This window comes from Rhyacophila brunnea, unplaced genomic scaffold (genome assembly GCF_057557595.1).
Source record: "Rhyacophila brunnea isolate RB1 unplaced genomic scaffold, BYU_Rbru_1.0 scaffold_3, whole genome shotgun sequence".
NCBI lineage: Eukaryota > Metazoa > Arthropoda > Insecta > Trichoptera > Rhyacophilidae > Rhyacophila > Rhyacophila brunnea.
The window spans coordinates 1,229,532-1,300,245 of record NW_028232965.1 but is presented as its reverse complement, the minus strand read 5'-3'; the positions used below and the strand labels follow the sequence as shown (position 1 = coordinate 1,300,245).

Sequence of the window (70,714 nt, the reverse complement as noted above, 5' to 3'; positions counted from 1 at the left end):
TATAATTTTGAATATTATTATGTCGATTGACATTATAAATTGAGAACACGAATCTTATTTGCTATTACATTAATGTTGTTGATGTACAAGGCTAATCGACACAATTTATTTGTCATAAGAAAAGCGTGTTTTTAAAATAACTTTCAAAATCATGTAGTGTCGGTAAATTGAAGTTGGCGCGCATGCGTTGCTGGGTCGGCGATTAGCGTCGGCCATTATGATTATGCCGTAGCCTAGCGACTGGCGTAGCAACGAGCAACGAGTCAACAACTTGCTACTTTTACCTCTTTTATGTGATTTTAACATTTTTTTCGCCAAAGTTTCTCTAAAATTGTTCTCAAATAAGTTTTATATCGCATTTGTTCTACGCGTTTTCTATTGCCGCGGATTCATACGTCCTCCGTTGACGTCGAATCGTATATTTTTTATATTATTTTTGTGATTTGACATACGGGATCATCTAATAAAATGGCTGACAGGTATTTTTGACATATTTTTTTCGTAATTTAATTTGAATCGTAGTCTGTCACCCTTCCCGGTCACTAAACAGTTCGGTGGGCTTTCGATTCATTACCCGACAAATAACCGAGAAACTGTCGTTATGTAATCGTTTTCGGGTAAGATGTAGTCGGTTACTCGACGACACCGCGAACAGAAAAAAGATTGATTATTTTGATTGTCATCAAAGGTTGTCTGAAAACCTAAAAATTAGAATACCTACTGTTACTCGTAGGTATTCATGTTGAACATTAGTTTTTCCGCATGTTGAAAAATTGAAAAACTGATATCAGGAAAATTTAAGAATAATAAAGAATGAATAATATACCTATCAATTCATCAAAGTTGAAGAATTACTTCTACTCCGCTATTCCCTCAAATATCAGACCTAGGATGTCAATAATATAGGTATCGAAGCACCTATGCTTAGAGTATAATATAGCCAGTATTTGACAGTATAGTTGCTTACTATAAGTAGTAATATTGTTAGTTTATCAAGTAGGTACCTACCGAACTTTCATTGAAAGGTACTGCCTTTCAAATATAATGTGTCATAGTAAAGCTCATCCCATGTAATACGCATGTCCTAAGACAGCGGTCGCAAATTTATGGCACGAGTGCCACGCTTAGCATATGGAGGAATTCTGTTGACACCGTAACACACATAAATATCAACCATGTAAAACCTCAAACACTGGCGAGCACAGCGTCCGATATTTATTGGGAATGCTGTTAAGTTTGATCATCTAGCATGTAATTTTTATTTTTATGGCAAGCCGACCAGATTGTGGTGTAGTATACCAGTAATATAACTTGAGGAGCAAACATTCAAAACGTGATTTGTCACACAAATGTTTAGCTGAGATAATCAAGAAAAACATATTGTACTCAAAATGGTTTTTTTATTATAAAACTGTTTAAGGAAAGAATTTTAAACCTGGTATTTTGTATAATCGAAAATTCGCGGAAGTGGTTCATTTTTTGATTTGAAATTTGGACAAAACACGATTTGCATGAAACTTGTGGGCAAAACACTATTTGAATGAAAATCAAGGCATTATATTTTTTTATAGGATAAAAGGTTCTTTGAACACTGATTCTGGTTTCCTTTCATAGATTTAAATATGGACTATCAGAATTGACAATAAACGGCATTTTTCAAAATGTGTGACAAATCACTTTTTGAATGTTTGCTCCTCAGTTAATGGGTAATAGAGTTTGGAAGGAACAGAAAATTTGCCACTTTGCATGCTGCTTAGCTGATGGGGGAGAACTTTTTTGAGATAAATACATTAGACGGTACAAGTCGGTTTACATAAAGTCAAGCGGGAATCGCGCCAATTTTTATAGCCGGTTTTGGCAAAATTCATGAATATTCAAGAATGAAAACCTTAATCTAACCGTCCTAACCTAACAAACAATCAAGTATATCGGCTATTTTGAAAATATATTTGCCGCTGGCTTCCTGTAAACTGACAAGAACCCATTACACTATATTGTTTTTTTTTATATGATTTTACCGAGGCTTTGACTGCGACTCACTGCCATATCGCCTCTTCTCTTATAGAAGTAGATCCGCCGATCAGGTCCTCACTCCAATTCTGTTAAAGAACTTTACAATTTTGCCAAGCTCTTCCGTTTTACCCACCACCAGGGCATCTTCCACTTCGTACACTATAATGTTGTTAACACAATGCTTACGGGCCCTTTTAATTAATTTTGTAATTAACGTGTTAATTTGCATTTGAAAAGTAATTAGCAAAAACACAATTTTGTGCGGCCCGTAAGCTATGGGTTAACAGACTTCTTGACTTCCTATTCCTCCGTTTGTCCAGTGAAAGATAGTCATTTGGCACAACCCCTCCCACAGGAGCTTTCTACTGACTGTTGATTTTTTTTAAAAGATAACATAATATAAGTACTTACCTACTTAACAAATTATATATTATTTTTAGCACTGCAACAGGCCAGGAGGCCCAATGAGAGTGATGTAGTAGCTTAGTAATAAAAGTGAAATAATTACAAAACCCAGGCTTTGAGAAAATCACATAAATATATTGTGTCCTCACCGGGAATCGAACCCGTAGCCCCCCCGTACGAAAGGCCAGCGACATTTCTCCTACTTATGCAACTGGGCATACGTAATAGAAATATCGCTGGCCTATAGTTATCAGTGGCGAAGCGTGATTTTTGGAAAGAGGTAGGCTGTGGAGATATGAGAAAAAAAATATAGGTATTTGTCAGGTATACTTACAGGCAATAAGAAGATAATCCAATATTACTACTGATGAATAGGTACACACTAATGACAATAACACACTAAATCAATGAAATTTCAATAGCTCACTAAGGATATAAAACTGAACGATGAGTTTAAATTATGGATTTCCCTAAACATTCGTACACGCAACATACGCTCACAATATTATGTCATCTTCGAAAAAACCCGTTATATTGTATCTGTTCCACAACAATTTACAATTTTACCAGTCTAACTAGATATTTTAAAATACTTATATTATATTTAAAACACTGACGAATGACTTCGGTACAATATCAGATAATTTATCCACATTCAGAAAACACAATAATACGCTGAATTTAGATCACAAATCAAAATAACATTCATGAATATCATCAACTGACATATCTGACTGAATAAATTACTCTAGTGAACTAACCGATAAATAAGAATCACTAGATACAATTAATTATTTTTAATTTTCAAAAACAATTTTTAATTATATCTCATTGAATCCAATAGAAATTATTTTTTTAAATCATCTGATGTATTTATTATTTGCTTAAAGCGACAGGCATCGACAGTAAACATATTCCTAAAGAGTGTAGGGCCTACAGCGCTTATAGATTCGGTTCAAATTTACAGACACGCTTGATGTTATGTGACGTCATAGGGATACAAAATGTGGTTTGGATTCTGTCGATCGGAATTCGAAGCTAATTCAATTGAAAATAGATGGCGCTTGTGGCCACTTATTTTTTATTCGAAACTCAACTAAATTAAACGGTATTCTAAATTCTGACGATAGATGACTCTCCAATTGTTTTATATTTTGCATACATAATTTTTATTTACCTATTTTAATATAAATTAAATACTTGGAAGATATATTTTTCTTAGAAGGTAGGCTTTAAATAATCGCCTAGTATCGAGCCTTCGCCACTGATAGTTATAATATGAAAATGTTTTAAATGGTACTTGGTAGCATACTTATGGTATTATATGACATGGGCTCCTGTTCAAAAAGTTTGTAAAAATGGAATGAAAATGTAATATCCGGAGTCATAGAGTACACGGATATTGCAAATATACAAAATAATGATCGGTGGCAATATAAGAAAAAAAATTATTTCAATTGAATGAACTTTCACCATCTGATAGAAACCTACTCAACACTATAAAAACAAAACATAATTTATAAAAATACATCATCATTAACGGTGTTATCAAATAGGTAAACTGCTCGATAGACAGCATCATGCAACCCATGCCATGGTTTTTTTCTACAATATCTATCATCAAAGCTCACTAATGTAAATGCTAATTAATTTTACAATAGATACCTACTAACAATGATAAAAATTCTAAAAATCGTTTAATGTAAGTATAAATAATTGTTAATAATTCATAAGTCAGATTAATACATGCTATATTGTCCCTTTTACCTTTTTAGAAAGAAGTTTTATATTTCAGAGGGTGACTGGAGTTAGTGCCATCCTGTACCAACTTTCCTTATGAATCACATCACATACTTTCCCTGCCCTGCCCGTTGCATTTTCAAGGGTAACTCTACGTTATGAATCATCACCGCATTAGGGACCAAAAATTCAGTGAAGGTTATACTTAAGTACCAACCTATTTGAAAAAAACTTCAATGAGTACATCTTAAATTGTATTTTCATTTACCTATTATTTTTTCTAAAAGCATCTTTATTAACACAATTATATTCATGTGATGTATATATTTAAATGTCCAAGTTACCCATGTGACTTTTTTTACCATGTTTGGTTCTAAGAATATCATATTGGCCTCCACAGAGTGGAGGTTGTAATAGCAGATTTTTGTTTTTACGAGAAATGGATGTTAGCCACCTGCTCAACCTATTGGGTCCATAGTCTGGGTCCAAACGCACATCGAAAAACATATGATTTTTTTTACAAGATCTGGGATTCAAACCCGGGACCCGCAGCATTATAAGCTGACTGGGAAATCGTGGGCGGCTACTTTACAACTATGTTATTTGAAATTTCTGTTTTATAAATGATTTTTTTGGGTTTTATTTTTCATTTAATAAAGTACCCGCTTGTAGTCGTCCGGTTGGTAGCATCACATCTTTAGGGTCCTAGTTTGAATATCAGCAGCAGCTTAATTTACATGACGTTTTTCAATCAATATAATTATGAATCTGAATCCATGCGATGGATGTTCACGATATTCTCCAATTCTTCCGCTCTATTGTCACCCTCTAGATGGGGGTTAAGTGACTGGCTTACAATTAATCCTTGTAAATAAAATGTTAAACTAGTTCATAATGTGTGGAGAGTTCCATAATATAATCCATCTGGAATGGACATTGTGAAAAGAAAGAAATGCATTAAAAATCTTTTTATCTGAATTATAATACTGATGATACCTGCATAAACATAAAAGAAAACAGTTAAAGTATGAATGGCAGACAGCAGGTGAGCAGGTGTGTCAGTTGGCAGGCCCGTGTGCTCTGACCCTAAGTAGTTATGTAGATTAAAGCCACCCCCATTATACAGGTAGGCAATATTGCATTAGGGGGGCAATTGTAACATGTTACAGTTTTTTTTATGTCCAGGGGTGAATGCAATTTTCTTATTTTATACTTTCATAATGTCGACTGGCTATTTTTATTTTTTGGATATTGTTTATAATTTGTGAAGTAGCGTGGCTTCAATTCTTTAGTTATCTACGTACCTACCTATAACAGATTTTTGGTGTTATGTTAGAAGTAGTAAAACATACTTACATTGTCAATTATTATCCAAATTAATTCTTTAAATATATGAATTATTACCATCCGCCAGTGGCGAAGGGTGGAGGTAGGCTGTTAAGATCCGCCATAAATAGTGCACATTAAACTTTGTTAGTCATACGTATTTGTTTTTATTGAACTAAGACTACAATTTACAGACGGTGGTTAGTTTTTAAAAATCAATCAAACCTTGCCTAAACCAAATCATAATAGTTTTGGTATACTTTTAAAAAACTATTTTCGTTGTTTTTTTAATTACCTTATTAAAAATGCCTTTTTAAATTCCATCGGGGTCGCGGGTCACATGGCTTTTATAAAAAGGGGTCGCCACCCGAAAAAGGTTGGGAATCTGTGGGTTAGATAGGCGATGAACAATAAAAAATTATTTGTTCTTTAACTATTGGATAATGTTTATATAAACTTTTAGGACATAAATTTTACCTACATAATAGAGATTCCAAAGATATTTAATATAACTGGGAGTAGAGGCGTAAAATTTAATATTTTTTACATTTTATTTATATTTCTGTTTAGATTCATGGTATTCTTTTTGGTTATTTATATAAACACAATATAGTTGATATGTAATTGATACTGAAGATATGAAAGGCACATTAATTCCGTGATAGTATGATGGCATCATATTGTTATATTTATTGTAAAGATGGTAATTAACTATATTTTTGCATTGATATGAATGCATAGTCCACCCCTGGACAGGTGCGTAATATCGGTTGTTTTTCTAATGGGCGCATTTTGCTCCCCCAACTCGTATTGTTCCGTTGCGAATGCTTTGGAGCATTGAAATTAATATGGTACTAATCATGAAGATTATTTGATCAATAAAGCGCACAGGCTTACAGGCTTCTCCGCTCGACACCGGCCGCAGTTCAAAGTGAGATAATGAGAGTATCAGTTAGCCGCATTACCTGTTTGTAGTTAGCTCATTGTCACACGAGCCGAACCCGATCCGCCATGGGACTTGAGAATATTTTTTATTTAGAAAGTGAGTGCAAACAATTATAACTATTACTTATAATATTTAACATAATAATTCCGATACTATTTTTTTTCATAATGTGTTGTGTCTATTCGAGCAGTCGAGAGATTTCACCGACACATGAAATAACATAACTAACCAATCATATTGTTTATTTTGGGATAGCGATAACTCAGTCGGTTAGGAAGATTACTGAGATACATTTATTAGCGTTATGATCTTAGAAAATTTAAAGACCAACGCTAGTTTAATAGATGTTTTTATGTAAGAATTTCATTTAAGCGTTATATTAATTAATTACATACTTTTATAATACTTTACTTAAATGAAAAACTACTTTTTCTTTTTAGCTACAGCTAGCCCATGTGGGTATATTTTATTACAAAATTGAAAAAAATAAACTAATGGTAGATATGAAAACTATACATAAATCAAGTTATTATTCCAAAAGCAATAATAATTGGCAGTTTTAAATATTTTAAATGATTTCATCTATCGTAAGTCATAACACAGTTATGGCTGCGATGGCGAGTGAACTTGGTGTGCGGATGTGAGGTGAGAGATTTGCGGGAGGGAGGCCGGTTTCCATGGTGAGGCTCTCCGCAGATTCTCCCCCTTAGCAACACCGCGTCGGAATTGGGTTGCCGCCGCCTCACTGCTATGGTAACCGATCTGCCCGCGCTCTGCTGTATGCCGATTCGATCACCACTACCGAATTTTCCCTATGTTAAAAATTACACTCTGCACCATGCTGTAAAATCTAATAAATTATCTAATGTTCCCTCAGTAACAGATTTTATAGATTGTCAAAAGGTACATTACATTTTCCACTGCAAGGCTAATTAATATATCAGTCTCCACCGTGTGCGGTTGTCTCAGCTGACTATTATGAGGGTCGGTTGTTAACCATTCGCCTAACCTAATTGCGTCCACACCTTGGATCCAAACACAAATATTGATTAAATAAAATCATTCGATTCTGATGGAGTCACAGAATTCAAACTCCTACCGCGGATCGGGAGTTGAGGGTCCTAACCTTCACTGCACCTCGGTGGGTCCGCAATATCTACTGACTGACATTATGCAATACCTTGTGAGACTGAACGATGTACTAAGTTTATTGACGTGACAAGATGTATTGCCATCATAGTATTATGTCATCTGTCAATTTAATCTTTGTTACCGTGGGTAGACTGCTGTACAAATATAATATATATTCATTTTTCAAGAAATCTCGCAAACTCACCCTGTCAATTTATTGATGTAATGCTATTCCACAATTAATTTTTAATATCGGAACAATAATATTGAACTATGTCGCTATGAAGTTCTATGCCTGTCCTGAATGTGTCTAGCCGAAGACTTCAAAAAAGAGAGTTGTAAAACATAGAAACCCTATTAATTGTCTGATTCGGTTCCTGGAACTCAATACATTCTGAAATAACAGGTAGAAAACCTTGGCTTCTCAAAGAATATTAAAAGCCCTTCCAATAATCCCTATCTGATTTAGAACAACTTAATAATAAAACCGCAGTCATTCGAATTTTAACAAATAAAAACAAATGTTCAATAATCTAACACTTGAGAGGATCTTTATTTTCTTGATTTGATTTATTTATTGACTTAATTGTTTCTAATATTAAGCTTGAGCCTTTCTAGCGGTGCTATTTTCGTGCTCCTTACTCACGACACTCCTTACTTACTCCTACACAATAGATCACAGTGAACAATGTTAGCTGCTGCCAGTAACATTATCTCGACAGCGATCATAGTTATACCATACCATTTAAGACATTTTAGGATTGATGAAATGAGGTTCACATAGCGGAATGATTTTTGTTTCGGCGGTAGACTTCGACTGCCCGACTGACGAGATAGTGGTGAAGACGTCCCCGGGGCGGCCGGGTATGTCGGCGCGACTGGCGGGCCAGGCGTTCCAGCGGAGGACCGCCTCCTCCGGCTCTTCCGGCTCGGCGGGAAACAACGCCGAGCCCCTGGAGCCCGACGAGGACGGCGAGGGCCCTCCCGCCTCCGCCCCCGACTCGGATGTCATCGTCATCCCTACCGATGCAGACGCCGCCCAACTGCAGCAAGCCATCCAGCAGGTTCTTTCTTTTTTTTCTTTTCTTGCGTTTCATTATAATGTCATCCGTCTCGGTGATTTCATCCTTACCATGTAATTTGATGAACAGACTTTTTTGAATTTGCAAACATAGCAAGACCGAGACTAGTATAGTGTGTCCTCGTTTACGATCACCGCCATATAATTCTCATTTCCTATAGCGTTGTGGGTCCAAGGTTCGAATCCTGGGTCTGGCAATTACACATATTGTTTTTTCAATTTGTGTATGAGTCAGAGTATGGACCTAATAGGTTGAGCGAGAGGCTGACATCCATTTCTCGTAAAAACAAAATCTGTTAATACAAACCTCCACTCCGTGGAGGACCATTAGGATCAGACATGGTCGAAAGAATGGTAGATGATATCCAACTGATGATATTAATATTTTGGTCGTTATTATTGGATGTCTGTCATCGGTGTAATTGCCGTTGTCACTTTCGGCCTCAGTAATTGTGATTTGAAAAACTAGGATCCGCGACAGATTAAGCGGAATGAGTTTTATCTTATCTGAAATATCACCATCTGTTATTGCATAATATGAAATCGATCCCTACCTATCTCGCTATTTATTGAAAGCGCGGTTTGTGTTTGAATTGGATATGTGGTGTGTCAAATAATATGTAAATAATTAATACATATCTATTAACTGTACTATAATAGGTTGAAAAAGAAAAACATCAGATAACTTTAAATCGATTTTTCTTTCATTATATTACCATTTATTGAATGGGAAATGATACATCTTGAGATAGTAATATTTATGTTCAATCTTGTTGCAATGTATATTGTGTTTGTTGACAAAAGAATAATTTAACCGCAGATATTAATTGAAATGTAACTGGCTTTCTTCTAAATTTTGGAACAAAGATCTTTAAAGTGAAACTTCTTTATGGTATAAAATTAATTTATATTTATCATTTTAATATTCTTATTCATATAAAGAGGCAAGATGACGTTATAATGACTCTGATCTCTTTCATAAAGAAATTATAAATTGTGGCTCTTTTTACCCAATTTCTATCCAATTTACCCAAAATTTTTAATTTTCGACCTACACGGAGCACTTGCTTCCCTTAACCGGTTAAGTGCCCAGAGCGTCTTTGCACGCCTTAATTACACCGATTCTTACGTTAATTATTATCAATTAACTAATTGCGGCATAGAAAGGATTAATGATATTTTTGTGAATTCAAATTTCTCACTATTTTTTGCACACTAAGTTTCATGTAAAAAATATTTTGATGACAAAGAATAAAGTTTCATGTATAAAAAAAGTACACGGTCATATTATTATTATGTACAATCGCATTCACTTGTTCCATCACACTTATGCAGGAAACGTTATTCCCAGCATTATATGATTTTATCAAGTGCAGCCGTGTGATCAACCGTAACATAAAATTAGTACATTCATACTGGAAACTCTAGTAATGAGCATTGGAATATAAATCATATATTGTGTTAAATATTTAAGGTTTCCGCCAACGGGGTGACGGTACTGGACGTGCGGAGTCTGCGAGGCGGGTCGGGCCGGAGCAGTCCCGGCAGCGAACACCAAGTGGCCGTCGTGCAAGCCGCTCAGGGACAACACTACATCGCCGTTACAGGTGAGACATCGTCACATTGCCACCTCATTTTATATTGCAACACTAAACGTGGACGGCGTTATGCATCTATAGATCAATACGTTTTCATGAAACCCAGATAGTTGTCTTCAAAGTTTGGTGTTTTCTTAAATGTGTATGCCATCTTCGCAATGGCTCTTCATTTAAATCTTTCTCATAGCAATAATCGTCAAATATTTATGCCTGCATTATAGTGAGAGTGAGGTGCGCATGACACTATTGTTTCCCGTGCGTAAGAAGTAGGCTGGGTTAATTTGTGTATTATCTATGGTCGTTATCGGAAACAGTGCTTATGTCGCTTTTGTGTTGGCTTGTCTTGGCCTCCTTTCCACTCACTACCCAACATAACTCATAACTTACTTACAATGTGATACATGTCATTTATAGCAGATGATACCCATAACTATTTTGGAGAGTCCATTCAATCTGTTAATGAATTCAATTAACATTACTTCATTTATTTATATACTTTTTTAATGTCATTCATCATCATCATCATCATCAGTGGCCCAATAACCTGGGACGGGCCCCAGTCTCATCTGAGAACTTCCCCCATCTCCCAGTGTCCTCCGGGTGTCAGCGCCGGACGTCCAACCGTCGGAGTCTGGGCCTGCCGGCTGACCTCCGACTATCCTATCCGGTGTTTAGGATCCCCTCGGTGGTTGAGCGCTGTCCAATCTTTCTACGCAGCACATTCTTCTCGAATATATTGAGGGCACACATTGTCTTGTACATCGGAATATTTGTATGACAGGAGAGGATGCGAGACTTATGTCTTAAGTTACTCGAAGTAGCACCCGTTCATTCATTTTCCAAATAAAGTCTAACTATACAGAAATCGAAATATTTTCAATTATTAAAATAAGATTATAAATTTTATTGTTGGAGTAGATAAGGTAATACTAATGATACTAACTATGATTGTCCAACAATACAATTTCATGCTGCTTAGGGACTGTTGCCCGTTCTTATGCATCCCTTACGACTGTCAATCCAGTAGGTGAGTAAAATGATCCTTGGTCCGTATCTCTATTTACCGTTAGAGGAATCTCTTCGCTCTGTGTAAAGCTGAAAATCATGAAAAACATGTCGGTGGCCTTGGCCACCCCCTGTAATCCGAGTTGGTCAGGCAACAAGTAGCTGACACGTGCTTCCATGCCTCATCCCCCTGATTGGAGATGATAATTGCCGTTGTAAACCCTTCTTTTGTAATGAATACCCCCTCAACGCTACCCTCTTTTCTATTTTGTGCACCTGTAATTATTTATAAGCCTAACAACCCTCTTCGCATGTTGTCATCTTATCGATGTGTGCATGTACAATTTTCGATAGAGGTATCCGATACCTAAATATCAAAATAGGTATCTACTATAATATTTTAAAGAGATGAATTTGTAATATTACAAATCAATAATAAGTTAAATAATTTTCTCACGTCTCTTTTAATTGAACTGTCGGGACTGGTTGTCGAGATTTTGAAAGTTTTGAATGTAACTCCACTGATATGTTGACCGTGTTTCTAACTTTGAACAGCTTTACAATTATCATTGCCGCCTCGCTATGCTGTGTAAGATATTATAAATATTGATGCGATATCTTTGCACGTTTGGTCTCCGGATTGTGGATTCATGAACTGCGAGAGCGGCCGATAATGTTAGTAAAACTATTATTGTTTGTGTTCACTATCAATTTACTGAACGGGTTCATAGTTCACTCGGGAACATTGTTGCTGTTATAAAAGTGGGCATTTCGAGGGGGAGATAAAATTATTAACATTATATAGATATGTGTTAGAAAATATATTTCAGTTTTTATTATGTCGGATGCACATTTGGCACTAGGTAGATTGTAAAATAAGTAATATAAAATAATAATAAAAGGACAACCGTTGCCCATTGTCGGTACCCATCACATCGAAGGGTCTCAGTATTTCATTAATAAAGGATTTTTTTCACCTGAGTTGTTATCAGGGGTGATATTTGATCATCCCCATCCCCCTTGGATACCTGGCAAACAGCCCTTATTTGTTGCTAAGGCTTATCTCTATTATACCTCAAAGCAACAATACATTTATATTATATGCCACTACCCTATTTTAATTTTATCTTCAAAACATTCATAGTGAGCTTCTTCATTGAATGTTTACAAGTACTTCAATCATTGTACAACATAGATCAAATGATAAGAAAATCATCACTTTGATGTTTTTGAATTTAAAGGTTGGTAGGTAGGTACCGATGAAACAGTCAATAGAATGTTTTTGCAAAAAAATTTTTTTGTTGTATAATGGAAGAGCTCATTATTATTTAATTTGTGAAATATAATGGAGAAATTATTTACTTATGTACTTATTATGCATAAAAAAATATTGCAAAATTCTCAATTTATGCAAATATTTCTGTGAAATTTTAAAAAAAGCTTTCCAAGCATATTTTGTTAATATTTCTAAAATAATAAAAGTGAGAAAAATATCACTTCATCCAAAAATGATTCAGATCAAGATTTTCATCAGTTTTTTTTTAAAATATAATATTTTATCAATCTCTGTCATATTAAAAATAAGTAGGTAGGTACCTACATAATATAAATAATAATATTGATCTGTGTCATCTTTTCATACAGTATCTGCATAGGAATTATAATTGAAAGCACCTGTAATAATATAATATAATAGTTCAGCTTCCGCATTTACATAAATTCGTGAGATCTCTCCACCCCACCTAAATTTGATAAGGGGTGGAGGGCGGGTGGGTATTGAAGAAAAGAGTGGGAAAGGCGGGAGAGGGGTAAGGAAAATGCGGAGCCCGGTTGTCGCTAGCCAGTCAGGTTGAAGCAGTCGTCTGGGAAACACTCTAACTTTGGAAAACATCGCTTGTCGCTTTCTGCCCGTCCTCGGCAGCGCGTCGACTGGGGTGTATCCATGGAAATGGCACGATACAGGCAGCCGTACTCTACCAGTGGGTACCCTTCGCATTGTGACGGTGCAATCGCACCACAGCCCTCTCAACTTTGCTCTTCGCTTAATTTATTTTCGTCGGCTCACACTCTAACGTGTCCTCTTTGTTCTAAATGGGGTCGCTCACGTCGCAGTGTATTGCGTGTCGGTGTCCGTCAACAGCAACTCCTGTTTATGCATTCAGCTGTATATTTCTGTGGCGGTGTTGTATAATAGTGCTACAGTAAATGGCAAAAAATTCTTGCGCATAACACATAATATAGATGAAAATAGACTTGAGTATTCTTCACGCGTGTACAGTTAGTTAACTTGCGATAATCTTAGTATCCTGAAAAAATATTTTTTCATCTATAAAAATTTTGCAACCGGAAATCTTTTAAAAAGTTCTCTCTTCGTTAATTTGTTTCGGGCACACCTTCGTGATTTGTCCTTGAAGATGTAGTATAAATTTTTGGGTGTGGCAAAATTAATGTCAGGAATATCATCAAAAATGGTGAGAATAGATTTTGCTAAGTGAAATTTTTCGAATTTTCACATTAATTGAAATGTAACTATTGTCAGTCATTAAATTAAGTTTAATATCTGAGTGAATAGAATCATGTGCTAGATTTTTAGATTTTTCCGGGGCAATAATTATGTTAGTAATGCAAACTGAAAAGTGTTCCAGAGCATTTAGAGCAAAGGGGGAATGCTCGGGGGGCGGCAAGATAAATTAAACATTTCCAACTGTTGACGATGGCGTTTTCAAGACAATTTGTGTTATTTTATAAATTTGAGCTGTGCACATAATGCATAATATAGAACAATCGGCCGGTTACTGATGTGTCATTTTGCTTGCGGTCATCTCCAGGTGACGGCGGCGGAGTGGGCTACCACGTGCAGTATGTGGAGCCGCAGGAGCTGTACAACCAGTCCCAGCAAGGCCAGACGCAAATGTGAGTCCGCATCTACCTTTTCTCGTCTGCTCGTTTCGATAAAGGATTGTGAACTCGAGTTAATAAATAAGCACCTAAATAATATGCAGTTTGGAAATAATCAGACTGAGTGGGATTTAAACTCACATTTTTCACTGTTCAGGTGAGTGAACTTATCCTTTTAGCTATCGATCTGTCAACGATTCTTGTGAATTGTTACTAATAATTATTATGCTTACTGAGGTACTACTAAATTCCACCAAGCCAAAGGCGATCAGCATCAGTTTTGTAATTAATTAATGTAAATGATATTACTAACCGCTGACATTTGGTTAATTGTTAACCAAATTTTATTATTGATATTCTTGTGAGTACTTCGAATAAGTAATTTTTATTTATTCAATAGGTACTGAAAATAGGTGCTCAAATTCCCATAATAATGTCTTTGTGACCCGACTTCAATGATTCTATAAACAAAATGGATTTAAAGATAGGTACTTAGTTCAATATTATGACAATGGGGTAGGTATTAAACAAACAATTCCGTTTTTTATGTCTTTGGAATTTATTTTGAGGTTTTAAAAAAAAGCTCAATATTTGAAAATTCGAAAAACTAGTTTTGAAAATATTTCCGTCTTCCAAATGAATCCTATTTTGTTTTATGTTTATTCATTATTTGTTTGCTACACAGAAAGGGATCGCGAAATTCTGCGATTTCTTGGGTTTCAGTATAGTTTATCTACTCTTGAGAAGAGAGAAAAAATTTAATCCAATTATGTAACATTCACAAAAATATTGCAAAATCTACACTCTTGAGAATAATGAACGTAACGCGATCCATTGTTGATAATTTATGTTGAAGTGCAGTTATAAAGTCGTCGAATTGGTCCAGTATGTCAATTGTGGTGCAATAACAATTCATATGAGAAAAAGATTACTACACTAGCGATTATTGCTAAACTTGAAATTTATGAATTCTTTATGATCCGTATAAAGAATATAAAAGTGAGTGGCCGTTTGCAGGAGCTATCCGGTGTACTCGGTGGGCGAAGCGAGCTCGGCCGGCAATGTGTACGGAGGGGGAGGAGGAGGCGGCGGAAGCGGGGAAGGCGGCGGCAACGGTTGGAGTGCCTACATCCCCGCCGACCACGCTTCGGCCGCTGCCTCCTCGGCTGGCAGCGCCGCTCATCACTTTCTGCTGTCAGGCCAGCAGGTGGACGTGGACGATGCCCACGCCGCCCCCCACCTGCAGCGCTCCTCGCCTCACACCGTCCAGGCTGTAAGTACATCGCCTATTCGTATTTTATCGCTGAACATGGCCCCTCTGGATTGCTCCGTATGACAGTTGGTTTACCGTGCCGATGCTTCTGCATGCGTGAAGGTTGTCATTTATAGTTATGGAGTTTATAGGTGGACTGATATGATGACTAAATTTTATCTAATCACCGTGAGTCAAATAAAACTGTGTTTACCGTATGAGTCTGCCGCGGATGTAGGAAAAATATTTTGTTCATGTGTTATTTCTTTAAACAGAACTTCCATTTTGTATAGTAGCCGCTGATTTCTAATTTGAATACTCGCTGGGAATGTTTTCTTTCTATAGATGCTATTATTATTGATAAGTCGCATGGGTGCAGGCGGCAGGCGACAGGGCAAGCTTTAGCTGCTCCGCTCTGTCCGACCTTATTATGGAATAGCTGGCTGTTCTTTCCTTGCCATTTCTCATAATATTCATTTATAGTTGCATCTTTTCTTGACAAATCTACTCTCTCTTCTCTTTTAATCAAGGTGCCGAATTGCATGAGAAGTGTGCGCCGAATATATAACTCGACATCGCTGATTCTATATGTGTGCAACAAAAATTTAAATTTTCATTCACATTGATGCATTCGATTGCGGTTTTTCTATTGGATTTTCTTTAAAAATGCAGAAAAAGCATATTTTGGAATAATTTTTTTAGAAAATGCGTTAAATTATCTTTGTTTTTCATTTGGTAGATAATTTTTAGTGTTGAATTAATGGAATGTACTGAACATTTGAAAGGAATTATAACTAAAAATGTGGTTATCTCTTGGCTTTCACCTCATATAAAAATTGTTTTGACACGTTGACATGGTGAGCTTTGTCAAGTATGAGTACCGAAATTTACATTCAAGTTTATGAGGTAGAAAAGGAAAATTGGCTTCAAAATTAATACTTTGGAATTGTACTTCTATAATCCATAATTTTTCCCCATTCCTCACGGTTTTCTCATTAAAAATTCTCATCTCTTCTACTCAATAATAACTTTAAATTTTATCAACTAACCCTTTCCCATATTACATAGCTGCTGTCATGCATTATGACATTACATTATAAATGTAAATTTCGGCTAAAAACTCAACATGTGAACGAAACATGTATTATGAAGCAATTTTTATAAATTGTCATGAATTATCACTGAGTGAATGTTGAATCTTGCAAGAATTTTTCGACTAGTTTTTACACGGTAATCCGTTGCGGTGTAGTTTGTTTGCGCCGGGTCTATTGACACTAGTCTAGTGTACACTCTAACACTACTAACGAGAGGTTAACTATAATGTGTGGATGGCGGCGCAGGAGGTGGGTTACATGTCGAGCGCGGGCGTCGGCTCGGGCGGGTCGGGCTCGGGCAGCGTGGCGGGTGACGATTCGGCCGCGCAGCAGGCCGCCCACGCCGCTCGCACTTCCCCCGCCACTGTAAGTCAGTTCACAGTAAGTCACACTTTTTGCCCTCACCGCACCCTTTAACTCTCCCCATTGTCACGCCACAATATCATCACACTTTGTAATAGCCGACAACGTACTCCTCGCAATTGGCCAATGCGATGAAGCTGACTGACACAGCTGTCGTCTACCTCGATCCCCGATCACTCTCAAGCTCCCAGTCAATTTATTGATAATTGACAACTTCAGCCGGTGTTGACCAATTATTTGGAATCTACATATTTTGTATACTTAGATTAATTAAATATATGAGTAATATTGTGCTAATAAATGTTTTTGACATTATTAATAATTAGGAATTTTAAGAAAAGGGAATGTAATAATCCGTTACTATACGTACCTACTAGTACTTTGTATATATATTTTACCAAATCTGCTGCCAATGGTGTATATGACCCTTCACTATGCGGACTGTGACAGACTATTTTTTTAAGAGGATTAGTTGTAACATATTCACTCAGCCCCCATTTGAAGGGTGGAAGAGAATTCATTGAATCTAGGCAAATACACAATATATTGATTAAAACAACACGCGTATTTCACCCAGCCGACAGAACTTAGAACTTAGATCTTTGTTTCGGTAGTGCTTTATGCTACCTGTTCACTGTTCACTGTAGCCGTTGACAGTACCTATGTTGACCGAGAGAAATAATGATTGTCATTGACATGAAAATATTACAGTTACCCATTGATCACATGCATTGTAAATTTTTGACATTTTCACATCCCCTAAAATTGTGGTTTCCATGATAAAAATTGAGGACAATTTATAATATTATGATAACTTCTCTGCATACTCTGCTTATTCTGCTTACCTGCTTGTTGTTTTGTTATTTTTGTCTTTTTGTCTTCGCATGTTCTCATTATGCTAGCTTACTTTTCAGTGTTGTGAGTAGAGATATTTGGGTGAGATTTTTTTTAGTTTCTATTACATTTCCTGTAATTTCGGCAACATTTTTAAATTGTTAAAATTTTTGCACGGTGTTTGGGTGTCACCAGCGACATTATTTTTTGTCTTGATTTTAATCACTTTTGTGGCTTATTCAAGGGGAGACCACGTATACAGTGGAGGAATTCTTATTTTTTTTATCCAAATGTAACAGGATACAGAATGCTCGCTGTGCTCGTAAAACTGCCAAACGTTGATATTGGGTGTTATCAATGTCGTGTTGCCCTATTAAATAAACGAATCGCGTTAAATTGATTAATATTTATTTGACAGGTGCAATGGTTGCTGGAAAACTACGAAAACGCCGAAGGGGTGAGTCTGCCGCGCTCCACGCTCTACAATCATTACCTCCGACACTGTGGTCAGCGAGATCTGGAACCCGTCAACGCCGCTTCCTTCGGAAAGCTCATCCGATCCGTTTTCCTGGGACTCCGCACCAGACGCCTCGGCACCAGGTATCCTGATCATACGAGACGTTGAAGAAGACATAAATATTTATATGAAAGTGAATCTGGGAAAAATTACTAATTTCTACTCTTTAAACTAGTTGCGATTGCCGACACATCGCCGATTCATTTATAGAAAATTCCCTGTTTTTATCTGGATCTGTCAATTACTACAAATATTTTGTTGAAAGTCAATTTATTTTCCTTTTAAGATGTTAACGTTCAATTCTTGGTGCAAATACATTATGTGAATTAAAATAAAACATAATTTATTGTAATTGTTACAATAAATTCTAATACTTTGATACAAACCTACCCTAAGTTTGTTAATATTTATCACTTTATCGGATGATAAGTATAGAATAGACCCACTGAAATGATTCAGTAAGACATAGAGCATCAAATAGCTTCACAATATGCTATTGAATCATAAATATTCACTTATGTATTACGCGAGTTCACGGATTCAGCATAACAACAGTCAAGTTCTTTGCAGTGAATGTCAAAATAAAAAAACAATCTTACACTAATTTATCAGATAAAATAAAATTGATACCGTATTCCAGGGGTAACTCGAAATACCACTACTACGGTATCCGGGTGAAGCCTGGCTCGTCGTTGAGCAACGCCAGCCCGCACAGCGATGGCGGTAATGCGGGAAGCAATGGGGCGGGCGGGGCGGCGGGCCGCTCCTCCGCTAACCGCTTCGCCACCCGGGCCAGCTCGGGGACGCCCAACCATCAACGGCCTGACTCAGTCGAAGCGCAGACGCCCAACGCTCACATGCATCAACATCATCAGGTTACAAAATTTTGCATTATTATTATACAACGATGCATCCGTCGTGAAGTTGCCCCTGAGTAGTGAGTAGCAGTTTATGAATCTTCTATTCGATGATGTATCTTATCGGAATTATATTTCTAGTATCTGGGGGATGGAAACGGCGCTATTCCAGATTTTCCTGAAATTCAATTCGTGGAACTTCCCGGAGAATGTACCGTCGAAGACGTGGACACTCTGAGGTATGAAATTAAATTTGTCTATCGTGGCCGCATATCATAATGAAACCTGCTAAATGTTTAAAACTGACATTGGATTTTTTAGATCCATCTATCGGGAGCACTGCGAGGCGTTCTTGGACGCCGTCCTCTCGCTGGAGCTGTCCACCGTTGAATCGCTGTGGCGGGAGTTCTGGCGTCAAAACAACAACAATGATTCGGACGAGTGCGAAGAAGAGAAATATCTTTCCAAGTGAGGAGCCCTGTCGTATTTGACAGTCAATATCTTAGATTACCGCTGCCCAAGCTATTTTGTGTTACGGCACATTATTCACATTGAAAATTTTTCATGGCACACTGAAGAATATTTACGCAGTTTCATTAACTGCCTACTGAATTTTTTGTGTTCACAAAAAACCTTTTTTATATTTGGGTTTAATACAGGTTAATTAATTGCGGAGGATACGTTTTGGACTCGGTCGAGATGGCAAAATTCAAACTACATTATAATAATCTGATCGAGATCATTTACCGGAGTCGCAATGTACAAGGGTACTCGGTTTTCCAGGAAATATCCGTCCAAAATCCGAGTCCGAGCTTGTGGCACACCAATTGAAAATTTCTGGCTTAGATCGTATGATGATGAAATGTAATTTTAGGATGGCAATTTTAGGACAAAACTGTACCAACTGTGCGGGCTATCAGAGGTGCAGACGTGGGTGCGGACGGTGGACGTGGCCTTCTACCAGCGCCTGGTACAGGTGCTGTTACCTGACGTGCTCCGCCCGATTCCCTCACCACTCACGCAGGCCATCAGAAACTTTGCTAAAGGTAGGAACGAAAAACAATTATACAGTTTTACAGTGATAAAGTAATAAGTAAATTTTTTTCCTAATTCAGTGCACGTTTATTACTTAATACATTATTAATTTGTCATAAAAGGATTTTACAGAAATATGTATTTATAGGTATATTATGTAAAATATATTGGATAATATTTATTTATCAATCGATAAAACAGTCCTAGATGTAACATTTCTTATTGATTAAATAAAATAAGACATACAATTTTATTTTATTTTTAAACTACTGTACGACAACATTATTTAGGCGACAACAGGAAGTCGCCCTTGTCGCGCATAGAATATTTCTCAGTGTTGTCATTTTTTGAGAAAACAAATCCCGCGAAATTAGGTTTTTAATTTATATCAATCAGTAAGTTCTCAGTAAGTAATTAATTTAGGAGTCCAATTATTGTTCGATAAGTATCAATAGAAAAATTATTTTAAATAATTTCACCTCTTAATTATTACTATTATATTAGGATAATTAATACAGCGTAATTATTGAATTTGGAAGGAAATATATCATTGAACCCACATTTACTGATAATATTGCTGCAGGTATTTATTAATTAAATAATTAGGAGAACACAAATTATGACTAAATAAGTAGAAGTGAAAGATATAACATATTCAATATTATTATGATGACCCAATCACATTTTTTTATAATTAACAGATGTCTTTTATATCGTATTTTTAGTAAAATTGTTGTAGAAACACATACCTACTGTGAAAATAATTTTCTATAAATTAAATTATATCCACCTAACATTATAAATTTTAAAACAATATGTACCTACTTATCGGTTTAAAAATACAAGGACGATTAATTAACTAACTGTAAATACAAATAAGATTAAAATAATTGATAACGTCATAAGGTCATCAACACAACTTTTAAAAGTACATTTCTAAGGACACGACATTAAAAATTGATTAAACCAATCATCATGTGAGGTATTCTACACCGGACATATTGGTTTTATCATCACTCGATACTAATTCACTTTCACTACTGCTGTCAAAATCGACACTAAAAACTAAACTTTGGTCACTCATAGTCTCACAACATCTATCTTTTACCATATAATCCTCTTCCAAATGTATTGTGTGTTCACATTGTTTTTTCCAATCGTCCGGTGTTATCGTTCCAAAAGCATCTTCTGTTAGCCTCTGCGTGTCAGCTGTTCGGCAATCAACATTATTACTTGCTATTCTTCTTTTCGCAAGTGACCACATAAATTCTATTGGGTTAAGATCACAGGGGTATGGTGGTAGACGAACTACTGTTGAGCCTTTTTCTTTAATCAGCTCGTCGAATAAATACTTTGGTGGTGGTTTATTTCTATCAATTATTTCTTTTAATTTAGTTTTAACCATATTTTCTTCGAATATAATATTATTGTCTTTCAGCCATTCTTGCATAACGCTTTTTTTTATATCGCGGTTTATTTATTTTAATGCTATGGTAAGGGGCAATATCCATAACTATTATAGAATTTGTGGAATGTTGTCCACGCAACTATGTCGTGTCTCTCTATGATAACATTTCTTTTAGAAAGGCTTTTTTTAAATTTAAACCCTAGCTTATATGTAACCATCGCCGTAAAAATTCTTTGCTTCCTTGAAAATCCATGCACTCTCCTAAAGAAACCAGTAAGTTTTGCAGCATCGGACCTTGTTTGCGGACAGTATAAAACTCCTGCACTTTTTGACGTATGGTACATAAGTCAATACTGTCCAATGCAATCTTATTTTTTCCAGGCTTTACGATTTTTGAAGAGGAGGACCTCGCTGTAGTCATTTCTTTCATGATTCTAGAAACTGTCCTGTAATTGTAGTATCTAGATAATTTTAAGCATTTTTGTAAATTTTACATCTCCGTAATAATTGATTTAATGACAATAATGTTTATTCTTGAAAATATTCTTCTTGCCAATTTATTATTACACTGCCAGTGTACTTAAATGATCATTTATACTTAATTATTATACGTCAAAAATATTAATAAAACAGATTACAATACACACAACTATATAATATACAAATATAATTCCCAGTTTTGGGGAAATATTTCTAGTATTACAACACTGAATTTTGACATACCTGAAAATGACATCAACCCGTGATATGGTATTGTATAGGCTCACCTTTTAAATGCGACTCTTTTTCTTCTTCACAATAAATCAAAAGTTTACTAATAATAATTCGAACATCACTTCGTATTGTTTTAGACATCTTTTGAATATAAAAAGCTTCAAATTACGTAAATTGATAGATGCGTCCAACACGACTGTCAAAAATGTAATGAATAATTTGGGGGCGTTCCTTATTTGAAACCGGAAGTTCGATTAGCTGATTGTAGTTCACAGTTTTACCACGTAGCCAAGATGAAGTTGCCGGACAATACTAACAACCATTAAAAAATAATATTATATTGTAACAAATTAAAATGTTACTGATGTTCCTAAACAATGCTTGACTATTCCTTAGACTATAGATACATCTAGACGCCACCCGTTGCATTGCTAAATGAAGCCGCGTGCCTTGCGTTTGGTTTGTGAGCGAGCGAACGCATTCGTCTAAAAATGTTCGAGACCATAGACCATTTTGCTAGTGCTCGCCCAAAGTGCTCGCACTAGACGCTCAGAATTAAAATATAATTTTCTATTTTTTACGTTATATAGTATTTTTAAACGGTCAAAATGCAACCATTAGATAAAGATATCCATAATTTAAGTTATTTTAAAGAAACAATAGGTCACTGATATTAAAATATATAATAAAATACAAATAAATTATCACGAACATGTATCAACTTACTTATGAAACGTAATATCATCTTCTTGCTTATCAGTACGGCTACCACATTTTAAGACAACACACAGAACCATCTTTTCTACTTAATTAACTAAAAATATTTACCACTGACTTTATGTTTAACACAAAAATATCAATTTTAGCAACAGGAGCTCGCAAGTTATCGACGCTATGTGAAGCGTTTCGCCCCGATTTGATGGCGATGCTTTTGGAAACTGGCTTGTAGCTAGTAGACCTTTTATCTTACTCTAGCGCGTGTCGCAGAGATTGTAAGGGTACCGAATACTTTCTCACTCGCACTCATGCATCGTTTTTGTTCAGGCCTTGGACTATTCATGGTCTTCAGAGAAGAGATAATTTCCACCATAAATTTTTTTCTAATTAGAACTATTAAAGAAGATTGATTACAAACAAAAAAATGTTATTATCTTCTTTCACCCTGTTACGCCCCAGCACAAGTTCGCGTCACTTCCCTCGGTCCATTACCAACTCTCGTGTCTCCCGCCATATCAAACTCTGATCCTCACAGAATACAGCCTTGACATCCACGCAGCTCGTTGGTTGAATGCGTAAGACAGTTTCTCCCGACAGTGAGATACGCATACATCAAGATGACGCAACCGAACTATGCGAAGAAAGACTGCGATTCGGAGTACGCAGATGACGCAGTCGTGTTTGACTCGACGATCACATGGTTGGAGGCAGGGCTTTTTTTGAAAAATAAAGGTGCCGGAACTCACTTATTGCCAAACTTCTTACCCACTAAAGAAAATTAAATAAAATTGTAAAAACATAATATGTTTTTATATTTGAATAAAAGTATATAGTGATTTCCATGGCCCCCAAATCCTAAAATGGTCCCAGGCCCCCTATCTATCACTAAGGTTAAAGGCAGTGTGACGCTATATAGTAGCGTTTTTCAAATGGTGTTCGAGGTAAAATTAAGGGTTTTCAGTGTATTAACAATCATTAACCAAAAAATGCAATTACACAATCACATATTTTAAAATGTTAATATGCCTGAAGGAAATTACCGCCGCAGGCCATTTTTTTACAATTAGGGCAAGTTTGTGATGTGCGTTTATCTCACTTATCTAGTCGATCCCCCAGGCTAGAGTCCTGTCAGCCCCCCCTTTGTGGTGGCAATGGTGGTTTCCAAAGTTCAGTCCAATTCTTGTCTGGCAAATTATCTCGATTCCTTTTATTAGTGTTAGAGTCTATGGCCGAATGTCTTCCACTGAGTAACCACCGATCAACATATTTTGATAAGACCGAAAAGTGTCAAAGGTGGTCCGAAGAGTTTGATGCACTAAAGTACCGAAACTGTTTTGGTCTTCAACGAAGCTCTTAATGGGGTAATAATTAGATTCATTTGCGAAAATTCGCGTTCACATTCACTTGAAGAAATGGTAATGGAATTAAATGCATATATGAAACGAGATAGTTTTTCAGGATGTTTTTTCATATGAGATGATTCAGGAAAATTAACTTGTACTATGTAAGCGCGAACATTGTTTTTGAAACATTAAAAATACCGTGAAAAAAGGTGCCGGAACGCCGTTCCACTGCATTATATTATAAAAAAGCCCTGGTTGCAGGTAATCGTGAACAGGCTCACCGTGAAATCAAAACGTATGGTCTTTATCTGAATGCGGCTAAGACCGAATTCATGTGCAGTGCAGCATGCATTGACACCGACACTTATCTGCGGGTTTCCGGACTGCCCGTCGAGCTGGTGATCAGATTCAAATACTTAGGTGCCACGGTTGCCGATGATGGTGGTATTTCCAGTGAGCTTGGAATTGGCATGGGTGTGGCGGGGCTGCATTCAATGTTATTATAACTTAATATTAATATATCTATTGTATTGTAGTGAAGAAACTGGGTTATTAAGCTTCCATTTTTTATCACTTAATATTTCGGCCAAGTGGGTCAAAGAAATGACTCAGCATTATCAATTTGGAAAGAGAAAAATTTTAATTTCTTGGCTTGGCAACCGCAAATTTCACTCTCTTCTAGATTAAACCTTTTTGATAGCATTTAAAAAAAAAATCACCTTACTCCAATTTTAAATTGTACCTTTTATGATGATCATAAAGTAATCCGCATAACTGAGGTTCTACTGTACATGATTCACCATTCCGTACAGCATATGAAGAAAATCTGTAAGAATCACGATTATTGCAGTTCAGTTTAGTTTAGGTAGAGTTCTGTTTTATGTGCATAGAATATGTATTTTTACAATAAACAATTTAGGTAGGAAAAACAATAATGACGTACTTATACAAATTAACACAGATATATCCTTGATTTTAACCCTTATTATAAGAAGAATTCGTTTTTCTATCATTTTAATCTGTATTTGTCTGTTTATTATGAAAGAATAAATTTTGTATAAGAGGATTCTGGCAAACTAATAAATCTGGGTATATGCATTTCACCATGTTCCAAAACTTAGTCGCCATTTTTAAGATATATCCAGATCATCTGTTGATAATTCTCCAGGTGTTGTTGACACACATAATTTTGGATTGTAGCTTTGAAAAACTGCTCGGTTATTTCTTTATTTATTTGTCGGTAAATATGTACTAAGAGTCCTATTGGATATTGTTGACAGAGGTTTATAAAGATGATTAAAATCGGAAATGCCGTAAGATTAGGTTTATCTGACACAATAATGATGTTTTCCAATATGTAGGCATGGAGTCGTGGCTGGTGGGGGCAATGGTGGGGTGTCCGGCTGGGATGGTACGTGCCAAGGCCACACCGGCAGGGGCACTGGCACAGTCCCTACGCCGCTACACCTCTTTGAATCACCTAGCGCAAGCGGCACGCGCCGTGCTTCACAACTCCCAGCAGATCCACCAGATGCTTGCCGATCTCAACCGTGTCGATTTCCACAATGTTCAGGTATTGTTCGTCACATGTCCTGCCATTTCGCTACTGTCCCATGAAGAACCCTGGCACATTGACCCTTGCAACATTTCAGGAACAAGCATCGTGGGTGTGCCAGTGTCCGGGAGGAGCAGTGTGGGCGCTGGAGGCGGACTTCAAGCGCACCCTGCAGCGGCAGGCTTCCCTGGAGCAGTGGGCGGCGTGGCTAGAGGCCGCCGTCCGCAAGGCGCTTCGTCCTCATGAGCGGTCACCGCACTACGCCCACCACGCTCGCCAGTTTCTGCTCAAGTGGAGCTTCTACAGGTAACCATTCTACCATTCTAATGGCGTTCAATTATACTCGAGCTTGAAAAATAATCACCCATTCTGGTCGTTTCACATCTTTTCCAGTTCGATGGTGATCCGCGACCTTACTCTCCGGTCGGCAGCCTCCTTCGGCTCCTTCCATCTCATCCGATTGCTATATGACGAGTACATGTTCTACTTGATAGAGCACCGGGTCGCCGCCCACCAAGGCAGCGCTCCCATTCAAGTGATGGCCGAGGTAATTTCATCCATCACTTTTCCGTATTGATATCTACTAACTGTTCTGATGCTGTTGAGTAAGTTGATAGTAGTAAGTTGATTGTCTTTTGTTTTTCCTTTCATGTTATTTTTGTATTTCAGTGCATCCTAAACAGGATTTAAAAAATGTATGAGTCAAAAAATCTTAAAATACTCTGACGTGAAATGTACTTGATTAATTACACATACACGCACTGCAATAAAACTACAACACTATAATAGATATTCATATACCTTTGGGTGCCTGCACCAGGATGGATTTCCTTGATTACAGCTAATGCGTATTGACAGCCCTAAAAACAACTTCCACTAAAACATGATTTCGAAGTGCTCATTTTATAATCTTCCTTTTTTTTCACATCACTAATTTTATTTCATTTGTTAAAGCTGTAATGAAATTTTCTACAAAATGATTTGTGCAATATATTTTATGCTTATGGATGGGCACATATTTTTTTGTTATATTTTGTTTGTTATTTCGTCTGAGTGGGTGTATGCAATTAGACGTATGCAATTAGACTTCAACATTGTCTGATGCAATATTTGTTCCGATATTCATTCATCTCTCGAAATTTGTGTCATGTGAAAAAACTCATGTGTTTCAACATTGTTTATCTTTTCAGAAGGATCCGATCAATGGATCTCTGGAGCCGGAAGATCTACCGGAAGAGAGCGGCCAATACGACGATCCGGTAGCAGTTCCCATGAAATGTGAATCGCCCTCGCCCCCAAAGAAAATTAAAATAAGCTAGTGGTTTGAATATCTTCGACACGTGCACATCACTATGCCTCTCTGCTCGCCGTCGCAACTCAATGCCTCATTTCACGTCGACTGAGCCCGGATGTTTCCTGACACATTTCATTTTATATCTGCCAATTAATATTGGAATGTTTGTGCCCCGCCTCGTATTCTTTAAACTACGGTCGATAAGTTCTCAGTTGTATAATCAGAGAAAATATCTATCATTTTCAAAGGATGCGATCGTAATGAGTGTTCTTTTTAAAATAGAATAAGGACAGTCGAGATAGAATATATGCATGGAACTTTGGTGCAAAGTTGTCCAGATAAATTAATATAATATTGAATTTATTTATGTGTCCATATTAAGTTTACTGAAACGTGCAATCGCGTTATCATATCTGTTTATTGGTTAATTCTTTTGATGATGCGGGGTTCTTTTGTGTGCAACCGTTTACTCATTGAAATTGCAGTGTTTCTATCGGGCGGTCGGATGATTTCACGTCGATGCACTGAAACATTTCCCTGAATGTCACGTCTCAATCACGCGATCGGACGTGTAAAGCGCGAGCTACTTACCAAAAATGAGACAATTTAAGGCGGCAAATAGTCACTATTTTTTTTAAGGTATATTGTAATGTACAAAAAGAGATGTTGTGGTTGAATCGTCCATTGATAGGATTTTAAAAGAAATATTTTTTTATCAGCTTCTATTATCTAAATCGTGTGACCTTGTGAAGATATATTATTATGGTTATTTATTAAATTATTCAACCTTGCATTGCCGTGAATATTAATATCAATTATTTGCAGTTACGCAGCCGGTTAAACATGAATGAGAACATGTTCAATAATTTATACCTACTCATTATAAGTATTATTAAAGTGTTCTGCTCGGCTACACTTCTACCTCTCAAATAAATTTATAACATTTTTCATTGTCATTAAACATTTATCGTATGAAACAATATTACTGAGTTACTTTACAAATACAGTCTACACGGTAAATAGTTGGCTTTTACCATCTTCAAGGGACCAACATTACATTCCTTGTTTGCAAAATATTCATGATAAAAAATATGAATAGGTATTTATTTCTACTGTTACATACATAATATTACATATCAGCTAAATGCAGAACTATCCTAAGTAACATTTGAAATATTTTATAGGAGAGTTTTTTGAAACAGCCTTCAGTTAATGACTATTTATGTAGGCAAAGATGTATGCATCATTTTTTCAGCCATCTACTAAAATATGATGCATCCATCTATCCTATTTCTGGTATGTCCAACGCGTTGATTACAAAAACCGTGCTCATTCAGTTGTAATATAATAATATGATCTCAATGAGATTTTGATGGAAGCATTAATCATTCAAATTTTCATTTTCTTATCCGGCTTACATAAAAATCGTGTCGTCTTATTTGTAACGCCTCAGTGTCCTCAACCAAATACAGGATAACCTCGATAATTCAAAATCCAAGGCACCCTGAAAATTTGATTTCGAATTAGCAAAATTCACTATAAATCGAATTTTCCGAAGAAAAAAAAAAATTTCGTCAAGTTGTATAGAGACGATGTAGTATTGAAAAATAGTGTTACGTGGTATTTACCAGTGAAAAAGGTAATTCAATGGTGAACTAGTTCGAAATATGTGTTTTTTACACTTCGTAATTAAGCACTAATTATTGAGTAATCAGACATCCAGTTAGATAGGTACCTACCAAGAATAAAAATTCTTAAATAAGAATGTTGTTCCTTACGAAAATCTAATCTAGATTTATACAAATTCACAGTAAAAACGGGTACCTATGTAGGTGTGTATTGTATTTAAAATAAAATTCTTTAATATTCTATAAACAATAATAAAAATGTCAAGTGAACTCATTAAGTCAATTATTGAACTACTCCTGTCAAACAAAGGGTCACTGTGTATTCATTATTGCCAGTTTAATCTAAACATTCAGTTGTTATCAACTTAAATTTGAAAATTAAAGAAACTCATTGTTTATTAAAATACATATTAAAAACATAATTCTGTCAGTTATAAAAAAAAGTCACAAGTTAGTTACTTAATAATTACGAAATTTCGTGAATAAATGTTTTTTTTTTCACTGAAAACCATTTAATGGCTATGTGCTAAGATTACCTTGTAAAACAACATGTTTTTCACATTAATAAAATAATGGATTCTGAATTTACATGAATGACAAGTAAATGAACCCTTGATTGACATCCACTGCAATAATAATATTGATGCTTGGATAAGTCATTTGTGTCATAGTACATTAGGAGCTTTTGGGTATTTTGCCTCCCATCAGTAAATTTGCAGGTGTTTGCCTACTTAATTGCAGTCATTAAATTTATTACTTTCCAAGGAAATAAGTATTTTACTATTATTTATTTTGATTTATATGGATAAAAATGACCTTTGGGACCAAATTCCATTTCGAATTACGAAATAACGAATATTTCGATTTATAACGAACTTTTTGTATGAAAAATGATTCTTGGGGGTTAAAATTTAGGAAAAATTCGAAAAACGGCGAAATTCGATTAATTGTTTTTCGAATTATCGAGGTTTTACTGTACATCTGTTCAACCTTAAGAATGACAATGGGAGAGTGCGATATATCACTGCTAGATTTCACACTGGATATGGATAGGATGGTAGATCACAGTTTACTTCAAGTCAGACATGCCTGATATATAATAATATATAGAACATAGCAAAGATAATAATAATAACTGATAGATATAATAGCTATAAATAATAGGTAGGTAGATATAACACCCAACGATGGCCGCGTGGCTTAAGCGCCGGTCTATAGTGTCGAGGGTCCCAGGTTCGAATCCTGGGTCTGGCAAGTACACATATTGTTTTTCAATTTGTGTATGAGTTAGAGTATAGACCTAATAGGTTGAGCAAGTGGCTGACATCCATTTCTCTTAAAAATAAAATCTGTTAATACAAACCTCCACTCTGTGGAGGCCCATATGATCCTATTAGGATCGGACATGGTCGAAAGAAAAGAAATAATAGGTAAACTGTTTCAAAAAATTATCTTTTAAAATATATCAGCTGTGACTAGATGTGAGAAGAGTTCTGCATTCGGGTGACAAGTATTATAAAAACTTCATTAATACTGGTGCAAAAATAGGTACTCACTGCGGTGTGGAGTACAGGTTAACAAAAATTTAATTATCACTGTGGTAGACTTCTACATAATGTTGTATGATGCATATTATTTGAAATATTTTACTGTTAGTAAGTAAGTCAGTTAACAGTAAAATATTTAAGGTATTAATTATTGTTATATAGCCAATCACAACCGCAACTGTTTATGTTAACACACCATAAATTAGCGTCATGTCGGAAATTTTGTGAAAAATTCAAACATTGGTAGACTTCTTCGTGTGTGGATTTCACTCAGCGACAGTTATGACCGAGAGTGTCTGGGCAATTATTAATAACATCAGTTTTCATTGTAATTCCATTTTTCCTTTGAATTTCTTCTATTTATTTATTTTTTATATTGATTGCATAGATTTTGAAATTGTTTTATTAATTATTTATATTTAGAGAGTTACATGATCCCACATCACTGAATTTGAAAAATCTATGCAGTCGATTTAAAAAATATATATTATGTTATGCAACCTTCAATAGTCTGTTCCGGCATTTGAATTCCCGTAACTCATTTCACTCGTCTGTCGGTGACTCGGAACCGAAAGATGTTTCTATTTTACATTTCAAAATCTGTTGATTATTTATATGAAGTAATTATAAGGCGGTAAACTGTCTACCTGACAGGTATTGAAGATTAATACGTTGATCATCGACATATACAACACCCTTTGCCTTTTTTGTACAGTATCCCACAAATTATCACAAAAATATATTTTATTAATGAATTGTAGTAGTCGGGATTAGTTATATAAAAATATTTGTATCGTCTAGCTCAGGTGCAATCCATCCATACATACACTGCTGAGTCGAATGAGCTACGGTCGCATCTCATGTGAGAGGAATTAAAATGATTTTATCTTATTTGACTCATTCCGAGTCTTCCCGAATGAAGACCGGATGCTTCTGGACCATTACACGAGATGCGGTCTTAATATCGCTCGTACTGTGTATTGTAATTATTCAGCTTTGTAAATAGAATCAATTTTGTGTTGTGTAAAGAATCAAAAAATATTAAATATGAATATGACCGAATTGCGTTGGCCGTTTGAATCGGAAGGTCGAAGATATTTTTGATCGATGTTTTATATAATAAGATTACTGTGGAGTCGCTATCGGGAAATGAATATTGAAATTCTTATACTTATAACGCAGGGTAAAAAATATAAAACATTTTTAAGCATGTTTATATGGCCTATGTCAGTTAGATCTCTCCGGGTTACAAGCAAACACAGTGGCCGTTTTTTCACATGAAGTTATTTTTATTTATAATATTATATCAATAGATATTGCACAATATATAGTACTGTTATGAAACATCAACAAGTTATCTGTTATTATTTTTTAATGTATCATGAATCTGAAGGTATGCAATAAAAAAGTTGATTTTGGCATTCGGTTGAGTCGCTTGTTTTATATATTGCGAGGTGAATAATCATTTTAATTATTAATTATCAACTAATTTGTCAATAATGATGATCTCCATACATTTGGTTTTACCGTATTCATTACAATGAAATCAAATATATAATGGAAAAGGGAAAGAAAAGAAAAAAATGGGAAGTTTTTGAATTGTTTGTATGTTTTTTCTTCAATTATAACATTTAAAATTCATTTTAGTTAGTTCAATAAATAATTCAACAAATAACAAAAGATCTTGATTGATTTTTGTGACTCATGGGTTTCAATATTATTCCTGACAATATATGCTGTTTTCTGAGGGTGGCATGGTATTGGTACACTTGAATGTTCCACACTACTTGAGAAAATTTGATTCCACACGTCACAAACAGAAAAACTGACAGTTTTGCCTATATCACGGTGGTGATGTTCTGTTAGTAATAGTTTGGTTGTGGCAGTGGAGTACATCTGCAGATTCCACAAACAAATAAATTGATCCATATTAGGATAATGGTTTGATAGAAATTAAAATTATTATCAAGGCCTCCCCATCTCCTTCCATTCTTCTCGGCCCATAGTTCTTCACTGCCTTGCACATTTGCTGAACTAAATGAGTTCGTCGATCTAGAGGGTTTTCGGGCGTTTCTGTGGTTTAATACTCTGGGTAACTTAGTATGGCTGCATTTGTCGATTTGTCGAGTGACATGCCCGGCGTATTCCCATTTCATCAGCTTGTGCAACTTGTATGGGTCCTTATCGCCCAATACGGTCCATTGGTTTATTTTGTGGTCTTTTTTCATGTTAAACCCAACATACATCTTTCCATGACATTGTGCTACTCATAGTTTTTGGATTTCTCTTACATTAAGGGCCAGCCCATGTTCATTAATTAGCTGAAGTTTTACGATAGCTGTTACATTGCTGTGTGTATATTATATTATTCAAGGAGGTTTATTCATAGCACCTGGAGATTCCTTGGTTGCACAAGGCTTCAATGGAATAAGATACTTTTTCACAATCAATGAAATCTAGGTAGAATGGTAATCCATATTCTTGATATTTCTCTATAGTTTCTATCTGCATGTGATCCATTTGCCGTAACCTAATCTGAATCTGATCAGTTCTCTCAGTCGATTCTCGTTTGGCACAATTTTCAGACGGTCAGTGAGTTTATTTGTGAAGTGTTTAGAATCGGTAACAGACTGATCAGTCAATAATTTTTGAAATCGGGAGTATCTTTTCTTATGAATGATGTTTCCATATCACCGGGAAGTTCTCTTCATGATAACAGATTATGAAAAACCAAGCGAGCACTTTGTTCATAGTTTTACCAGGTCTATTGAGAATGTCTTTTGTTAGCTTATTTTCTACTGGAACTTTCCCATTGGTCATGCCTGCTAACGCATGCCCGACCTCGAAATCAATAATTTTAAGGAGTATTTCATCATCTTCCTTCCTTTGAGAGTTTTATTAACATTTTTTATGGGAACCGCATTTATGTGTGTTTGCATTAACATTACATACCATTTCTTCATGAAAACCCTAAACAAAACTATTCTTTCAAAAATGTCATTTCTGGTACCCCAAATTTCTTATTCTGAGACCACGTCAAGTACCATCTAACGTGCCTTTGCTCGGTAGACAAAGGCATTCCAGCCCCCAACTCAAATATCCGTAATTCGTTTTTCGGTGTTAGATCGTTGAAGAGGTCCGGCATTATTTTTTATTTGATGTTACAAGGAGGGCCACTTTTTCTTTTCCTGCCAGCTCTGATCACAATGTCCATCATGATGGGTCACCTGATCTTCAGTGAGGTTACTCAGGTTACCGAGGTTCACCTTGTGAAGGTAGGATAGGATCGAGTAGGAGAGGCTACGCTACATTAAACAGGATGCAATATCGTGCGGTATGCATATGCTCTACCCTATTCCAACCTTCAGATGAAAATAATTAATCAAAATATAATATCAGCCAAAATTAAACATCTATAAACTTTAAATTGTAAAAGCATACTATGTCGCCAACACGACATATTTGAAACATTTTGCAATAAAAACTTCCCTATAAGTCTCAGTAAAGGCAACTAAGTTATTGAAGAAACATAGTGAACAATTTTTTTTACATTACTGATAATCCAATGAAAATTTTGCATAGGTATTCAGAAATCGAAGGATCCGAATGGACTTGTGATTAAATTATATCCAGCCTAAATTTGCAAAATGTACCTAAGATTATAAAATAAAATATCACCCATGTCTTGTGAGGTTACGAATAAATTGCTGTCTGTGTTTGTAAATGTATGGATATAACAAAAGTTACCGACTACTTTTCATGTACCTATGCTTAATGATGATTGATAATAAAATTAAACTAGTCATGTGTTTTCAAATAGTTTTAATGAAACCAAATATTCCTATCAATTCCTCTTGCCATGCTCATCGATCGCTCTCCTTGTCCTCCCTATCAATTTATGAGAAACTTTTAATACACCCATCAGTAGCAGAGCTGTGAAATCTCTTAATTTTCAGTTTCGTCAAAATATAATTTAGAACCCCGAATTCGGGGCCGAGCGGCTAACGCATCTGCTTATTATGTCACGGGTCCCAGGTTCAAATCCTGGTTCTGTCAAATACACATTGTTTTTCAATGTGTTTGGAATCAAGAGTATGGACCTATAACAGTTTGAGCGAGTGGCCGACATCCATTTCTCGCAAATACAAACCTACACTCTGCCGAGGCCCATAATATGATCTTAGGACCGGACGTGGACAAACCAAAAAAAAGGCCCGATGGGAATTTAATTTATAAACAAATCATGTTTTACATAAATAATATTGCTTTCATTGAACTGAATTTCACATTTCGGCACATTAGAGTTTTATACCTATCAGTGGTGCATACGTATATTATATTTATGGCCTAAAGATGCCGAAAGTCAAACCGTGGGTCACTGAAACCAATCTTTATGGAAGTTATCAGAAGAAAAATGTTATTAATAGTAGCACTAGTATATCTTGGCTTTTGCAGGTAGATTAGTGCTAATATGTCCGCAGGTATTTGAAAAGTCTTATTTTGCATTCATATTTTGTAAACTTACTGACATTTATATCTTCATGTAAAATAAAACGCTAAATATTACACTAAACTGTATATGTTTAAAATTAAATTGTACCTAAATATTATTTTGTTATATAAAATGTCAATAAATTGTAATCCGTATTCGTAATTGGCATCGGTAAATCTAAGTTTGGGCCTGAAACTATTTTTCATAGAAAAAGTGAAATGTCATTTTGACATTTCATATTAATTTCCATAGTAACGCACACGCACACTCTACTTCACGCCAACCAAGGTCTTGGGAAGTTGCTCCTGGGACACTTTCGGCACAAATTTGAAGAGCGCCTAACGTTCGTTACGCTACGGTATATACCTGCATAACGGCTATGGAGACGTGGTGGTGGAGGGAAAAGCAAGTAACGCACACGTATATATGTAACAATTTAGTTAGCAACCCCAATAATAGTGTTTTACTTCAATGTTTTTTTATAGAAAATAAGAAAAGCTGTACTACAGTAGAACCTCGTTAATAAGAACATGGATTCGAAATTTTCACGAAAAAAAAGTCCCAAACATTATTTTCATATAAAACCATACCTTTAATTCAAATTTCGTCATTCGAAATTATTTCAGAGTCCTGGCATATAAAAATATTCAATAAATCGTAAAAAGTACACTATTTCATGAGCCAGTCATTGAAAATTGTGACAGACTCTTCGTAAAACATCATAAATTACTTATTTTAAGAAGGTAATAAAAATAATTCTGACATTTTATGACCCATTAACATACATGGAACCAGAAATTTGGTAGGCATACTATGATCGTAAACAATATTGATGAAAATCAATTTTTTCTTTTTTAAATTTTAATATTTTTCCCCATACATTTCATAATTCGTAATTCGATTTTTTTTTCGATTTTCGGTCCCTTGGAATTTGTATTAACGAGGTTTTACTGTATATCTTTTGTTCAAAATCTTTGAATTGCCTACATAATATGTAGTTGTTTTCAATATGGCTACATCTCCTGGTAAGTGGTAAGTCAACGATATACTCCATAATATAGCTTATTTAGAATAGTGGGTGAAATAATTTAATGTGAAATATTAAATAGGAGTAATAATACAAATTAAGGTAGGATTTAATGGAGTAATAAAAAAGAAATGGGTGTGATAACTTTTTTATTTGTAAAACTTTACCGATTAAACATTGAATAAAAAGTTGGAACAGCTGATGGCACATTATAAACATGTGTCGCTGTCTGAACAACTTTGGTCACACTACTGCTAATTTTGATTTTAAAATATTTACACACTACATTTTATAATAGTAAATATGTAAATATTGTGATAAGTACTTTAAAAAAAAACTAATAAAGTGACACTATAGATAAAAGCTATACATTCTGTACAGGTACAGAGCAAATTATTCTACTAATGGTAACAAGGTTGTCATGAGCGGAAAACTATTTGATAAGAATTTCCATATCAAACTACAATTCATTCGAGTCAACGATCATTCACTTACAGTGCATAGTGCGTAACAGACAATAATATATTTACACATTTTCCAGTTTATATATTATAATGTGGAAAATTTATAAACTGGTCAAAAAACAGCATTAAAAGCTTCATTGAAACAAATTTAATATACAAAAACATAATATTTCAAGCGCAAAAATGAATAAAACCAAATTAAATAATATAAATAAAATTAATAGCTACAATGGATATTGCGAGTGATATTTATAATAAAGCAGCTGAGCGTTTGTCTCGGTTCTTTCCACGTGAGATGGTCCTCGCTTTGAAGGCGGCCGCGTTTTGTAAATGCTGAAACAACACGACAAAATTATTGTTCACATGGTTCCACTGACAAATTTAATAGCCGTTTAAGCGTGGATATACCACACCAGATAGTATATTCATACCGGTGGCAGCTCTACCTTATGGACTCGAGGGGGTGGTACCCGGTAATATACATCCGGGCATGAAATTTATTATCCTATTTGTTTTTGAATAGTGTTTTATGTTTTATATGCTATATTTTTTATTATTGAAGAAATTTTTCTGAATCACATAACCAGATTTGACGATCTGAGACGGGAAGTACTTCTATAGTCAATAGTGTAATCAACAACCCAGCAACTTTGCAAGACATTAAGCATAGCATTTGAGATGAAATAGCTGCTCTTCCACAAGAAACTCTGGGTCGATTTGGAATATGTCGTAGAAAGGGTTTGAATCTGTGAGCACTCATATAACAGACACCTGTTTCATGTTATTTACAAAACCTTTGTCATATCTTGATAATGAAAAATTTGTTAAATATAACTTTTGTTTGTCATTTATCGGTGTTTTTTGTTATTAACTTTACTAATGAACTCAGAAGTTATAACAAATGGGGACATTAATGATTATGGGACATTCTATATTCTTTCTTTCGACCATGTCCGATCCTAATAGGATCATATGGGTCTCCACAGAGTAGAGGTTTCTATATTCACTGAATATTAATTATGACAACATAGATAAGTATCTAATATTTGAGTTAAATTAGTGGAGTGTACTTACTCGCATTAGTTTATTGTTGTTGTTTTTGAGAGGCTGCAGTGGGACAGCGACAGGCGGAGGCAGAGCGAGAGCCGCTCGCAGAGCAGGCGAAACCGAAAGGTGGACCTGCAGCCCGGCACCCAGCGTTCCTCCGAGGGAATGATAACGACGTCGCGCGCACCACCCTTCTACGTATACTGACTCGTTGCGTACCTTCACGACTATGTCTTCGATATCATCCTCCTGTAAATGAATATCCGACCGTGAAATAACAGATAAATACAATGAACCTAAATTATAATATTAAGGTCAGTCAGTACTGGCTTGGGCAAATTTGCTCATATCAGTACAAGGTCAAATTTGCGTGCGCATACGCTTTAACACACACAAACACTATCCCTGGCTTGTCAGTTTTTTCGATTTAATCAAAGAACTTGTGTGCTCAGTCTGGATGTGGTCACTCCCACATATGGCTGTGCGCGTACAACTAACTGCACCGGGATTTTACATGCACGAACAAGAAAGTTGTGTGTACAAAAATTTTAATCCGCATAAACATTCATGCGAGTAAACCATTTGTGCGCAAAAAATGCTCAAATCAGTACCGGACCTTTAGACTGAACGAGTTTTTACGGCAATCTGTTTTCTAATTTTTACAAAGCCAATTAAAACTGTAATGTTACCTCCAAGTATCGTAAGATGTCTCTGAATGTTGCACGCTGGGTTTTCCGGTCTTTCTTTGCCCTGGAAAAAGATAATTGTATTTTTTTTATTTTGAATGAAATTTATAGTTCATAGAAACCTTCCACAACTATCAGCATTCATCGATAAATTCATTGTATGATTAAAAATAAATGTCTGTAAATATGTAACTAGTAAATTACTTCATTCCCATTTATATCACAGAGTATCTATCTATCGACAAGGAAACTGACTGAAAAAGTAAATTAAATTCATAAAAAAAAATTATAAAAAAATGAAAATGTTCAAAAGGAATTGTCTTATAATTAAAAATGCACATATTGTAGAGTATCATCCACGTAACCTTGCCATTGTAACAGTGACAAGGATTTGTGTGTATTAGTAAAAGCCAGACACTTGATTGGTTTACTCACGTTTTAATTTAAAAAAATTTATTCCAAATGGCAAGGTCAGGTGGAGGATACTCTAATATCAAGTATCCAATTTGAAAAGAGTTTACCTGTACTTATTGGAATCAGTTGCCAGTTTTTTCATGTCTTCGATCAGTACGGGTAGGTATTCTCCGCCAAAGTTGTCTGAGTGTTCGCGGCCGAGTTCGAAAGCCAGAGCTAGACATTCGCCGGCTCCGAGACGCACTTCCAAACCGGGCGATGCCAGCATTCCACCCAGTTGGCGAAGGGACCTTGTCACAGAACACAAAAAAAACTATGACATATTTTTCATACTTAATAATATCTGGCAGTACATTATTTTGGTCGCCAAGGATAAAAAAATAACCGAAAGACCTAGCAAAAGAAACCGATGTGTTTTTACTTTTACTGAACGCCTTGAAAAAATGCATGTACTTACATGCTATGCGATCATCGTATAAGATAATGTATTCTCCAAAAGTTCATAATAAAGTGGCGTTCATAAAGTGTTACTATACAGGGCAGTTTTTAATTAGATTGGGAAAACAATGATAGCACAAAAGACTAGAAGGTATTAAAATGAGAGGATGACCTTAAATTCATTATTTTTATTAAGTGACCTGCCCTTTATGTGGTACAACTTTATTTATAATGTTTGGAAAACTATTTTTATTTATGTCATTTAGATACAATTGATATGTATTTAGTTGCACTCCATAATATAATTACATATTATGTTAATATGTACATATCTGCCTTTTTCGCATTCACAACATTGATGTATTCTTTATGTATCTATTTATTTTTATTACCATTTATTATACTAGAAAGATCCGTATAACCAAATCTTTAAATGTTATGAATGAGAAGGAAAGCAAATATTAGTATACTACACCCTCTCATGCTATCATGACTAACTGAGAATGAACATTAACCTTTTTATCGCGACGTAATTTCGCTCATGTACCTGTTCGGGCGCGCTGTGTTTTTTACGATTCATAAATCATACCGAAACGTCATTAAAAATGTACCTAAAAATCCACTGAGTGGCTCTAGCTATTATAAAACATTCCTTTTAATTTCACAGCATGTGAAAATAAACAAAAAGATCGTAAATTAAGCAACACAGCTTTAAGAAATTCTGTCATACATAATAAAGCATGCTTGGAGTACATACCGCAGAGTGAAGTGGCCTCCCTTGATACCCGATAAGTGGTAGACACTTGCGCCGATGATTAATGTTCACAGTTTTTTAACACCAACACAGAACGCACACAATCGTTATTGTTATTTTATTTCCTTACAACTTGGTCTCATATTTCAGTCACACCTAATTAATGTTTATGGCTTAATTATATTTCAAAAATTGATTCTGTCATGGTAGTCATAAAAACAGGGCACAGAGCATAAAGCGACATCACATGCTTCACACATAATGTTCGTCATTTTTCTTTTTTTATCTTTAGTAGTTGAAGCAATACACACACGACATCTTCGATATGGTTTTGTTTTATTTACTGTTGGAGGAATTTTACGGGGTAAATGTCTTAGGAGCTCTGTTTTTAAAATTCTTTTTGGGTTATTAGCTACACGAGTAGTTTGTGATGTCGATGGTCTTGAGGCACTGCCATATGTTTCGATTAATTGTCGGATTACGTTTAATTGAAATTCAGCTAAACTAATTTTTTTACCGGTGATTACTTTGTAAAGAATGCTACTATTTAATAAAAATAAATCTATGATGTGGAATCCAACCTTTTTATACCACTTAAGACTCTTTCGCATACACGAGAGGCTGCTCAACATCATGTCAGCTTTGTCTACCGTGCCCATATTTTTATTATAATCCACAACGCATTGTGGTTTTATAATGGGTTGTCCTGTGGCCCTATTAATTTTTTCTGTCGGTACCATGGAGTCATCGTGCATGGTACTGATCATATGCACTTCCCGCCTATCATGCCATTTTAACACGAGCAATGGGCCACGGTTAAGAGATTTTACTTGTCCTTTCTTCAGTTTATCAAATTTTGGCATTGACTTTCGTGTTTTACGTACCGTGCCGCAAGCATTTGTCTTTTTTTTATGTAGAAACTGAAATAATTCTGGGCTGCTGTACCAATTATCACAAAATAGTTTATGCCCTTTTCCAAAATAATCCTTCATCAAAGTGGTGACAACAGCCCCAGATATTCCTAAAAGTTCACTATCACATATTTCGGTTTCTACACCACAATAAATAATAAAGTCTAAAATATAACCGGTTTCCACATCACAAATCACAAATAATTTAATTCCAAACCTATGTCTTTTTGACGGTATGAATTGTTTGAATATTAATCTCCCTTTAAATACAATGATACTTTCGTCGATGCAGAGATTTTCGTTTGGTAGCATTGTTTCTTTGAATATTTTTCTGCAGTGGTCAAGAAGTGAGCGCACTTTATAAAGGCGATCTCCAGTAGGGGTTTGGGTATCAGAATAATGTAGCATTTGTAGAATCAACTCATACCGATCTCTTATCATAGTTTGGCCAAATATTTTAGACTTTAATAATGGATCAGCACTCCAATGTTCTTCAATTGTGAGATGGCGATTTCTTGTCATCAACATTGATACAGCATAAAAAACATACATCTCTTCTGGGCATGTATCATACCAGGCATGGATCCTTGCATTCGGAGTGTGGGCCTGTGTGTTGAGCATATGGTTGTGGTAATTATTTGTATGGTTAACTATGGTATTCATTATTGTTTTGTTGAGAAAATGACGAAAAAATTCCATTTCTGTGGAATTTTCATTGAGCTGTACACTAGGGTTAACGCCTGAGTTGAAACTATCAAAATCGTATGTGATCGGCACGAAGGGACCCGCAGTCCACGATTGGAGTAAACTATCTGGTGCTGCACTGGTAGACGGTTCAGCCACTCCTTCATCACTGTCTATATTGGAAGGTTCGTCAACATCGTCGGGATGTTCTACTAGCGCAGCTTCTTCATTATCACTTTCCATCTCATAGTCCGAATCCAAGCATTCAACATGAGGGATAGACATTTTTATTTAAACACTAAATATACTATTATAACTTAACAGTTTTGAGGAAATTTAAAGTTTTAATTCACTACACAATAATATTAAATTTTAATCTTAGTTCTTTATTCGACTGAAATGAAAAGAATTTTAATCATCACTTTCCTTGAAATAAAAATGAGTGGCCGTGAATTTTGAAAATCTATTTTACAGTTTTTAATTTAAATTTAAATATTTTACTGATTATTATTTACCTATTCTCAATTTTTCGTATGTATTTCCGTACAGTACAAAAGATTTATTATAGGAATTTTAAATTATTTATGTGTTAATAATTTCGTTTTCACTTCACAGCCACTGATTGTATTCATAAAATCACGTTTCATTTAAAGAATTAACGCACATATTTAATTAATAACAGAATGGCGCATCAATAATAATTTTATAGAAAACCGTAAAAAACTTTGAAATTTATCAATCACAACACGAAAGCAATCAACTGTTGAAAATTATCGTCGCACTGGTCGATTTCATGTATGAGATCATTAAATCAATTCGCGCCGGCGCAGATTGCGCAAATCAAATAGCGGTAAATTTTGAAACCAATCATTGGAAATCTGTTTTACTCCAATATCGACAGGGTATGTGTCTTTGCTTAATTTCGAAAAAACATCACAGATGTCAGTAAAGGAATAACCCAGCTAGTTTTTCAAACAAATTTCGACTGTATTACTCGCCGAATTACAAAAATACGGAGGTAGAAACTTATGGGCACTTCTGAATGCCCTTAGCGGTGAACGGTTTAACTATCATGGGCATTTCTAGATGCCGTTAGCGGGAGGAGGGTTAAATTTGTAGTCTGCATATTTTAGTATTGTAAACATAATAACTAAACTATCGTAGAATTAACAAAAAAATTTCAAAACCATTGATATTTTTGTACATAATAGTAAAATTTGATACAAAATATAAATAAAAATAATAATTAAAAGCGGCTTACGGGGAAAATGTGTTGGTAGATCCTCCGAGCATCATACACACGTCTCCCGGAGAACAGAGAGATAGCATGAGGGCCCAAGAAGACAAAGCTGCACTGTGCAACACTTCCTGTTCTGGACTCACGTTGCTGTTAATACTGCCATCACCCTGTCGATAGAATTTAATCCGTGATAAATCAATCTTGGGATTTGTACTATTTCAAACTCGATGATTCAGCTCAAACTGACAGTCGAAGATATCACTAAGTGACATTCATTTTCACCTCATCCTATTATTGAATGATACGCAACATAGACAACATTTTCATTCATCTACCTAGCAGGATTCCAAACATTCAGTCAGGAATTACAACAGATGGCGATGTAATATTTTGACAATAAAACAAAGAACAGTGAAAGCCTTTAACGAGATGAATAAGTATTCTTCTCTTTGACAGAAATAATGAATCTCTGAAAAAACTCAATATTGATTATCATAGGAATCCTCTGCATAACATGTTTATTCATTTTATATTTGGTTGCTTGTGCAGTATATTATGTAGACTGCATATCTGTCATTTCATTCGCCACCAATAAATTGTGGTTAATATATTAATACTTTTACCTCAGGATAATATTTATCAAGATATAAAGATAACACCGTCCCAAAACAGCATTAGGTATTGGTCAAAACATAAGTTTTTTATTGCTTTGAGGCGATTCTCGTAAGATTGCCCACACTCAACTCTATTTTAACCAAAATGCCCAAGGGTTGTTATTAAGACACATTTTATCATACTCACAAAATTTACAACACGATGTAATAAAGATATATAAAAGCGATGACATGTTATTGTGGTTACCTTGAGATAGCTGCCGCTGAATATTGACTCGAGGGATTTCATCAATTCCAAAATGGTGCCCATTTCATCTTCAGCCAAAAAACATATGAGGCCGAGAGCGCTGACACACTGGAAAGAAAAACTTATTTAATAAAACACATCAACTCACATACTGACATTAGACAATTTCATAATATATATATAAGAATGATTGATTGAGGTATGCATGCGAGATAAAAAATATTATATAACATGTCAGAATGCAGTTGGAGCATACCTTAGCGCGAGCATTAGCGTTGACTGACTTGTCCAGCGCGTGAGCCAGCAGTACCGGTTTCAAATCCTTACAGAGATCTTCGCAATCATCGGATGCCCCAAACTGATCAATTATAAGATTGCATTATTAAATAAATGATAAATATTCTTCATAATATAATCACGGATTCTTGATAAACCAAAACAGAGCAATATCCAGATAACAATCTGTCATACAGCACGATGTTCTGGTACATTTGAGTTACAGTAGCACTAATCGATTTATTGTACACCGATAGCCACACGATAGTTGCATTGCAATTATGCTTAAATATATGTGTATAATATTATGTAGTTCAGGTATGGCCAACAGGTCGATCACCAGTATTCGTATTTCAATTTTGTCAACATCACATTTATTTTATTCTGTTTAATAATTTCTCAAGTGAGAAAGAAAATTTTCTCAAACAATGAGTTGATGATTGAAGAATTTGAAATATAAAAGTTGGCTTTGCAATCCACATTTCCGATAGATTTTACATCCAAATTGGACACAATCATAAATATATAACTCTGTACCCGGGAGGCATAGGACATCATGTCCATTTTTGCCAAAAATGACTTCAACACAGGAATACTTAAGTTTTTTCCCTCTATCTAGGGGTATATAACAGTATCTCCAATTCGGTATATTAACAGAAATAGTAGTGTATAAAACAACACTATATCCATTTTCATTCCGGAGCATATAACACTATGTGGATATGTAGTTATATGCCTCTAATTATTTATTTATCCAATGACATCATATCCACATATCGTTGTATGCCTCTAAGAACTTTTTCACTTTTAATCTATGGTAACTGATATTGGATGATTATTGAGTGTCAATTTCACGAAATATAGCAGCTACTATATAAGACTATATTATAAGATATTTATATAAGACCCATATTTTTGTAATTTAGTATTTATTATTGGTGTGGGAACTATATTTTTATAGTTTTTCATTTTGAAGTTTATAAGGAAATAATGAGTTCGCGTGCAAAATGGATAATGTTGTTGGTGTCAACATCAGCTCAAAAACCTAGAGAATGTCTACCACCAGGTAAATATTCACACCTACATTAATAATGAACCTATCTACAGTAGATATGCTCTGTGAAATGATATATTTTTAAGTAAGTACGAAGTGTTAGAATGAGTTGTTTGGTTTAAATTTATAGTCATATAATTTCACACAAGTTTATTCTCCATACCTAATTTACATGTTATTATTACCACGAATTAGTATTTTATTACAGTAGCGATTAGAGAACATTTGAATGATACCCGAAATTTTGCAATAGAGGGAAATACATTGTTACATGCAGAGAGCTTCGATTAATCTTCGATCAACAGCTTGTTGACGAAGAGATGTCACGGAGAGTTGTAGCTTTTGAGATGTGGCTGAATAGACGCAATCTCAAAATTCCTTAGACTGACCGGGTGACATAATATGTTGAAGTTTTCAATCGATTGGAAAAGGACCAAGAAGTTCTGCGTAGTATCAAAACCAGGAAACTACAGTACCTCGGCCACTTTATGAGAGGACAAAAGTATAGCATTCCCCAGCTTGTCATTCAAGGAAGAACAATGGTAAGCATAGCAGAGGATGACACCGCATTTCACGGCTTAAGAACCTCCGTGATTGGTACGAGTGCAGCTCCACTGAACTGTTCCGGGTAGTTAAGTTAAGATCGCCTTGATGGTGGCTGACCTCCGCTAGGGCATGATATAAAAAGAAGAAGATACCCTTTGAATAACATACAAGACTAAACAAGTAATCATCGATATTGTCATACCCCACACCCATTAATAATAAAAAAGTATAATGGTATAGTGTTCTATTCGACAACTCAATCGAGGGCATTCAGGAGATAATTGACATGTTGCATGACAACTCGTCTCGCATCGGTTTGAAAATCAACGTGAAGAAAACCAACGTTTTATGCAACAGCACCTGTCCTGATCCAGATTTCCCTCTGATTAGCGAGGGGCAAAATATCGAGAGCGTCGACAGCTTTAAATACCTGGGGGGTACACATCACGGGAGATAGCATTTTGGAGAGAGTGCTCGCGCTCGCTACCCGAATGGGAATGGCTGGAGCAACATTCTACTCGATGCGGAATGTCTGGGACTCACGATTGTAGTCGGTCAAAACCAAATGCCGCCTATTCGACACTTGCATTCTGACGGTGCTGCTTAGCGAATCATGGCACCTTACGAAGGCTCAGAGCAACCGTATACTGAGCTTCGAAAACAGATTGCGACGGATACTTGGTGTGCGGTAGTACGACTTTAGGAGCAACGAGGAGATACGAGAGCGCACCAATCATCACGCTGAGAGTGAAGAGGCGGCGTTGGACCTGGCTCGGCCACGTGCTGCGGGTGCCAGAAGAATTTCAACCTGGCTTGCCTGTCCTTCAAGCCAACCGGATTCCGGCGTCCTGGAAGGCCGCTAAATACCATCTATAGAGTGTATATGGTGGAGCTACGGGATGCTGGTTTGACCTGGAACGATGCAAAACGACTGGCGAGCGACAGAGATTCTTGGAGGCGCCACGTGGTGTCCATATGCTCCAGCTAAGAGGCGGATATGGCCGAAGAAGAAGACTTTTCATATTGTCATGATTTTTATAAAAAATTAAAACATGGGGCCAATTCTCATGATTATCCTGAATGTGACATTCCTGATGACAATGAATCATATTAACTCTTTGGTGGAATATTGTAAATATTTTTTTTATTTCAGAAGTACAATATAATTACATTTCGTTTACTATATTATTCTTAAATTCCTCCATCATGTCCAATATTTCTACAATGTTATGTATATTTACTTAGCGGGACAAGACATCATGTCCATTATAAATTGTTTTATACATTTTTTTTAAGATTTTTCATTCCTTAACATCTCCGTAGGTTTAATTGAACAAATAAATAAAATAAAAAGTTAAACAAATGCGTTTTATCTCAAAAACATATTAAAAGAACACAAAAAAAATCGTTTTTATTATCGAGAAGTTGTCAAAATGGACATGATGTCCTATGCCTCCGGGGTACATAACGTTTCAAAATAAGGAAAAATATTAAGCAGGATTAATTAATAATGCTGTAAAGATTATAAATGTTATTTAGGAAAAAATCATTCACATCGTTACCTGAATAGCGATAAGAGTGGCAAGTTCGGCAGCAGCGGCCTGTTCTTCGGGACGTCCCCTTCGGAGCGCTTTCTCGATGTGGTCAGTGAGTGTGACGCGTTGAGCGCTCACCGATGCAGGAGACCAGCGTGAGCGTAGTGCCCCTGATGCCGCCGTGAAACAGCGCACTCTTCCCGCCGCTGATTTCTGGCCTAGCCCGTCCACCGCATCCGCTAGCGCATCTTCAAAACGATCGGCATCTTTCACCGCGTCGTCAGTCACCTCCTCTGCAACAATAACCTTAATGAAGCTACATCGAAAAAGAATGATCATCAATTCTCCAACTGCCCTTAGGATATACTTTGATGGGGAGATTTTGCTTCCTCATCAGAAGTTGGGACAACAAGGAACACGCATTTGATTAAGTTACTACGTAAAAGATTAATTGAAAACTAAACGATGATTGTGCATAGAAATAAACAAATGATAATTGAAAATGTACTCGACTGAGATCTGAGGAAAAATTTCAAGCTTATATGAAATTTGCGAGCTGCAAACGTTGCAGTCAGCTCACAGATATTGCACAGGTGGTAGACGAGTGACAAGGTTAAATACCTTGAATGCTGCCGAAGGGGAGATCAGAACACAAACGTTAAACACCCTCTAAACATTCTGATTGGTTGTACAACCTATTGCGCTATTATTGTATATGGCTATTATGGAAAAATAGCATTTAACGTGCCTTAACCCATTGGAAACAGGGTGAATTTTTCAGGATCACTTAAAAAGGCACATTGATTACTAAAATTGATAGAACTCATTTATTATTCATTTCATTTCATTGCTTTTCAAGCAATGAAATGCAATGAGATTGAGCCACTGAAAAGGGGATCATCAAGAGACTGGAAACCTTGTAGACGTGGCTTGAATTTGAAAGGTACCTAGTCCCATAGCGTCAATAACAAAGACGCATTGAGATGAGCACATTAGTGTCAAAAGAACCAATAGATATCGTCAAATGCAATAAAGATGCAAATGTACTTCGAACACATTTTCCATTATAATAATGATTCCAAATTTTAATTTAACATATCAAAGAAAGTGTAAACATGCCACATAAGTGTGAAGTTTGATAGTTTTGATGGAAAATATGACATAGTTAGAGCGATGTCGAGTGAGAGAAAACGATAGAATAGACTATATTATGTAATAGCAGTCGGAAATAATAGTGGTAACAATAATAAAATTCATCCTATGTAATTCGTGTGCACTAGAAGATATCACAATCTGGGCAATTTCAAGGTTGAGTTGTTCCACTATAATAGAGGGCAGCAGAAGCATAGAGATTCTCTTGTATATGCAAATTGGTTTAGGGCTTGCGCAGACAGAGAGCGGTCGGAGTTCTGCGTTCAACCGACCGTTGACCGCTAACGTTCAGGGACAGCAGACAGGTGGCGGTCAACAATAAGCGTTCCATTTGTTTACAAACGTTGTACTGACACAAGCGCTGCATAATGCGAGACCGCTATATTCCGACTGCGAGTGGAAGTGAGAAAGCACCGCTGTTGCGTACTCACTCCCCCGTGTGGTTTCGCTCTATGTTGTGTGACTGCTCAAATTCCTATGACGGGACTGGACGGGAGGTACGGCGTTCTTTGTAATTCCGGGCATAGAACTCCAGAACTCTAGCGTTCCAATTGACCGGCGCGGTCTGACCGCCGGCAGTGTACCCATACAGTATGAAGTCCATACGGTACAAAGAACGCCGAACTCCGAACGCGGAACGCAGACCGCCTGACCGCGCTCTGTCTGCGCATGGTCTTATGTTCAGGATAAGACAGGGAGATATAATGCAATTTGGTCAGTCTTTCATAAAAAACAGCATCCAAATAAGAAATACAATATATTTCTGATGGAATAGAACAAACCTCCATCATCGTGCACGCTACGTGTTTCCGATTGGGTCGACCACTCTGACATGTTGTCATTGCCAGATTCGTCATCGGATGCTGAGTTGTTGGCCGCATCTCCTCTCTTGCCCTCTAAAATCAACAAAAACATTAACAATAATAGTTAGCATCTGGACAGATTCTTTTTTTAATGGAGCACAAAAATTAGGGTAAAAATTATTAAGTGATATTGATAATTCCAATGCCAATTTAAATTTGCAAAACCACAGACTATCTCAAATACGTACTTATGTTTTCTCAAATAACATTTATTCACATTCACCTACAAAAGAACCCTTATATACCATTGAATAATGTTTGAAGGTATATACTTAGCTACTGCATAGTTCTTGATTACATTATTATGTACCCATAAACCCATGAAATTTTCCACTCGCCACTAGAAAGTAACAAATGTTCATCGGCTGTGAATTATACCCTGTTTACACGTGCATGAATTTACTGTTGACAGTACGTATTATTGCGGCCATAACAAAAAAATGCATGTATCAAAAAAGTTCATAAGCTTCTGAATTTTCATGTGACAATTGGATTGTGCGATATATGCGCCTGCGTAGTAGAACGATAGTGGCGATCCTGCCAGCAAAAAAACAAACTACGAATGAATTTTGTGGTTAACCGATTTGCACAGTTATTAATTGTCACGATGGTTTAAAATATACACTATTGCTGCCAGTAAATCCATGCACGTCTACAGGCCATATAAGGGTGGTCTTATAATTATGTAATTATGATCAATGCAATACGTTAATATTGCTGATGATAGCAATTATTCTTGAATTAATTCTCACAACAATCAGCGATAAAAGTAAGAAATATAAATAGTCATAAGTTTTATTATTATTCATATTCATATTGTTAATGACACTAATTAATATATATTTAACTATTATAATTTACTTAATATTATTAGATTGAAAGTATCATTATTGATGGCAAAGAGTAACCTTCAAAATTGAATGCATTCAAGTACTGTAGTAAATAAATAAAGACCTATGTCTAAAAGACATTTGTTTAACCTTGGCTGCGCAACTTTCAATCACGCTGAACTAAAATAATCCAACACTAAGATAGTTGGAAGCCATAATTTTATAAAAATCAAAGTTCAACCATAATAATTGCTTAATTACAGATAACACATAATTGTTATGTCACCGATGATTCTCTGATAGGTACATTGATTCATACAATATTACGTGCATATTCCGATCTACTTGTAATAAACCGGGTACACACCAATTAGACAAAACAGAAACACAATGTTTTTACTATACCAAACCAAACCAAACATAATTAAAATCCAAAAGTAATTAATAATGAAAGTCTTTCACCAAGTAGGTATGGAGTAGTTTTTATAGCTTTCTTTTTAGACCAAAACCAACCTAACTTAACCTAATGTAATCGTAGTGTGTGATAATGATGCATCGAAATGTGTTAAAATTTCAAATTAACAATTATTGGATCGAAAAGCATGTGCGCCGACAGAAAAAGGTCTTATAATTATAATTATTGTCCACGTGGAATAAACTGTTTTCGTGCGGGTATCTGCGGCATAATAACAAACTTAACAATAATACGTAGAATAACCCAATACACAAGAATCACGGTTATTTGGACCTTGATTATCCGGATTTTTTTATAATCATTAATAGGCTTAGGATTCTTAGGTTATTAAAATTTTTTTTTGAGCGGCCACAATAAAATATCAAAAATATTTATCTATTTCAGACAATTTTGAAACATTTAAGCCCTATTTATTAGCACCTATTTTTAAATATTTTTGAATAATTACATATTTTTACATATTCTAGGTTTAAGCACATATTTTCACATAAACACAAAATTTCAATTTCAATTTTCATTTTCAAAACCTAAAAATTTTAATCTTTGACTCAGCCTCTCCGCTCTCGCCAAAGTTCCGTTCAAAGGGAAACCATTCCATAAAAAATGAATTGGCATTCATCACTTCAAAAATTATGGTCATCTGGTAATACAATTGTAATTAGGGATTCCAATCCCGGGATCCCGAATCCTGAGATCCCGAGCTATTTTCGATACCTATGAATCCCGGGATTGGTAAACATAATCCCGAAACTTTCGGGATTGATTTTTTTATTATTTTTTATGAAAAATAAAATAAAAACGAAAATATAACAGAAAAAAAACTTTTAATAACAAATAACTACATTAGAATTAAACTGAGTTTGAATGAAGTTTGATTTATACCCATGTGTAAGTTGCCGATTCATTTTATTTTTTCATATAAATTAATAAAAATGAGAAAGATTGAAAAAAAACAATGTTTTGCACTTTTAACAAAGTAATTCCACCATGATCTCATACGTTTTATGGTAGTTTCATATTTGGCTGACTAATTAGATATATGAAGCGGAAAGGCCATAAATACACCATGATTATTTGCTTAACTATTTAAAATCACGCTAATCCATTCATTAAGTCTTTACTATCTGAAACAGCAATCTCATATTAAATTCACATTATTATTTATATTGCAATATTATTTACTCCATTAAACTTCTGTATTTCCAAGATTGAACGTAGATATACAATATTAACAATAAATGTCTTAAATAGTATAAATTATACTAGATTTATTTATGACCGATTTTATCAATGTTATTTGTAAATATAATTTTTTTTTATATTAAAAATGGAAAAAATGCCAATCCCGGGATTGTCAAATTGTAATCCCGAAATTCTGGGATCAGAATTTTGGCTCGGGATTGGATTCCCTAATTGTAATATTAGAATCATCTACAAAATCCCTAGTGGAGCAAATTACTATTTTAAACAATACTTACTGCTACTAAAATAAGAAATGTTCCTGGACCAATTGGAATAAAAATAAATACAAAATTAAATAATGTTTTAAATAAAAATTCAAACGCTGCAGCAGAATATTGCAGTTTTGGAAAATCCATCAAATGTTTCAATTTTTTCTACTTCAGAAATAGTTTCATTTACATACGCAATAATAACATCTGTAGAAGTGGAAAGAAGTTTTTCCATGTATAACAATTTGCTAAAATCAAATCGTCAAAGATTCACTTTCAAAAATTCGAAGCATTTTTATTATTTACACTGAACTCCCTTTTTACACGATTTCGAAATAACATGGTGCAAAGCTATCAACTCTGAATGCATGTTGTAAACCAATTTGGCCAGAATGTGTTAAAACATAGTAAATAATTTTTGTTACCTTTGATTTTTGGAAGTATTTTAGTGTAGGTATACTTTTTTTATACGTTTTTATTTAACACGGTATCGCGTGGAACGAATCTACCGTGTGAATTTAGAGTTCAGTGTATTGTAATAAAGCGTTAACTGTTAAAATATATATATATGATTTATTGTAATACTTACTTACATTTTCAGCACCTATTTTTGTTTTTTTAGCACATAATTATGAAATTTTAATAACATATTTTCCAATTATATCTACATATTTTAGATACCTATTATTAATTTTTTAGCACCTAAAAATCCTTTAAGTAGTTTTCCTATGATTATAAAGACAATGTACAAGTAATTAAAAGTGAAATTTTAGAAAAATTTATATTAAAAAGGTTTATTCTGGAAGTAAATATTTAAATGTTTTATTATTTTTTAGATTATACAGATTTTTCGTTACATAACTAGACTAGTTTTATAACTGATTAGACCGGATATCCGAATCCGTTAAATTTCATAACACGACTCGTAGAAGAAGGTTGCAGGAGTTAATTTCAATACCAATATTATTTTGGTTGTACATTAATATTTAAAAATAATGTGTGAATACAAAAATAAGATTTTTATGCTGAGGTCGACAAAATCAGTCATACCATTTTCCATATGGTAAATTGGAGAAAGAGAACAACAAATTTTGTCAGATAACCAACACTCATAGGTAATCCGTAAATAAAACTAAAAAATCACTATGGTCGATAGCAGCAAACCGAGTGCTTCAACAGAACTTCCGATAGAAACAGGACAACTGAAGATGGCTGACTCAAATCTTTCATCATATTGTCAATGGTGCTCTGCAATTGTTTTGACATTTCATAGGTAAGTATGCCATTCTAAATATCAATGATATCAGCTAATGTTTATTAAACAAATACAGAATCTATCAATGCTTTGCTTTCCAATTATTAGGTTGTCCATCTTAAGTTAGCTAACTGCACACTAGAGCGGTATAGTTGTGCAATTTTTTTGCACAAGCATAAATGACAGCCATAGTGTCAATTCGACGAGTATTATACATAAACTGTGTCAGTTTACGCTATAACAATGTCATCGAAAAACGCAATGAAAATATGTGGCTGGTTCAGAGTTGCCCAAGTACCTGACATATTTATTTATACCTGCGATAGTATACAGTACTTGTAGAAATTCAAGCTTTTACATCTTGCTTGCACACTTATTATCACATATGATGCAGATACATATTATGTAGATGATTTTATGGTTAGTCCATATTCTAAAAGTCCGTGTCCAATGATTTTATATTTTTCTTTCAGGGTAACATGTTTCACAACTGTACTTAAATGACCATTGGTCTTCTTATCATTTTGTAAATGAGAGGTTTGTTTCATCCTCTGATTATTCTTTACCCCTGTAGGAATGCACAATTTTGTTTATGTACCCACTTACCTATACGTTTTGTAACTTTGCACTTTTTACTACACTGATACGCCTCTTTGTCTGATCACCTCGCATAAAATTAGATCAAATGACATTCACTTAATATAATATGTAGTAATAAATAAATAAATAGATTCTTAATATTTAATATGTAATATTATATAAAATAAATTACTTAATAACATAATTATGTAAAAAATATAATTTTAGAATAATATTCTAACATTTTTATCCTAGACGGGAGAGCAAACTTATGAAGCAAACCTACCCATGTATACTTACTTAAATATAAATAGTTGAGAGATAACTGGGAGAATTGGTTTACCTCATATTGTGAAATACCAAAATATTAGTGACAGGCAGAACGTGACTCATAATAATTTTTAATAATATTATTGTACAATCCACACAATGTTTTTTTATTACATAATATTATTTATTAGGTATTATAAAATATTATACATTAATGAGAGTACTTAATAATATGAATAATACCTTGTAGGTAAGTGTTAAGATTAGGTCTTCAGCTTGACACTGCTTTAAGAAAAATAATGAACTAATGTAATACTGAACTACACTAGGTGCATAGTTATTATAACAAAATGTGACGTGACAAATCTGACAACAGTCCATATGGAGCTAGTTAGCCTTGTCATAGCAGGAAACTAAGGTCACCGAGCAGTGAAACACATTTGTACCTTAATATATCTACATCGTGATATAATTCCATTGTTATAATTAGAATAGCACAAAGAAACTTATGAAAATTATTATAATTTTTGGCGCGCATGTCAACCGTCTGCAAAAAAATCAGTAATTATAAAGGAAACCATGAGACACAGCTTATTTTTACAAAGCTGAATGCTGTCAATCTGCCAAATCTTCATATACCAGTACCTCGATTTAAATGAAACTTGAAGGCACAACAATTGAATTCCAAATTCTAATTTTACAGAAAAATCACATAAATTACCGTATTTTCCTTTTCTTTTTCCTTTAGGCATGATTAGGAATTAACACGAGACAAACACACAAATTTAACTAAAATAAATTATCACTATTTTAAGCACTCGATCAAGAAGGTGAAAAGTTCAATATACTCTCTTTTATCAGCGATTTGGAGCACCAACATGAATTGAAAACTAAAATTGGTGTAAAAATATTTAACATGTTTAATCTTCGAGCATGCACCCTTGACTCTAGCCACAGAAGTTAGCGAACGTTATAGATATGCCTCTGCCACTCTTTTATATCATTTACAAACATTTCAGGCTAACAACAAAATATTTTATTAGGTCGCCTGACTTTAAAATGAAAAATATTATTTTTAACAAACAATTGATTGATTTATTTTTAATTATCGACCGACAAAATTTAATAAATAAGCTTTTTATTTAACCATGAAAAAAATTATAGTATTTCTGTAGATTATATGAGCAGTTAAAATGATGTGAATTAAAAGTTAGCTTTACTTTACCTAAATTACCTAAGTTAGTCATAGTTAGCGGGTTAAAAACAGTATACCGGCTAACCATAGATTTTATGTAATATTTTTATCTTTTGTCAACCAACAAAGTTGGTCCAGTGGGTTTTGATCAAATAGAGTTGAATTGAAATTATACTTCAAAAAAAAATATTGGTATTACACGCATTTTTAGGTAATTTAAGTGATGTGATATATTTGATAATTTGCTGTGAATATAAGAAAGAACAGAATAGACCGTGATAAATGTCTGCGATTACTTCTTTGTGTCCCAAGGATAGATGAGGGATAATGGACCCAAGAATGTGCAAAAGAATAAGCAGCGAGAATTTATATAGGAATGAAGATCTTGACTGTGAAGGCTCTCAGCTGGAAATTGGGCAAGAAACAGAAGAGAACTTTATCTACGACGACACCGTCGAGCTAAATTCCGTTAAATGGTTAAACGATGAACAAATAGACCAATTAGATATAAACTTGGATCCAACTAACTTGTTTTTTCACAGAGTTGATAGTGCTGAAATAATATATCAAAGTAAAAAAAAAAGATGCAAAATGATCGGGAAATATGTAATGGGAGACATGTTAGGCGAAGGTTCTTATGGCAAAGTCAAAGAAATGCTGGACTCTGAGACATTATGTAGAAGAGCAGTAAAAATACTTAAGAAGAGAAAATTAAGGAGGATACCGAATGGGGAACAAAATGTTCAGCGTGAGATACAACTCCTTAAAATCTTGAGACACAAAAATGTCATTGAGCTCGTTGACGTTCTGTACAATGAGGAAAAGCAAAAAATGTACCTGATTATGGAATATTGTGTCGGTGTTTTACAGGTAAACCAAACTTACAAGACTTTCATTGAGTCCTGAGATAATGTTTTCGATGTGTGTTGTTTGTAGTAAGAAATAGTTGCAGAACATAACATAATTAATTAATAAATGTTAGCATTGGGTGTCGGGCATATCTTTTCAATACATTACTTAATTGAAACTTATTTCTCATGTTATAAGATTTGTCATTTTTTTGTGTTGAAGAGTGCAAACAATTTTAAGAAATTAGGTAGGTATACCAAGATTCATTTTGTTTTGTGAACAATTGCTCATTTATAGACTAATTAATTGCAGTAATTTGGCCTCAACTTGTGAAGTAGGGACTCCCAACTGTCGAATGGTCAAGATAAACATTTTCCTAGTTTAGTGTCATTTTAGGAATATATTGTAATAAAATAAAATTAATATGAGTTGTTATCTTCAGGGAATGCTGGATTCGACTCCTCAAAAAAGGTTTCCACAGCACCAGGCGCACGCATATTTCACCCAATTGATGGACGGACTAGAATATTTACATAGCCAAGGTGTCGTTCATAAAGACATCAAACCAGGCAATTTACTTTTGACATTGGACCATACGCTGAAAATATCCGACTTTGGTGTAGCAGAGGTAATTATACAATATCATCGCTCTTTACGTACTTTATCATTTCTTAACACTATGATTGTCTTGTTATACATTCCGCTGAAAGTGTGAATATGTTATACGCTAATTCCCCTCTCTACGGCCGAGATATAAGTATTCCTAAAAAGTTGGCCGTAAAGTGAAATCGCTTATAAATCCATACAATTTTCACAAGATCGGTTCTAATCAAAAAAATGATTAAGTAATAAATAATAATAAATAAAATTTAGTTGAAATTGCATTTTATTTATTTCAAAATCACATTTCAGTTTAGAAAAATAAATGCGTTCTTCTTAGCCCTACCGCGCACAGCTCAGTTCAACACACGTCTCTACGACGGGAGGACATACAAATAGCATCAGTATCACTGATGAATCAGGGACTGATGCATAATATGATCTGATAATATCCCAACTCCTCCTTTAAAGTTCCTAGTACCGTAAAATGCTACAACTTTGCCTTTTTAACATAAAATTACCTAAAACAGTCAAATATACTTTGAAAATACCATAATTAATAATAGCAGTAGGTACCTACCTATTAGCTTATTGATTTTTGTTTTAAAATATATTTGTCTGAATCTTTCAGTTTTGTCTTGCTCTTCATTTTGAAATACAAATTTATTTGTTGGTTGTGTAACTGGCATTTTATTGAACTAGGTGTTTTTAATAATATTATGCAGTAGGCGGTTCTCGTGGTGCAGTGCGTAAGGCGCTGGCCTTCTACCCGAGAGTTTTGGGCTCGATCCCGGTGAGGACACAGTTTTTATGTGTTTTTCTCAAAGTCTGGGTGTTTGTGATGGTTCAAAATTACTAACAACCACCTTGTACAAAAAGAAAAGACATGGATATTAATAATTAAAAAAATATATTATGCAGGTACCTATTTGCCAACAGGATTTTTGTGTTTTATAATAATTTTTTCTAGCTTTTTTTTTTACCTTGGTTTTGCACTTTATTCTGAAATATAAATAATAGTATTATTTGTTTTTTTTTGTAGGTAACTGATATTTTATTGAATTGGCCATTTTATTTATATTTAAAGCATTAACTTTGTGGTTAAACTTTTTTTACTTACTTTGTTAAGTACCGTTTATGTGCATTTTTTCTATGTCTGGTTATAAGAGCACAAATCACTGCTGCGTCTTCGAAATCCATTGCTAGAATGAAAGTGTGACGGGTGGCAGTTTAGTCACCCGTGTGCGCGCTCCATTGGAAGACAGTGACAGCGACTAAACTGTCACCGTGACAAAAAGTCACCCGTGCGCGCCTGGGCTTAGAGATTAATTTGATGTAGTACCTACTTATGTTCGTTCCTCGATAAAAATAAAGCGGTATCGACAAATCCTTTGAGGTTAACTGTTGTCCGACTAATTCTTGGTACATGTCACAATATTTCCATCGCCAAATGTTTATTTCCCCAAAATTTTATTATTTAGAGTATTTAGACCTTTTGCGATCCTAATAAGATCATATTTATGGGCCTCCAAAGTGGAGGTTTTTGTATCATTTTTGTTTTTTTTTTACGAGAAATGGATGTTAGCCACTTGCTCAACCGGTACAAGTTGGTTATGGGGAATACAGCGGCAAACACATTTTGAAAATAGCCGATATACTGGATTATTTGTTAGGTCAACCTAACCTAACCTAAACTAACTCAACTTAACAAATAATCCAGTATATCGGCTATTTTCAAAATGTGTTTGCCGCTGTATTCCCCATAACCAACTTGTACCGCTCAACCTATTGGGTTCATATCGTGACTTGGAATCTTTTTTTCTTTATGTTGTTTTCTCACACTCAAACTTTCATTAAAAACTCTTCTATCCTTGCGTCATGACCCCATGACCCACCCATCGTAAATGTCCCAACCATAACGAATTAATGTCATTATTCTTGGCTCTATAAACAAGCGGTGCGCTTCGATGAGTACCTCATTCGTCAGGCGACAGTTTCTTCTTCAGAAACTTCTCAGGATTTTCCTCGAATGTTTCGATTTTCTTGTATACCTAACATTCTTAGCCACTTATCTATTCGAGATCGAACCGATGACCATTTTGTATAATCAACATTTGGTATAGTGGAGATATATAGTATATTATATGTGTATAAAAATGAAACTATACAGTTTGAAAAAATCCACTGCCACTTGAAAAATCAGAAATGAATCAGAAATGAATCAGAAATGAATCAGAAATGAATCAACTTGACAGACCGACCTTCGTAACTCATAATAATATGTCGAATTGTTATTCAATCGTTCTATAAAAACAGAGAGCGTCATCCTGAAAAAAGAATATTACTGTCCGATGCAATGACATTTTGCAATTGTTAACGTTATTAAAATTATGTACCCGTACCCGATAGTTAGATAATATATTTTATTATCATCCATTCATCTTTTCGTTTATGGGTGGAAACAACTTTACTAATCAAATCCTTATATAAATTATTGAGTATTTAATGGCTTGGGCTTCTGAGTTAATCTGTAAAGATTTGTTATACTTGCTCGAAATAGAGTGTGGGACGATCTGGTGTTGACATCTAAATGCCGGGACAATTGGACGATTGCTAACTGGGCAAGTGGCATCTTGGTTCCGGTAAAGATTAATGAAATACATGAAAAAATATATGCACGTTCCACTTACAACGGCAAGTGTCCAACATAAGTATAATGTAGAGTGCCTACCTAAACTATAAAATATTTATCAGTTGTCATGATATTGTCATGTTAAATATTATTTATCATGTCCCAATGCCAATGCAGTGATATCTTTTTAAATTATGCAATAATATACTTTTCATAAGGTTTTTGATATTCACATGGACGATGTCATGACAAATATTGTGCAATATTTGGTATTGCACCACATATGAAAATATATTATGCAACTTGCGGAACATTAGTCAGTTATTGCACAAATACCGCTGCAGTTCAATGCAAGATTCAAATGTGAAAGAATAATTGACTCCGGCATGAGTGAACGACGATAGAATAAAAATATTACAAAATTAAAAGAATCTCTAGATTTCCCACATTTCTCATCGTTCCAGTTCTATTTCCAGCTCCGATTTAAAAGTTGGGTCATAAATAAGTACCCATGAACTACCTACATGAATATTTATTTTGCTATATAGATCTTCTGTGACCAAATTGCATTACGTCTCCCTGTTGTATGCCATCCGCATTAATTCTCCGTTGTCCTGAATGTTTTAATCAATTCTTGAGCTCATGTAGCCGAGAGAAACTTCCACCTCTATCTTTCCTGCGACCAATCCTCATATCCAATCCTCATATGCATGTTGAGTCATAACAATAAATCATATTAATGACTGTGTAAGTCCATAACTAGATTGAAAAACAATGGCGGACAAAAATGATCAAAATTACAAAATACTTAATATATTATTTACTGACCAAACTCACAGTTCATTCGTAAAAATACATGGATAATTCATTATGGCTGTAACTACATTCTGGGTGATTTTTGGAGTTGGACTCTGGCTAAATGTATTTCATTTAATTTTATATAGATTGTTGAATTATTATTTTTGAAATAATTAACACGAGCGATAGTCGAGTTAGTCATACTATGATACTGAGAAAGATGATTCTTTATTCTGAAGACTGAATAAATTCTTATCACTCAGCAATGTTTCAGTGCATTTCTGATCCTATCTAATACTATGAAACTATTGACTTACATTTGATACATTTGAATATAATTTCAATTTCAAATTTATTTATTTTACATAATGAACATAACAAATTATAAATTCAAAGCGTTCACGACATGACATAAAATAACTGTTAATAATTAAAAAAAAAAAATACCGAGAAGTGTGAATTAATAATACAATAGGTACTTAATAAAATAAGAACAGAAATAAAATAAAATAAAATAACAAAGTAAAAGTAGATGGAAGCACACAGAGTGAACTTTGATAGACCCTATCTTAAAAACTTATAAAACAACGTCCACCTAAATTCACCCTCACGTAAGTGGAATATATCAATATCCGAAGCGATTTCATTAAACACCGTTATTGCCCTCCCAATTGGCATTACTAATGGCAGGTTAGTTCTGCACCGTGGGAGAACAAACAACGGATGCCCTCGATTCCTAATGTAATTATCAGAGACACACAAGCCAACACCACCAAGAATGGCAGAGTTACATTTACGCCGCGTATAAGTCTGAAAGACAAAATGACCATTATTCTTCTTTTTTCTTAAACATGAATGTGGTTAAAAATACACCATCTACATTGTAATACGGGTGCCTATTGAAAAGATACGTCAATAGCCGCATACTGACTGAGCGAGTAGCGTTGCGAGGCTGCTTCGGGCATTTGCTTCGTGAAAATTGCTGTGCGAGGCAGCTCGCGACAAAATTATCATTACGTCAGGCAGCCGCGCACAGCACCTTTGAGCATCGATAAACCGACAACGATTGGATCAGTCGCGGCAACGCTTGGGCGAGGCGGCGCGTGCATTTGCCTCGGACGAATCGCGTACTGACTGAGAATTTGCGTCGCGAGGCGTTTACGTATATTAATCTATGGCGAGGCTGCTCGCTCAGTCAGTACGCGGCTAATGGCTTTGACTCATTCTGATAATGTGTCCACTGTGATACTGAGATTTTCTATGTAAGTAGTCAATGTATGAAACTTATATTTTTTTAGTGCAGAGAACAATAAGAACAGCTTTCGATTATTCCCATATCAATTATTTATTCTTTCCAGGCATTGGACATGTTTTCTCCGGGCGATACATGTCACACGGGGCAGGGCTCGCCCGCATTCCAGCCACCGGAGATAGCTAACGGAGCGGAAAAATTTGCCGGCTTCAAAGTTGACATTTGGAGTAGCGGTGTCACATTGTGAGTGAACAGCTTTTTCGTTTTTGTGATCTTACATTGAAAATAATCTTCATGCTCTGCGTTCTGTATGGTACAAGTCTGCATCAAGAAGACAGTGGAAAACTGCACTGCACGAAATTACCAGATCATGACGGGTGGCCTAAAGCCTACACCCATCAGTGGTTTCTGGAATTGCTACTCTGTTTATTCAAAGTCAAACTTCAACTCGTATTTTGAAGACTGCCCAACATAAGATTCGTGATGTATCATGTATGAGAAAAGTACCACAATGGCCGAGCGGTTTCCGTGTCGTTTTATAATGTTGTGAGTCCCGGGTTTGAATCCCGAGTCTGGCAAATTGTTTTTCAACGTGTGTTTGGACTAGAGCATGGAACTAATGGGTTGAGCAAGTGGCTAAAATCCATTTCTGTAAAAACAATAATCTTTTAATACAACCTCCGCTCTGGAGGCCCATATGATCTTCTTAGGATCGGACATGGTAATTAATTAATACAAATTTTATACTGTTCTCCCCTCTAAAATGTTATTTCAATGAGATCCTTCAAACTGAAGAAAATTGTGTTGCCTTTGAAATCTTCAGAAGTGACAGCCTGTAGCCAAACACCTGACATGCAGAAAAAAAAGCTACTTAATTCAAACTTTACTGTTTTGTATTCCAATCTAGTACTTTAATGTTATTTACTTTGTCAATACTGATTAATAGCTCTATAAATACTTCCTTAATTAAGTAAACGTGACATTTATAAATTATTGGATTTGCCATTGAGTTCAATCAAGAGTGTTTTTATATTAATAGTAAAATAAGTACGAGGGTTGTCCAAGACTTAAAGACCTTTATTCATTTTTGGCGACGCGGGTGTTATTTCTCAAAAGATGGCAGCACTGGCGCGTAGCATAGACTTCCCTCTCCAGAACGAGTGGTGAGCCGGCTCGGTAGCTACTTCAGTATGACCTTCGCGTCCGTTTGAGATGGACGCTCCGCTGTCGAAACCTGCGAGGTGCGTTCAATCTTTCGATTTCTCAACCAGGAGGTCGATCCACCCTGTTGAAATCCATCGTCTCACATCCAATTATGGTAATGTGATAAACCATTGGAATGTCAGGAAATGGTGTACTGAGTTCTCGAGTGGTAGACGAGTATTCATTATGAGGAGGGGAGAGGAAGGAGGTCCTCAATTGGTGACGTTTTGTTGAAGAAAATCAATGATAAAGTTCGTGAATATTGCCGTCTGACAGTCCGTGAGCTCACACAAATGATTTTGAGGGGAAAATTAGGGTACGCAGAGGTGTGTTCGTTTGGTGCCCAAAATGCTGACGGAAGCTCACAAACAAAATCTTGTGAAAAGCGCTTTAGTCTTTTTGAAGCTTTTGGACTCATTCAAATGGGATGTCCTCCGTCATCCTGCTCATAACCCCGACCTGGCGCCGGGTTATTTCCTTCTTTTTCTTCACCCGAAGCAACATTTGGCCGGAAAACGACCGACGAGGACGTGGAGGAAGAGATGAGAACATTTTTGAGGTCAGAGGGGCCGGAGTTCTACTAGGGAATCGAGAACCTAGTGTCACGGCTCACCATGTGCATCGATCGTAACGGGGTCAAAAAATAGTGGGGAATATGTACCTAAAATTTCGTATGCTTTTGTAAAAATAGAATTTTCCTGATTTTTAAAATCATAAAGGTCTTTAATTGGTGGACAACCCTCGTATTTTCAAATGTCGTTTTGTTCAACAAATCAATGATAGTCATATTGCATAAATCTACTAGTCTTGACTGCTATCTACATATTATATTCATTTTAAATACATCATTGAAGTGTTTGTTTATCAATGATGGTTAAGTTATTATGCAAGTATATAAAAAAAATCTGTTGTGTAATATTATAATATAACTTTAATTGATGTAAATTATATTGACTGATTAGATTAGATAATGAGATAATTCGTTAATTTATTGAAATATCTATCATAAAAAAATAAATATGAAACTTATCTCATCCAAAGTAAAACATTACTTATCTCAATTTCTACCTTGTGTATTTTTTTATTTTGTAAATAACATATCAGCTTTGATCCTCTCGATCGCTTTCCTCATGTTTTGGTAATATTTATTTCAGATATAATATCACGACGGGTCTTTATCCGTTCGAAGGGGGCAATATATATAGGCTGTTTGAATGCATCGGGCGAGCGGAGTACACCCTCCCCCCCGGACTGGGAGAACCCCTGGCGGCTCTCCTCAAAGGAATGCTGGAGAGGGACCCGCACACTAGATTATCCATACCTCAAATCAGACGCCAGCCGTGAGTGATTACATACAGAACCGTTCGGATATTCCTCGGTTACTAGTTATCGTTGGCATATTATTATTATGAAATTAAATTAGTCCAGTGTATGTATGACACAATACACAACAGGATACGATAACACAAAAACCTAAAAGTTGATGAAATAGAACAAACCGAGTGGTGCATTTTTCAATAGTAAATTGTAAACCTTAAAGTGAAGCCTTTACTGAGCCGTTTTTAAAGAGGCACCTAGCGGAAAAATACGAAGCTTGCAATTTGAGTTTTTTTTTTTTTGATTATTTACAATTTCAACTATTAATTAATAAATATGTATCTGAAAACATTAAAAAGAAAAATATTTTTTATTTTAAGTCAAAGACAAACTTACCTGTTATTACATATATTTTATGGTCATATTTATTATTTAAATTTAGTTTATTAAGTTTTCTAAGCATCACCTAAGAGATTTTTGACTAATTCATAGTTTTAATATTTTTATATGTATTTTAAAAAACATCGATTTTTATAAAAAATATAAATGTGTATAACTTGAAATCCGTTTTATTTATATCAAATCAAGCTTCAATATTGGGACCATACATAAATAAACAGGGATTTCAAGTTGTACACATTTATATTTTTTATAAAAATTGATGTTTTTAAAATAGATATAAAAAATATTAAAACTATGAATTAGTCAAAAATCTCTTAGGTGATGCTTAGAAAACTTAATAAACTAAATTTTAATAATAAATATGACCATAAAATATATGTAATAATAGGGTGCGGTCCGATTCAACAAATTCACATTTTATTACATTTTTTACAATTGTAAGTTGACTTTAAATAAAAAATATTTTTCTTTTTAATGTTTTCAGATACATATTTATTAATTAATACAGTTGAAATTGTTAATTATCAAAAAAAAATCTCAAATTGCAAGCTTCGTATTTTTCCGCTAGGTACCTCTTTAAAAAAGGCTCAGTAAAGGCTTCACTTTAAACATATTACCTATTTAATTAACTATTTCTTTTATTCAACGAATAATTCACAAGATTTTAAGAATGTAGGTACCATTTTAATTATTGAACATACATAATTTTGAAAACACTCCTGACAAAATATAGCCGATAGAAAAAATCTTTTTTTGAAAAAAATAAGACACCCGGCAGGAATTGAATCTGCATCTCTTGGGTATCGCGCCCTGTGCATTACCACTATGCTACGACTGCCATCCTTAATTGCGACAAACTTTAACTATTGGCCTTTTTAATACCTGCTCATAAGCGCTCTCCAAATTGAGTTATGGCACCGTAATATTTATTCTATTGGCTATATTTTCTCATGAGTGTTTTTAAAATCATTTATGTTCAATATTATCTATTTCAATTACGAATTATAAAAAAAAAATCATCATTACGACATCCCATTCGATTTATGAAATCAAATGACTATTTTTGTAAACTTAAAGATGATAAAAAGATAATTAAAATTACTAATATCTTTATAAAAATATATGAAAAAATACATCCACTTCTTAGATTTTTTACATAAAGTTGCCAGTTTGGAAAAAATTAATATAACTATTAAACTTTTTACCTCCTAAATCATGATGACATGTAAATAAAATACTAGATATTTTTTTTATGTTTATTTTTCATTGGCAAAAAATCATAGTTCATATTCATATTTACAAGTATGATTGTGAAACGGTTTATCCTGACCGACATAAAATGATATTTTTAGTTGGATGGAGCGAAAACCGCTGCGAGCAGGCGAACACTGGGTCCCCATTCCACCGTTGCAGGGTGACGAATTGCATCGAATGACCGTTCTGCCCTATCTTATGGACTATCATTATGAACCCACGGACGTGTCTAACGATTCTAATTACTATACCGAACATGACCTTAATGGTAAGATTTATTCTGTTTGTCATTATCTGTGATTGCTTTGATTGGTTTGATCGGTAGGTTGGTAGGTAGGGCAATCACATTCGACAAGGTCTTAAGGCTTGATGTATAGAATGTCGACATTGTGTAAAACTAAGTAATTAAGATCCCCATGTATTTTAGATGACATTTTTTACCTATATTATCATCAATAACATGGCAGCGTCGCTTCCCACAATCAAATTTAATACCATTTAAGTTTTCGTAACGATTATTAAAATAATTTTTAATTGACATAGGTACCTACAATGGTATAATGGTTACTTTATCAGTGTTTTAATTGTTAATGCACATATCACACCACGGATAGGGGAAGTATTCCCAGCATTAATTGTTTTTACTGTTGAAATGACTCCATGCGCTCTATTAATATTTTTTACAAAATTCTCCACTCATTAAACGCTTTCAAATTAGTCATTCCTTTTTGGTTGGTGTTTGTGTAGATAATCGGCACTCAATACTATCTTGGTTTGTCCGAAACCATATTCACTATTTCCGTTTACAAAACGTAATCATCTGATAGTGGCCGTCAGTTTTGTTCCAATGACTTTCCAATTCACTCACTTATTATGCATTAATTATTCTTACCTCTGATTTATCCTAAAATCGGCTGACTAGTGCATAAGTCGACTTATGCATTTAAATAAGTACTATAATATAGTATATTATATGTAAGGCCCTTCCTTATTCAAACATAAGTGTAAAACACCAGTAAGTAAATATTTATATTTTTTATATAACCGAAGCCTTTTTCCTTCATCTTCAAATTGTAAATAATCGAATCCGGTCAGGTTAGGTTTGATTCCTGTTATAAGTGTATTCCATCTTATCTATGTGTGAATCACTTTAGTGTTTGTTAGAAGACATAATTTTCAGAAAGTTCAAGTGGATTGCACAATGATCATTAATTGGAATTACTGACTCATGCATGGTGCAAAAAGTAGTCAACGTTTTGCACAATAATTTTTACTTATACTCCTTTTTTACTCAACAAGTGGAAATATTCAAGATTGCGCAATATTGTGTATTCACATTATTACTGCGGTATTTATATCCCAGTTAGAAAAAAGAGTCAGAAAGACATGTGTAATTTAATAGACAATGCCAATAGTATATTATTCTATTTATAGACCTATCGAGAGACAAATAAATAATTCTTCAGAATAGTTTCTAACAAAATAAAATGTTCTCTCATATACTTAATAGCCATATAGTTTAACTAGAATGTGGCTATAGACACAACACAGATTACCTTTTTTAGGTAAATAATATACTTGGCCTATTGGTTATTTAAATATATATTTTTCTCGGTGGATTATTGTGATTTTTTACCATAACGCCTCATAATTTTTGTCTAAAACTAAATGCTTATACACATTCACACATGTAACTAATTGTAATTGAGTACGTAATAATTATTATCTGATTTGTTTCCCCATAGGTATATTGTAGGCTTAGGTACGATTCCATCACACTTTCAGAAACATTATCAAGAGGCATGACAACATTAGCTCAGCATTTTACAATCTCACTTAGGTTTGTGCAAAAGCATATTCGTTTTTGCTTGGGTTTCCTCAATTAAATGTCCTACTTCATTATGAGGGTATTATGAACTTTGTTTTTGACACAGGGTTGATAATAAAATAGTAAGTGACGATTTGAGAATGTGTAAACAGGCAGATGGTATATAAATTACAATATTGATTAAAAGGGTAACAAAAATACTGTATTACCATATTTAATTTCAAGGCGCAGTTCTTCACGGGGTGGAGGTTATGTTAACGATCTGGTTTTTAGGTTAGCCCGTTACGTGTATGCTCTCGGTCCAAACATAGATTTTCCAGAAATTCCCACTTTATAAACATGCAATGTTGTATACACACTTGGTTCTTAATCAATGTCTGTATCGAATGATATCCGCGTCTTGCTTAAATATACATGATCATTGTTCATTTTCAATTTATGTTTGGATCCAGTGAATAGTGCGAATGGCTAAAAATCAACTGTTAAAGATATCCGCACACTGTTGACGTGGATAACTCCGTTGTGAAGTAGAAATGGTGATTTACCTGCCTTTTTAATTTTTTATTGTGATGTCTATTCATCCATTTCCTCAATATTTTTTTGTGTGTCATTTACATAACTTCTGTTGTCAACCTGTCAATTATGGATGTGTTTGTACCCTAATAATCAATTAATCTAATCCTTTTTGCTTTTATGTAACTAACATTTATTATTAAAAAAATCTCTGCTATTAATCAACTAGTCATTGTATTGTCATAAGTTTTTTTGTAGTCATTAAAAATCATGAGCATTCATAGCCTTACAATGGTGTCCTTGGATACGATTTTGTAAGCAAAAAGAGGATTTACAAAAGTAGGGGCAGACTTGAATTTACGATAGGCTCAGGACTCTCAAATTGGCTGGTGCCCCGGAGCTTGTAAAATAAATTAATGCTCTGGGGAAAAGTCTTGTTCCGAAATATTGGTCAATTTATATTGATGTTTATTTCCTCCAATGTTAAGTGCCTAAAATGTTTATTTTTTTATATATCTTGATTATAGATGACTTTTTGCAAGGAAAAGCAAAACTACTAATTATAAAAAAATGGTTTGTTTAGGCACATTTTAATATTTTTGAGTCCCCGATATGTATTAGGGGCCCGTACGTAGGTATACCTTTTTGTTCACCAGAATTGCAACAATAGAAAATTTATAAACTTTTGTTTGAATCATAATAATTATTTTGAACAACATTATTATTCTGTAAGTTGCCTTTTGCCACTAATAATTTGACATTGTTGTGTCACTTTATCCGATCTAGTCTAATTACTACACCTATGTACTTTAATATCTGTCATTATTAAGGGGGGACATGCTCGTCGAAGGTCAAAATTGAGTTTTTATTGTATTTTCAAACCATGATCCTGGACACTCCTTAAACGTTGTAGATAATCTATTTATATAATTTTGAAGCCTTATTATCCTTTATAGTTATTTTAAACATTTGATGACTGCATAAAGTATTTTTGTTACATAAATTAGTTTAAAAGAATACTATTTTATGTAATAAAAATACTTTATGCAGTCATCAAATGTTTAAAATAACTATAAAGGATAATAAGGCTTCAAAATTATACAAATAGATTATCTACAACGTTTAAGGAGTGTCCAGGATCATGGTTTGAAAATACAATAAAAACTCAATTTTGATCTACGACGAGCACGTGGGCCGTTAGTATAATATTTTCTTTCTAAAAATCCTCCATCAGAATTTATAATTTTTTTTATAATGGTATATATTATTATATTTCATAAAATAAATCCTGTGAATACTTATCGCACCATTTGCTAATAACAGTACATAATATTATCATTTTTTTTATCACTTTGTTTTTCTTTAGTCGATTTTATTAAATTTGGCTCGCTCGAATTTCGTTACACCAATTGTGTTTTTGTTTTTTAGAAGAAAAGAGACAGATCGAATGCTCTTCTGACGAGAATCATACGCCGAATTCAAAACCTGCAAACGGTTCGCAAGCGCACCACCAGAGCGGCAAAAAGCGGTGGCGCAAGCCCATTTCCTGTATCTCATCGAAAAAGTTTCCCGCTTGCAAACTATCGTGATTATGTTTCGGTGGATATTTTAACAATTTAGTCGCAAATCTATCATCACTATCTATCAACCGATCACTGAGCTGAAAAAATCCACGTATCACAGACCAATTTTGAATAATAAATACACTTGAAATTAATCGAGTTAAGAATGCAAAGCTTTCCGGTATTCGTCGACTCTACTGTTTCTACTTACGGTCGTGCTTGTCAATTTTGAAAATGCGTTTTAATTGTTCGGTCTTCGTGAGACCGCAAGACCCCTGACATTTGTATATATTTTGTACAAACATACCTATAAGTTGCCATTTCTAGAGAATAAAATATTTTTTTTTATATGAAATTATACAAAATACTGCCTGTTGTAAACGTTGATGAAACTTAATGAATAAATTGTTTCAATCGAAGGTTTTATGTGATTATAAAATATATGAGATTGAATAACCTATATAAAGTATGTACTGTGGTCCTAATTAGTAACACGTTGATAATACAAAAAAACAAAAATATTCTGGTAGATTATACAAATAAGTGTGTTCACTCTGATAACTAACACAAAATTTTAGAAACCTGATTATCTTTGAAAATTCGGATCTGAAAAAATATTTAACTGAAATATTCTTGTTAAAGTAATTGAATTTCTGTCGATTAATTTACTTTACAGATATACTTTTGACACGTAAGCGTTGTCTTGCGCCAGTCTTCCTTGATCGATCACATTGTTTTGCCTCATATCAAATTCAACATACAGTAGAACCTCGATTATTCGGACTAATTGGGGATGAAAATAGTCCGGATAAGGAAAAATCCGGATAATTGAAAAAAAATCATAATTGACAGGGAAAGACAAGTATATTCTGTATGAATAATTTTTATTTGTCTAGATTTACATATACATACATACACACGTATTATAAATTATTGTTTATTAAAAAATCAATTATCGATTTTCAGTCAAGGCTATACTTCAGCTGAGGCATGGTTTAAAAAGATAGACGCGTGCAGAACAAAACATAATTTGTCATAAAAATTCAACCTACGTCCATTTAATGTTATGTTTATTGTTATATTAGTAATAATAATAATATATTCATTGACATGTTTTCTTTTTCGAGTAAATGCATAAAGTTTTTTAGTAATTTTACACGATTCAAGAATATATTCCTCCGACGCCATCATAAAACAAATTGACGTGTGCCTACAGCTCGACTATTGCTCTCCGATTGGCAACGAGTCCGAAATATTGTCCCACCTGTTGTTGAAAATTATTTGCCGTTTCACTGAAGTATGCTCTTAAAGCTTAAAGCAAGTTCTACCGCGTTACTGGAACTTACTAATGGTCTTTTCAAAATTTTGTTCCATGATTTTTTCAAAGTTGACACATCTAAAGAATTCCATCTATCTGCTGACATGTAGCAACAATCTTTTAAATTTATTTTCTTGTAGAAGCTGTTAACTGTTACTTCATTATTTTCATCTGCTAGCAATAATCGTCGAGGCATATGTTTTCTATATAAACGTTTCAACGTTTCTATTACACCCTGATCCATCGGTTGTATTACCGACGTGACTCTTTCGTCTTTGTATGAACCACATAAAAATACACTCTTCAACCTCTTTGTTTCCTGATTTTTTCATAACTTTCCTCTCTGAGCTTCCATCTTCTGACATTAAACAAATAGTAAACTTCAT

The 70,714-nt window shown here is 34.7% G+C and overlaps 3 protein-coding genes across 7 annotated transcripts; 2 read left to right on the top strand and 1 right to left on the bottom strand.

Moving 5' to 3' along the window:
• Positions 1 to 245: 245 nt before the first annotated feature.
• Positions 246 to 28,729, top strand: Rfx (regulatory transcription factor Rfx). Of its 3 annotated transcripts, none has more exons than XM_085953050.1 (15): positions 246 to 479; positions 8,372 to 8,625; positions 10,117 to 10,249; positions 14,074 to 14,158; positions 15,161 to 15,416; positions 16,736 to 16,855; positions 18,105 to 18,286; positions 18,844 to 19,078; positions 19,202 to 19,299; positions 19,382 to 19,528; positions 19,949 to 20,106; positions 25,639 to 25,850; positions 25,930 to 26,138; positions 26,226 to 26,379; positions 27,023 to 28,729. In XM_085953050.1, the coding sequence occupies exons 2-15, from the start codon at positions 8,428 to 8,430 to the stop codon at positions 27,149 to 27,151; spliced, it is 2,316 nt and encodes a 771-aa protein (XP_085809176.1). In that variant the 5' UTR covers positions 246 to 479; positions 8,372 to 8,427; the 3' UTR covers positions 27,152 to 28,729. The 3 variants fall into 3 exon arrangements, with proteins under 3 accessions (XP_085809176.1, XP_085809175.1, XP_085809177.1); XM_085953049.1 differs by having other exon boundaries at positions 16,736 to 16,870; XM_085953051.1 differs by lacking the exon at positions 16,736 to 16,855.
• A 7,223-nt stretch (positions 28,730 to 35,952) lies between these two features.
• Ifrd1 (Interferon-related developmental regulator 1) lies at positions 35,953 to 54,554 on the bottom strand. Its single transcript, XM_085953052.1, has 10 exons — positions 54,327 to 54,554; positions 48,665 to 48,778; positions 46,758 to 47,023; positions 43,576 to 43,677; positions 43,320 to 43,427; positions 42,480 to 42,625; positions 38,539 to 38,721; positions 38,021 to 38,081; positions 37,359 to 37,580; positions 35,953 to 36,617 (listed from the first exon to the last, which is right to left on the bottom strand). The coding sequence occupies exons 1-10, from the start codon at positions 54,355 to 54,357 to the stop codon at positions 36,534 to 36,536; spliced, it is 1,317 nt and encodes a 438-aa protein (XP_085809178.1). The 5' UTR covers positions 54,358 to 54,554; the 3' UTR covers positions 35,953 to 36,533.
• Positions 54,555 to 54,931: 377 nt separating this feature from the next.
• Lkb1 (Lkb1/serine/threonine kinase 11) lies at positions 54,932 to 70,007 on the top strand. 3 transcript variants are annotated; one of them, XR_015071374.1, is made up of 7 exons: positions 54,932 to 55,670; positions 56,092 to 56,277; positions 61,038 to 61,174; positions 63,289 to 63,474; positions 65,206 to 65,375; positions 66,853 to 66,947; positions 68,877 to 69,516. XR_015071374.1 is itself a non-coding variant. In XM_085952874.1 (6 exons), exons 1-6 carry the CDS (start codon positions 55,128 to 55,130, stop codon positions 69,035 to 69,037), a joined length of 1,383 nt encoding a protein of 460 aa, XP_085809000.1. In that variant the 5' UTR covers positions 54,932 to 55,127; the 3' UTR covers positions 69,038 to 70,007. The 3 variants fall into 3 exon arrangements, 2 of the variants coding, with proteins under 2 accessions (XP_085809000.1, XP_085809001.1); XM_085952874.1 differs by lacking the exon at positions 66,853 to 66,947 and having other exon boundaries at positions 68,877 to 70,007; XM_085952875.1 differs by lacking the exon at positions 66,853 to 66,947 and having other exon boundaries at positions 68,880 to 69,516.
• Positions 70,008 to 70,714: the final 707 nt, after the last annotated feature.

Bases quoted from the DNA above. Each gene is read 5' to 3' on its own strand.
- Rfx (XM_085953049.1), top strand. From the start codon at position 8,428: ATGTCGGCGCGACTGGCGGGCCAGGCGTTCCAGCGGAGGACCGCCTCC. The intron at 10,250-14,073 runs GTGAGACATCGT...GGTCATCTCCAG, and splicing joins ACACTACATCGCCGTTACAG to GTGACGGCGGCGGAGTGGGC. The intron at 14,159-15,160 runs GTGAGTCCGCAT...GGCCGTTTGCAG, and splicing joins CAGCAAGGCCAGACGCAAAT to GAGCTATCCGGTGTACTCGG.
- Ifrd1 (XM_085953052.1), bottom strand. From the start codon at position 54,357: ATGCCTAAAGGAAAAAGAAAAGGAAAATACG. The intron at 48,779-54,326 runs GTAATTTATGTG...TGTTGATTTTAG, and splicing joins AAAAAGAAAAGGAAAATACG to AGGGCAAGAGAGGAGATGCG. The intron at 47,024-48,664 runs GTTTGTTCTATT...TTATTGTTGCAG, and splicing joins TAGCGTGCACGATGATGGAG to AGGAGGTGACTGACGACGCG.
- Lkb1 (XM_085952874.1), top strand. From the start codon at position 55,128: ATGGACCCAAGAATGTGCAAAAGAATAAGCAGCGAGAATTTATATAGG. The intron at 61,175-63,288 runs GTGAGTGAACAG...TATTTATTTCAG, and splicing joins TGGAGTAGCGGTGTCACATT to ATATAATATCACGACGGGTC. The intron at 63,475-65,205 runs GTGAGTGATTAC...TGATATTTTTAG, and splicing joins CCTCAAATCAGACGCCAGCC to TTGGATGGAGCGAAAACCGC.